This window comes from Apium graveolens, chromosome 9 (genome assembly GCF_009905375.1).
Source record: "Apium graveolens cultivar Ventura chromosome 9, ASM990537v1, whole genome shotgun sequence".
Lineage (NCBI taxonomy): Eukaryota > Viridiplantae > Streptophyta > Magnoliopsida > Apiales > Apiaceae > Apium > Apium graveolens.
In genome coordinates this window covers 285,991,044-286,060,126 of record NC_133655.1, presented here as the reverse complement: position 1 = coordinate 286,060,126, position 69,083 = coordinate 285,991,044, and the positions used below count along the sequence as shown (strand labels likewise).

Sequence of the window (69,083 nt, the reverse complement as noted above, 5' to 3'; positions counted from 1 at the left end):
AAATATAAGAGATTTTAATATTTTATTCAATTTTGCTAATTAATTCCCAGTTGCAGACCGGCATGTCCCATCATATATGTAAATAGCCTTTTTGTTTGTGGCTTTAATGTGCGGGGTATTACCCTTACAGTAGTTTGATCTGCAGTGCATAATTCTCTGTTATTGTCTGCTAATATCTGACGGTCACTATTCTGTGTACATCTTACACCAATTTAGGTTCGACATGGCCCTGGTTTCTATGATTGCAGTTTGTTACTTGAATCTGGTGAAAATAGTAATGATAAAGTAGCAGTTGTACAGTTATCTGAAGATGATCAAGGTCTTGCAGCTGGACAATTTGCAGCCTTCTACTATGAAAAGACCTGTCTTGGGTCTGGTGTGATATTGGAATCCTGGGATGATTCTGGGTTTCCCATATGTTCGAAAGCACTTGAAATTGCTGGAATGGAAGATAAGTCAAAGCTCGGGAAACCAGTTAAGATCAAAGCACAACCTTGTCTTCCAAACTCTGCTACTACTAAAGATGCCAGAGAGGCCCTTCTAGAGGTGGTTGATTCTAAATCTGCTATTAGTGCTACTAGAAGGCGGGGATCACATCCCAAAACCATTTCAACTTCCCCGTATAGTTGGCTGCAACAGTTTACAAAGAAGTGGATGAGATTCTTTTAGTAATCTAATTTATCAGCGGGAATAGGTAGAAATAAAGTGGACCACATGTGCTCGACGAAGCAAATTTTGGCATTTTAGCGGAACAATCCCATCCCCAGAGCCTAATTTGTGGTAGAACAGCTGCTTCTAGTCATATGAAGGTGGCAGTTACTAATGTAATGCTTTTATTCACATCCAATGTATAGTTAGGTAGGCTACCAAAAAAGAAAAAAGTAGTTACCTCTGAACGGTAAACTTGGTTGAGATTGAGTGGTTGTATAGGGATGCATGATCATAGAGCAAGTTTGATGTAGGGTTAATCAAATTGTATTCTTCATTTTATGTTCTCTAGTGTGTATATCTAAATATTTAATGTTGAAGGATTCTAAAGTACGCAATGAACAATTAATGAAATTCTTGTTTATAAATTACCGTAAATTATATACTCTGTGTCAAAACACCCTGTAAACACCCATTACAAAGTCTGTAAAAATTTCACAATGGAAAGGCATATAAACTCAGTTTACTATAGTTTTCATAAATGTTTACGTGATACAGTAACAATACACATATTGTAACAGGTCCTGGTCTACTTTTACATCTTAAGCTCTGCTATTCAAAAAAAATAACAAATCAAATGAAATGAAAAAGAACTGAAAACTCGTATATCACACTAACATAATGCGCATAAAAAATTTCAGTGTCCTTTTTGTGTTCTTGTAAAAAAAAACCTACATATAAGTGTATGCCTTTCACCATCTCTATCTAATCTTCAACATGAAAAAATGGGCATCATGAACCCCAGAATTAAAATTATTTCATCTCTAATTGGTAATCAAATACATGTCACATGTATAATTTCATTAACAGTGCAACTCCAAACAAAGCAAATCTTGTTTGTCACAACTTGGTTTATTCATCAAAACTACAGAGATGACATTATGTCCTCAGAAGAGATAATAAATATAGCATCAAATAGAATTTTCACAAACATACCAGTACACTATAAAGATGGTGTAGGTGTGTTTATGGTTTCAGTGTTACATGGCTTTATGCTGTAGGCCCCAACATTCCTACAGTGAAGGATGTACAATCTTTCACCAAGGTAGTCCATAAATTTACCAAAAAAACTTTATGAGTTGGGTATTTGACCCCTCTTCACTTCGTTTCTTCCCTAGACAAAATTAGAATAAAAATTTTCTTAAAGACTTATTTGAACTATCTTCTACTAATCTTTCTTTTCACTAATTTTGCACTTTCTCTACCTTCAGATTTCAAGTGGACCCATAAAAGCGCCTAGACCAGCAATAGCATACACCAGAACACACATAGCAATTTCTCCTTATATACATAATGCATCCCATACAAAACTAAAAACATAAAAAAATCATAAAAACACCAAAAAGTTCTAAGCATCATCCATTCTGCACAGGATTTAACCAAAATTATTCAGTCGAGGATAATCTAGCGATTACCTAAGCGATTAAGCAAACTAATTGAAATATTTTTACTGCAAAAATCAGCAACGAACTAAAAACAACAAAGACTTATAAGTATATATGATCCCTGTCTGGACTCTGGACAGTTCGTAAGCTAACATGAACCGTATTCAAACACAGGCCTACATATATTAAACATCACATATAAAACTAAAACAATCCAATTATCCAAAACCCTCTCAAAAACCGAAAGTTTTTACCATAAAAATAAAGCCACCACTATATATATGTTCTATTTATTATTACTACAATCAAAATTTGATAAACGAAGAACAAGAGGATTTTATTCATTTGTCGAGGTTAACCATACATTGTCTCTATTATTAAAAAAAACATTTATTGAATACATATTTATCGAGGTTTTATACATCTTCCAAAACTACATCAACTTCCAGATTTCGACGAACCACGTCGAGCTTCTCTGCAACATCATCCTCACTAAAACCCTAATCAATAAGCTTGTTTCCTAACTCCCCGGGCTGCAATAGAGCATCTCCATGAGACTATTAAGTCACTCTGAAATATAATATTGATTATTAGCTCTTAGCAATTTAGTGTGCATTCATCTCCAACAATGCTCTTCATGTTCACTCCTCATTTGGTTATATATTATTAAAAGCAACAGGAACTAATAAAAAGTACTAAAGAAAGTAGATACAAAGAGAGCATGTATTTTAAGAACATACAAAATTATAAAAACACCAAAAGTTGAAAACATCATTGATTCTGTAAGAGATTTAACCAAAATCAACTTAATTGAGGATAATCTAGCAATTACTTAAATAATTAAGCAAACTAACCGGAATTTTTACAACAAAAATCAGCAACTAGCTAAAAAGCACAAAACATTTAAAAGCATATATGATCCCTATTTGTACAGTTCAAAAGCTAAAATATTCCTCTTCAAATGCACGCCTACATATATAATACATCTATAAAACTAAACGATCCAATTATCCGAAACCCTCTCAAACACCCAAAATTTCTAGCATAAAAATAAAGCCACCACTATATACATAATAGTATTTAACAATACTGCAATTAAAATTTGATAAATGGATACCCACAGAACTAAAGGATTTTATCATTTATTGAGGCTACAATTACATTGTCTCTATTATGTAGAGACTGAGAAAATTATTAATTTTTGGAGATTATTTATTTATCAAGATACTACCTTAACAAATAAATCCACCACTATAAATGTTATATTTAACAATACTACAACTAAAATTTGATAAACGATTACCCACGGAACTAGGGATTCATCATTTTTCTTTTGCCACGAAGGATTTCATCATTTATTGAGGCTACAATTACATTGTCTCTATTGCGTAGGGACTGGTAAAATTATTAAATTATCAACCTGCCTTTTGAACTAGAGGACTTTATCGTTTATCGATGTTACAATTACATTCTCTCTATTACGTAATAGGGACTCAGAAAATTATTAATTTTTCGAGATTCTTTATTTATCAAGCTACTACCATAGCAAATAAAACCACCACTATATATAATATATTAAACAATACTCCAACTAAAATTTGATAGATGAATACCCACAGAACTACACGATTTCATCAATTATGGAGGCTACAGTCACATAGTATCTATTATCTAGGGACTGATAAAATAATTAATTTATTGAGGCTACAATTACATTCTCTCTATTATTTAAGGACTCGGAAAATAATTAATTTATCGAGCTACCTTTTGAACTAGAGGATTTCATCATTTATCGAGGCTACAATTACATTACATTCTCTCTAGGACTCGGGAAAAGAATTAATTTATCGAGTCTACAATTACATTCTCTCAATTACATAAGGACTCAAAAAATAATTAATTTGTCGAGATAATTTATTTATCGAGCTACCTTTTCTCGAAGACACCGACATCTCCATCCTCCTTATCATCCTCCATCTTTCGACGAGCCACGTCCAGCTTTTCCTTAACCTCCTCCTCACTAAACCCCTGATCAATCAACTCCTCTTCTAGCTCAACAAGCCGTACCTCTATTTTCCGCTTTCGATCATGATCAAGGATATCTTTATTCGGCTTTTTCGAAACACAGGCAGTGCCTTGGGTTGAATTGAAGGGTTTGTGTTTGACGGTGAACTTGTTGGTTTGAGTATAGGCGTTGGTTCCGGAGCCTCTTGCGGTTTGTAATCCGGTTCCGTTGTACATGATTGTGTTGAAACCCTAACCCTAGTTGAAATTGGGGGAAATAGTGTGAAATATGGTTGAGGGTTTGAATAGACAGAGGGAAAATTGAAATTATGATGTTTATATAGGTGTCTATAGTTGTGGGATGGGCAATTGGAAAAAAGATTTAAAATCATGATTTTAAGTGATGGTATTTGATTTTTTTATTTTTATTTATAATGTAGGAGGGAAAACCTGAAAAAAGGCCCTGAATATCACATATTGGGAGTAAATGGTCCAAAATATCACAATATCAGAAAATGATCCTAAATATCACAAATAAACGCAACTGTTCATGGAATATGAAGACCACGCATTGTAAACATGCTTTGGTGTGAAGACCACACATTATAAACATGCATTGCTGCATTGGTGTCCCTGATATATCCCTGACAACGCAGTAATTTTATGCGTTTATACCCTTAACGCAACTTTTAAATGCATTTTAAAATTTTTTATTTTTATTTATTTATTTTAAAATTTATTTTATATTCTAAAATTAATATTAACGCAAATAAAAAATAATTTTTATAAAAACGCAAAAAAAAATGTGTTTTAAAGTGATAAGAAGGGCCATTTTTTCAAATTGTGATATTTTGGGCCATTTGTTCTAAAATTGTGATAAAAAGGGCCAACCTCTTATGATTTAGACACTTTTTCGTGCACGGGTGTGGACGGATCGGTTTGGTTCGGTTTTTATTAAAAATCGTTACTTAACTGTATATGTCGATTTGGTTCGGATCCTATCTATTAATCATAATCCAATTGTCCGGAACGGTTTTTTTTTCAGTTCGGTTAACCGTTTATCGTTTTCGGTTTTTTCGATTTTGTACTCATTTAAAATATATTTTTCATATTTTATTATAATAAAATTATAACATAAAAAGATATAAGTTTAGAATTTACAGTTATATAATTTCTATTAATATAAATTATAATATGAGTTTATACAACTTTGGAAATTAAAGACTAACGGTAATGACAATCTTCACATGTATTGAACAATATAATTCATTAAGCTCGACATCATCAGTTGTTTAAACTTTTTTCTTTTTATCTCAACTTCTTTTTTAGGGGCGGTGACCTTAATTATCACTTCATTGCAAATTATGGTCCAAATTGTCACTTTTAAAAAAAATGTCCCGACATGTCACCTCATAACAGAAGTTTGTCTAGCGTTATGATTTTTTTTAAAACATAAAACGGAACTTCGTGAACTGTTAAACGCACAGTAAAAAATACAAAACGTGAGATCGTAAACCAATTCAATTTTTTTTAAAAAAAAAATTATAAATACGTAAAACGGCACAAAATAAACCGTTAGGACGACGATTTTATTAAATTAAAATAAAAAAAAAATAAACGGTCCATTTAGGCGAAAACGGAGGTTAATAAGTCGTTTAAATGTTTTTTAAAATAATAAAAAAAGTAAAGCGCGGTATAAAGAATCGTTTACAGGGTAAAATGCTGATGATTATTTAAATAAAATAAGCAACATAAACGGCACATTAAGAAACGTGTAAGGTCAAAACGGAGGTTAAAAAATGTTTTTCTGTTTTTTAAAATAAAAAAAAAAAAGTAAAACGGGGGTTAAAGAAATGTTTACAGCTAAAACGTAAGACGATCATCCGTTTTGTGCTAAACGCCAGTTAAATAGCCGTTTTGCACATTTAAGATCAGTGGCTACTGTTCTTTTTACTACAAACTGGAAATTTTTAATTTTCTACTAAAATACATAAAAACAATATAAAAAAATTGTTATTTCACGGAATTAAAGCATACGATTATATTAACGATAACAAAACACACAATACATTAAAATGATCAATAAAAAATCTCCCAATTCAATATATTTTTTAGACAATATTATTACTTAACAAATCACTAAAACAACTCATTTTTTCCCCTTAGGTGCTTGAAAATCCATCGCATTTTGATACATCGTCGACTTCCTTCTTCCCTTCTTTTTCTCAACATCTTTGTCATGGATCACGTTTGGAAAGTTAATACCCATCGGACAACGAGAATTTCTTTTGCTCGGAATGGGTTCAAAAACACCATTGTAAACCATCGATCCATTCTCTAACCTATAGATTTCATCAACCAACGATTCATGGGTCAATTTCAAATGCGCGCAACATGCTATAACATGAGAATAAGGAATACAATACGTTTGCCATTTCCCACAAGAACACAGGTACTCGGGAATCCTACTGGTATTCCTATTCCCCCCTTTGGTCAACTTTCCTAGTGACTACTTCAAACAACAAAGAATTTCGATCATAAACTTTAAACTATGACCCCTAGCACGCACAATTGACCGACTCAACCTCTTGTTTGCATGATATAATTCAGTTGCAATTTCCAAACGCCTTTCATCAAAATACTCAACCGTCTTCAAAAATAGTGTTCTAACCAATGAACTAATCGGGAGCTTTCTAGCATCAAGGATCGCGTTGTTCCAACTTTCCGCATAATTGGTGGTCATCATGCCAAAACGTTTCCCTCCATCATATGCTAAAGACCATTTACTTAATGGTTTATCCTCAAACTATTCCGCCGTCCTAGGCTCCTCAATCAACAATTGTTCCCATATAAAATCAAACTTCTTCTCTTGCACCTGAGAAGCCAACTCAACTAACCTATTTTCAATCCCTTTCTCCTATGTGCAGTAGCAAAATTTGTAGCCAAGTGTCTAATGCAAAATCTATGATGATCAAGGGGCTCGCACTATCCTGTTTGTCGTATAGCAGCAATAATCCCAGCATGTCTATCAGAAATGACACAAATTCCATGTCTCCTACTTGCCACAAATCTCCTCAATCTATTGATGAACCACCCCCAACTAGAAACGTTCTCGGATTCGATAATAGCAAATACAAGTGGAAGAATATGACTAAAGCCATCAACTGCCACAACACTCAATAGTACACCCAGATATGAACCATATAGGTGAGTCCCATCTATATGTATGACAGACATACAATACTCAAATTTATCAATGCATGATTTGAAAGCCCAGAAGAGTCTCTTGAATGTCACTTCATGTTCCAAATAAAGACACAATATACTCGTTAACTACATAACATTACATAAATATGAAAAAACATTTAAAAATCTATACGATACTAGTATAAAAAAATAGAATACCTCTAAGCTCCCACGATCTTCCATCTCATCCTCCTTAAAAACCCAATCAACCTTGATTCCCACATTAAAACATTGCAACGCTTCCATAAAAAAAGGGAGGTCTTCATATGATCCTTCCTAAGATCCATGTTCTTCATTCATTGCTAGCTTTTTGGCATCTCTAATCTTCTTTCTTCCCGGTTGGTAACCAAAAATACTTTTCACCGTGGCCATCAACACTTTTTACTTAACCGTGGGATCAACTACGATTTGATCCTTAACTTGTTCAAGAATATCATAAGATGTCAAATTAGGATGATCTTGAGTAATGGTGGTGCGCAAACATGTGCGTGGTCCCGAAGTTTCCATAATTTGAAATTTCCCAAGTGATTTTCGCAACCTAGCTTTTAAACTCTATTCACAACCACTATCCTTATTCTTACAAACCACAATCCAATACACATCACTTGATCTAACCACCTTAATCTCTTGATGATTCCAGATATGAAAATCTCTAACTGTATGCATCAACATTTTTTTTAGTCGAATGTCATCCCCTCCCTCAACTCCATTGGCTCCAATGTCTCCTCACGTGTAATCAAAGCCGACTTAACAACATCATAAGCATCCAAACCTCTACGGCTAACCGTATCACCGCAATATACATACTACTAGTAGTTTGACAGTCAAAACCCCTACTACCACTCCTCTCGGAAACTCTCGAACTAGTTTTCATAACTCTCGAACTTGTTTCAATCAATGCATAAGTTGAAATTTTTTGTAAATAAATTTCAACAAAGAAAGGAGGTCCATTCGAAAAAATAATTCCAAACATCATCTCAACATCATCGTCATCATCAACCGGAATAATACCAAATTTCATATCATTGAAATTTTTCCATCGATAACACAACTTAAAATCATACAAACTCCTATCAATTTTTTTTAGAAACCGGTTTATCATATACGTAACCCTCTAATTGAGTTTGTCGTATATTACCATCGGTATAAATCCACGTAATTACCGTAACCGATTGTGCTCCTGATCCCGAAGCCATTACTAAATCTGTAAGAATCGTAATAAATATTTATGTAAAAAAATTTATCTTGATATTTGGATTTTTAGGTTTGGAAAGTGAGAAGCGGGAGACTGAGTTTTGTGCGTCTGCTGGTACTTACAAAGAAGCATGTAAAACGTTACTTCGTCCTCCATTTTGTTATTATTTTTTTTAATTTAAAACCAAAACGGGACATGAAGGAGCGTTAAATGTCTATTTTGTTTAAAAATGTAAAACGACACACGATAGCACGTTAGGGTTTATAATTTTTATATTTTTTTTAATTTAAAACCAAAACGGGACACGAAGGAGCGTTAAATGTCTATTTTTAAAACACTTAAAATGGAAGATAAAATATCATTTTCAGATTTTTTTTATAAAACGAGTAAAACGGAATATGAAGCAGCGTTTTTGGCAAAAACATTTTTTCATCTGCCGTTTTGCATCAGTTGCTTTGAACTGTTCCATTTCAACAGTTCTGTAATGCCCTGCTTTCCTAAATTAAATTTCTAATACTAAATTTCTTAAACCGTAAATCATCCCTAAATAGAAAAAAATTGATACAACCAACAAATACGAATAAACACCAACAAAATATAATACAACAAAATACAATACGAATTAAAATAAATAAAAAGTTTGCATCTTAATAAACAACACAATATCTCCAAGACTTTTTTTCTACAAGATTTCAAAAGTAAAATCCTAAAAATAGAGAAACTAAGCACAAGCAACTCCATCATCTGCATTTTCCAGTATTTGCATAGTGCCTATAATCCACAATCCACTCCATCATCTGCATAAAAAATAAATTTTATAAATATACAGTATAAATTAGGAATTACATTTGACAAGTCACACACACTTAAACGCTTAAAGTTACAATTAAGATGCATACTAAACATACACAATTAAACACACACACTAAAAAACTTAAAGTAAAGTTTACCCTCATTTCTTCGCGCACTTCTGACCATCTGTTCCACAGTTTAGAGGATTACAAGTTCTCTTTGAACGACATTTACCCTGAGAAGTGTAGAAATGTCCATATGTCCCAGGACGGTCCTGTGAACTCTGGTCCTGGGTACTCTGGCCATGGGTACTCTGTGAAGAAGTGACATCCGTGCCGGCATCAGGATCAGTAGGAGGTGTAGGTGTAACATGGAGACTGAATGATGGAATAGAAAAATCTATAGGAACCCGCTCAGTAGGCCGGTGAGAATGATGCAGAGGAAGAGGCTGCTCAGTGGAAGGATCCTCGGTACGAGGCTGCTCAGTGGAAGGGTCCTCGGTACGAGGTGGCTCAGTGGAAGGGTCCTCGGTACGAGGCTGCTCGGGAGTAGGAGTCAAGCCAAGATCAAAAGAGGGGACATATTCATACCTATCCAGAACCTGAGGATCGTGCTGGACGCGACTAGATGATCCCGGCACATGAACAGAAATAGTATGAGCAACAGAATCACGTACAGGAGGATCCTGATCATCCCCAAGATCCGTAGCCATAAGATCGGTACGAGCATTAGTAGATGACTCGGGCACATCATGAGAATTAGTATGTAATGGAATACCATCATATCCAAGCTCTGCAGCAATAGGATTAGCGTCAACCAAAACTCTAGCTCGCCTACCAGCAGCAGCTCATGCACCGCCGCGTCTACCTCGACGGGCCGGTTGATGATTCTCCTCCAACTGCCTAGCTCGACGAACCTCCAAAGGCATCTCATCAAAACCATGTAATGTGTACTCTCTGACAAAATCAAGATAGTGGTCAGCAAAATGAGACACATCAGGAAGAACATCCTGTGTCCGCCCAGATATCTGCCTGAACATAAGATCATGAAAAAATAAACAAAAAAAAGACACACATGTTACAAGATTCTTGTATGAAATAAAGAAACTACTAAAGCATTTATAATGAAACTAAGAAAGCAAAATAACCTATACAATAAATTGATTTAACAAGAAGAAAACTTACAATGCAATGATTAAATGCACCAACACGAGATATGAATCTAATAGTCCTCTCTAAATACCAAGGATGGTACTCAGGCACTGCACTCTCAGCAACAATCACATGTTCAATAAACAAATGATCTAAACGATGCGCCCATATAGATGTGCTAGCTACATGTTTCTGAATCCATCTGATTTTGTCATTGCCCCTCAAATTTTTACTATTCTCTGCCTCTGAGTAAACAACATCAACAGGTATAGTCTGCACGAGCCCAAACTGTCTAGCAACTCTATCAGGGCAATGAAGCTCGACTATGAAAATACGTATCAAAGGCCCTTAGTAGCGCCAAATACGCTCACCAGTCAAGCAATAAGCAGGAAGATCAGAAATGACATCGAGAGAGTAAGGCTGCCATATAAACTAAGATGGTCCAAGCCCATCCAATAGCGTCTGAATAACGGGAAGAGTACGACCACCCGTACTAGTGTAGGAATGACCATAAAGCCACCTATAATGACATTACAATAAATAGTTAGTTTTATATTTAAATTAAAGTCCGTATCATATTAAATTATTTTAAATGCTTCTAAAACCCAATTTGGGGATTAAAGAACCCTAAAAAATTGAAAAGTGTTAAATTCTAATCTTACATGATAATAAAGTCTGGTTTCTAGGGCCCTAAACCCTAGCTATAATTAGGGTTTAGGCTACATGGTTTAGGGTCCTAAACCCCAACCCGTTCCGTATCATATCATGTTCATTTAAACGCTTCTAAAACCCAATTTGGGGATTAATGAACCCTAAAAAATTAAAAGGTGTTAAATTTTAATCTTACATGAAAATAAAGTCTGGTTCCTAGGGTTTAGGGCCTAACGACCCTAAACCCTAACCCGTTCCATATCATATCAAGTTCATTTAAACAATTCTAAAACCCAATTTGGGGATTAATGAACCCAAACAAATTAATAAATGCTAAGTACCTGAGTCCACGTGGAGCTGCAACCTGACCCTTCCAGAAATGAGCATCAAATAAAGTAGAAGAGGTGTGAATGGGAGCAAGAGTGGGCAATCTCTCTCACGCCCATAACTGCAACAATAGCAGACAACCAGCTACCTCATCAACGTCCTTTTTGCTTGTCTTGCATAACTCCCTATACAAATATACAAGAACTGCAGCACCTCAAGCATAATCTCCGCATCTGTCTAGATCACGAAAAAAATGTAGAAACATGGGATGGAAGAGACCTCCCGAATGATCAGTGAAAAGTACACCACCAAACAGATGAACAAGATAACACAAGACCTGAAACCGAATATCATTTGCTGATGCATCCTGCGGTAAACGTGCTGGAGCAAATGAAGCAATAAAAGACAACTGAACTCTTGATCCCTTAATGTCTTTCTTCGGATCGGGATCTTTACCAAAAAGCTCGGCAACATAAGAATGCCAACTCATATCAGGGCCAGGGGTGACATCAGAAATAACAACATCACCATCAACAGGAAGCCCTAAAAGAACACCTACATCTTGTTGAGTAATAGTGACCTCTCCCATAGGCAAGTGAAAGGTATGAGTCTCTGGCCGCCATCTCTCAACAAGAGCTGATATGAGACTCCAATCCAGCTGTAAAGATGTCACTCGAGCAACACCATAGAAACCAGTAGACTTAAGTAAAGGGACCATCTGAAGATCTAGCGGTGGAAAGTAATGCTTCTTTATTCTCAAAATCCTGCTAAACAGGCTGCCACATTCCTTTTACAAATACTCGACGCATGTGACTGTGTTGTCACTGTCAACAGCTATTCGAATTGATCATCCGTCAGGTACATGCTTGTCATCCGTCGGGTAGCCTTGTTGATCATCCATCGGGTAGCTTTGTTGATCATCCGTCGGGTAGCCATTTATCACTTGACTCTATTTCATTTGTGCAGAATTATAAGACATTCTATATTTATATTTAATCAACCTATTCTGCACATCTACTAGCAGTCTACATGATTCATAGGCTACTACATAATCTATACAAAGTTGTTTGCAGAAATATGCTATATGACTTATTGTTACATAAGCTACTCACCCGGTGGATATCAATTAGTCATTCGTCGGGACTATATTGAATCATCCGTCGAGACTATAATTGATCATCTGTCGGGTGCTACAAAATTCACTAAGTTAAATCTACTAAGGTGTTTTGTTTAGCTTATCATCAAGTACACAACATATTCCTAACAATCTCCCCCAATTTATGTCTACTAGAATTGTAGCCATAAACTAAGAGAAACTTGATGATAACAAAACATCCTAAGCATACAGATTGAAAAATAGTAGATAAAACTGATAAGTGCTACAAATTGCTGAAAGTTGAACAATGCAAAGTACACAAAGAAATTGCTCATAATTGTTATCAAGGTGCTCCTCTAGTCTGAGCAGATAGATCTATTTCCTTGATTCTCTAGATTTCTTCCCAAGCCTTCTGTTGTTTTCTTCAATTTGATTCTGAAGTTGTCTGTGGAATTCAAGTTCATCAGCTTCTGAGAGATCTAGCATTTCCTGCATTTCCAAAAGAGCCTCATTGCTAGAGATACTCAATTGGTCTTCCACTCTGAAAAATCTTCTAACCCCTTTTTCATCCTTGAATTCCATCAGTCAATAGGGCCTCAGATGCACTCTCTTTCCTGTAAAGGGAATAGATAGAGCTCTTGGTAGTGCATCTTTGGCTCTAATACTCCTCAGCTCATCAATCTTCTTTAGAACTTGTCTTCTTGCAGTCACATTGTAACCAAAGTTCTTTTTGAATGATGAGTAGTCCTTTATCAGCACAGATTGGCTTTCTAGGAGAATCCTGTGAAGTGGCCATGTGAACTCTCTTCCTCCCTTGTATTTGAATACCAGTCTTTCAGGAAGACGTCTGTAAGCATCAATTCCTCTAACTTCTTCCAATTCATCTAAGTACAGGTTGATGTCAGAAAAATCCTTGATGTCACAGATGTACAACATGTCTCCTTTATCTACTATGGGTTGGGATTTGGTTAGAGCTTTGGATCTGAGAGATACAGGCTTCACTTTCTTGCTTGCTTTTATCTTTGTCTTCTTTGTCTTGAAGATGGGTAAATTTAGCTTAGGAATTGGTAAACTATCCCAGTCTACTGGTTCATCCTTAGGAACAATTGGTTCACCATGAATATTCCTTGTTGGATCAACCACTTTGAATTCTTCAAATACCATTGAGGGTTTTGATGTCTGAGTTGTAGTTGTAGACTTCTTGGGAAATTGGTCTTCCAATTCCTCATCATTAAAGTTCACTTTCCTCTTGGAATGGAGTTTGTATCTAAATCTCCTTTTCTGATGTGATTCTTCTTGCATTTTCAGATCCTTAGGTTCAGTGATTACAGTTGGTTGTACAGGAGGTTCTGTTGTGGTTTTTACAGCTTGAAGCTTGGACAAGATAGCAGCTTGTTCTTTCTTTTGTTTTTGCTTCTTAGCATCCAAATCAACTTGCTTCTTTTCTAGCCTAATTCTTTCTTTCTCTTCCTTCTTAGCTTCCACAAATAGTGGATGTCCAACCACCACACAAATCTCCTTACCATTTCTATAAATTTTGGCAATTCTACTTTTCAATGCTGAATCAGCTGGATCCTTGTAGAATGCAATAGATCTTGACAACAATTTCTTTTCATCTGGCTTTGGTGTCTCAAACACTGTATCTATAGGATTCTTGTCTGAAAACTTAGGATAGTTCCATTTGGCCTTCATGATGAGATCTTTCTTTGGAGATTTGACACAGGAAGTTTGACCCCTTTCCAGATAGTTCATACTTATATCATTCACAGAGATTTTCATGACTTTAGAGTGATGATTGAAAACTTTGTCTGGCATCTGTGTTTGGCCAAATATCTTCTGGATGTTCTCATCAATTTTCTTCCAATTGATTGGACTCAATTGCTTCTTCTCAACTGCTCTCAAGTTGGATGCTGCTTCTTTGATTAGATCTATGCTATCTTTAGCAGGTAGCTTTGTGAAAACAATTGTTAGCACAATTGCTTAACTAACTTGAATGTTGAGCACTTTTTGCTCCCCCTCACTTCTTGATTCTCCTTGACTGAATAAGATAATTGAGCTTTCTTTCTCCCCCTTAGACGAGGTTTCTTTCTCCCCCTTTTTGTTATCAGCAAGTTGAGTAGAAGAGGAGGTTTGTGCTGCCACCAGCCTTTGAAGCAAGTATGTTTGTTGTGCTTGGTGTAGATGAATTGTTGTTAGAGAGGCTTCCATTTCTATCATTCTTTTCTCCAAAGAATCCACCTTGGTTGCAAGATCAGTGTTCTTCCTTAATTATCTTTTGATATCAAGCATTGTAGCTTCTGGAAGTTTGGAATCCAATCTGTCAGAAATGTCCCTTTTCATTTGATCAATTTCACCTTTGATAGAGGTGACATCCTGAGTATGTTGAAAACCTTGGATTTGTTGCAATTGAAGAGAAGCAAGATGTGATTGCAGAAACTTCTTGGTGCTTGCATTTGTTGTTGATTGAAGAGCAGGGTGTGTTTGACTGATAAGTTGGATGAGTGTGGTCTTGAAATGATGTTCATCACATTTTTTTGAGAAGGCCCATGATGGCATGCCTGATCTGGAACTAGGGTCTGCTTCTCCCCATATGTCCAATGGCTTTTCTTCACTTTCTGCATCCTCACCACCAAAGAAATCTTCTGAACCACCAGTCTCATAGTCAATATCACCAGCTGTAGAGGGCAAAGCTATGATTGCATCATTTGCTCTTTGCATGGACTGTGTGGTGTGCACCAAATTGAGCATCCTTTCTGCATTGACATTGCCCTGTCCAGCTAGAAGCTGATATGCTGAAACAGGGTGAGTAAATGTATCAGCATCCAAGGAGGTAGAATCTATAACAACTTGACTTTGCTGAAATAGTCTCTCCCTGTTTGCATCCTGGACATTCATTAACTAACTTGCAATGACATCAACCCTTATATCTCCTGTACCTACATTTCTCTCAATATCTCTCTTTTCTTGCATCAAAGTCTCACCTTGGCTCTCCACCCTCACACCCTCACCTTCACCATCTAAGGTGGGACTCCTCTCACTCACTTTTGCCAGTCCTGAAGAAATGGACTACATTGGATCACTCTTTTCCTCTCCTTTTTCCTGGGAGCAACCCAGACTCTCACTCAAATCACTCCCTTCCCTCAGTCCTAGGAGTGATTACATTACTGTTAAGTCTTCTGCACTTGTAAGAATAGATGAAATTTGAAGCTGTGCAGAGACACCCGACGGATGAGGAATATCCATCGGGTTAGCAGTTTGATTATCCAGCGGATGACTGTTGTTAAACTTATTCGTAGGGATACAATCACCACTCGACGGATGATAGATATCCATCGGGATAGAAGAAATAATTGAGTTTGGAGTGGAGACTATTGTAGACTCTGTGCAGATTGATGAAAATTTTGGCACAGATGTCTCAATAGTCTCAGAAAGAAATGTCCAGTGAGCCAACAAATCATCTAGAAGATGATGCTCACTTGCATGGATTTTTGGCTTCTCCAAGAGAGTTAAAGATAGAGAATTTGGTTGAGATGTATGAATTATATCAACATCCAATGAGTGTGTGGGAGAATTTGGTGTATCAGGTGCTTCAATTATAAGAGATTTTGGTTGTGACTCCACATTTATTGGAGTCACATCAACCTGACTTTGAGAAGGTGCAGTGACTGGGTCTTTTACACCAGTTTGCACAGTGTGTGAACCCTGTGCATCCCCAAGGGTTTTTGGTTTCTTCTTTCTGGTATAAGTTTTGGGTGAGCTTGTGTCCCTTACCCTTTTGGCATGTGATCTTGGCTGAGAGCTTGTTTCAATGGTAACATCCTTTTGGGAGGATGAAACCAGTAATGAGCTCATATCCTTATTAAACACTGCAGTTTATTGAGAAACTGCAGTGTGGCTAAGCTGGGAAACACTCACCTCTCCAGCCTGATCCTTAGGGCTTCTTTGATTTTCACCCTGTCCCTCACCTTTCTTGCCCACCTTCACACTCCCCTATTTAGGTTTGGTGAATTTTACAACTGATCTCTTTTGAAAGAAATCAGAGGGGGCTTTCTTAGCTTTGGATTTATGAACTTTTGTTGGTTTGATAGCTTGGGTAGGCAACTGTTGGTCATTGACATAGTTGCCATAGCTACACTAGAAAGCAAAGAAATTTGTGAGGTTGGAAGAGTGGAGACAGAAGAAATTACCTCACTTATCTGAGGTCCCTCCATTATTGGAAAGTAGAATAAGGGAACCTCCTTGTGATGGTTTGCTCTGTTTAAATCTGCAATAAACCTTCTTTCTTGAACCCAACAATTTAGCTTGTTGGTTGGGTTCTCAATTACAATTTCCTCAACAAGATGGTTAGCAAGCATCATGAAAAATCTAGCATAATAGACATTTCTACCTCTCTTGTTGATCTCTCCTAACTTAAAGCCTAACTCAAACAAAACTAAGTCACTGAAATTGAAATACTTATCAGTAACTAGCATGTAAAGTATGTTAAGCATAGAAATGTTTATAGAGTCAAAGTTACTAACTTTACCAGAAAACACCTTAGTTACTACATCAAACAGGTAACTCCATTCTTTCCTAAGACTCAACCTCCTAATTTCACTTATTTTAGAAGTAGTGAGTGCATAGCCCATGGAATTAAGCATATTAACAATATCAGTGTCTGTGTGTGGAGCAGTTACAATATTATCATGAATCTTGAAGCATGCTTTAACAACATCAGTATTTATGCAAAATTGCTTGCCTTTCAGAGTGAATGTGATGGTTTTGTCTGTCGAGTTGTACACTGCAGTTGTCCATATCTCTTCAACAACCTCACAGTAAATGGTGGGTGATTCCAGCATGGCATAGTTGAGTTTGCAGTTCTTCACAAAATCCATCATTTTGTGATAGTCACCAGACTGTTGAATCTCCTTGTTCACCAAAGCTGAAAGTTGTTTTTCTCATAGATATAACCGGTTTGAAACATGATTTTCACTATAGGTGCCATTGTTAGAGGTTTGGAATTTACAGAGAGAGAGTTTGCTTTTGAGAAGAAAGAAATTAGAGCAATTGAATCTTGAGAATGATAAAAGAAATGAATAAAAGTGAATTTGCTTTTATACTATCTCATAAATTAACTGACAAAAATAATAAAGTAAAATAAAGTAACCAATAAAAATTGCCAAAAATAGCCGTTTAAAAATAAGTAAACTGTAAAAATTCCGTCACTTATCCGTCGTGTCATGCTTATAAACTGTAAGTATACTCGATGGATAATATTCAGGGAATTAACGGCTAGGATTGAGACAATTCGACGGATGAGGATAAATCAGTTATCCGTCGAGTTATAAAATATTCCAGAAAAATAATTGATTTTATTGACAAATTTCATTCCGACGGATGATCAAACTCGATGGATAATGATCATCCGCCAGGATGTAAATTTTGACTTAGCCAAAATTTCATCCAACACAGAAAAATCAATTAAATTTCTGGCTGAATAACAACTTGCAAAATATCTGAAATGATTCAAGAAAAATTTAGCATACCTAATTCACTTACCAACCTTGAAAATGTGGATTCATCCAGTGGCTTGGTAAATATATCTGCAAGTTATTTTTCACATGGAACAAAATTTAGTTCCACAGTACCATGCATCACATGTTCCCTCATGAAGTGGTACTTGATGTCTATGTGCTTTGTTCTTGAATGCTGTATTGGATTTTCAGTGATGGCAATTGCACTTGTGTTATCACATAAAATAGGAATCCTATCCACTTGTAGACCATAGTCCAACAATTGGTTTTTCATCCACAAAATCTGTGCACAGCAACTACCAGCAGCAATATATTCAGCTTCAGCTGTAGAGGTAGAAACTGAATTTTCCTTTTTACTGAACCAGGACACAAGCTTGTTTCCTAGAAATTGACAGGTTCCTGTTGTACTTTTTCTGTCTATTTTATACCCTGCATAATCTGCATCTGAATAACCAGTTAGATCAAAACCAGAATCTCTAGGGTACCAAATGCCAAGTTTTGGTATTCCCTTGAGATATCTAAAAATTCTCTTAATAGCTACCAAGTGAGATTCTCTAGGATCAGCCTGAAATCTAGCACAAAGACAAGTAGCAAATATTATATCTGGCCTACTAGCTGTTAAGTACAGAAGTGAACCAACCATGCCCCTATAACTTGAAATATCCACAGACTTTTCAGTAGTGTTTAATTCAAGCTTAGTTGTAGTGGCCATGGGAGTTTTTGCAGATGTGCAATCCATTAGATCAAACTTCTTTAAAAGATCATGAATGTATTTAGTTTGACTAATGGATATTCCATCACTAACTTGCTTAACTTGTAAATCAAAAAAGTAAGTTAGTTCTCCCATCATGCTCATTTCATACTTACTTTTCATCAATTTGGAAAACTTTTTGCAAATTTTTTCATCTGTAGAGCCAAATATAATATTATCTACATAAATTTGAACAAGTATACTAGAGCCAGTAACATTTCTAAAGAATAAAGTTTTATCCACAGTACCTCTTGCGAAGTGATTTTCTAAAAGGAACTTTAATAAAGTGTCATACCAGGCTCTGGGTGCTTGTTTCAGTCCATATAGTGCTTTCAAAAGATAGTAGACATGATTTGGGAAATTTGGATCTTCAAAACCAGGAGGCTGACTGATATAGACTTCCTCCTCCAAATCTCCATTTAGAAAAGCACTCTTGATATCCATTTGATAGACCTTGAAATTGGCATGGGCTGCATAGGCTAAGAAAATTATGATGGCTTCAAGTCTTGCAACAGGAGCAAAAGTTTCATCAAAATCTATTCCTTCTTGTTGACAATAGCCCTTATCAACCAATCTAGCTTTGTTCCTGACCACTATGCCATTTTCATCCATCTTGTTTCTGAATAACCATTTGGTGTCAATTGGATTCTTTCCTTTAGGCTTGGGTACCAGCTTCCATACTTTATTCCTTTCAAATTGGTTTAGCTCCTCCTGCATAGCTAAAATCCAATCAGGATCCAACAAAGCTTCTTCTACCTTCTTTGGTTCTTCCTTAGATAGGAAGCTGCTATATAGACATTCTTCTTGAGTTGCTCTCCTTGTTTGAACTCTAGAAGATACATCACCAATGATGAGCTCAAAGGGGTGATCCTTTGTCCATTTTCTTTGTTGAGGTAGATTAGCTCTAGATGAAGAGGCTTCATTGTTGTCTTGATGTGTAACTGAGTTTTGATTATTAGAAATTCCCCCTGAGTTTATGGATCTTTGATTTGAGAAAGGGGAACTTCTGTAAGTGATCTATTCTGACTTTTAGCTTCTTTTGATGACCCGACTGATGGTGCACTTTGAGTTCCGACGGATGAAGCTGATTGTCTCCCAACGGATAAAGTAGATTGTCTCCCGACGGATGAAGCATTTTACAACTCGACAGATGTTGAATTTTGTGCTTCATTAGTAGTATATTTTTCTGCAATATCATTTGTCATTGTTTCCTGATCACTTTCATCATCACTATCATCACTAACCATCTCCACATTATCAAATTTGAGACTTTCATGAGAATCTTCATCTTGCAGTCCTTCAATCTTTTTATCATCAAACACAACATGTATTGATTCCATAACAATGTTGGTTCTAAGATTGTAGACTCTATATGCTTTTCCCATAGCATATCCAACAAAAATTCCTTCATATGCTTTAGCATCAAACTTCCCATTTTGATCAGTTTGATTTCTCAAGATACAACATTTGCAGCCAAAGACATGAAGAAAATTTAGAGTTGGCTTCTTGTTCTTGAACAATTGATAGAGAGTCATGCATCTTGCTTGATTAACCAGAGAAATATTCTGAGTGTAGCATGCAGTATTTACAGCTTCGGCCCAGAAATATGTTGGCAATTTAGATTCTTCAAGCATTTTCCTGGCAGCTTCAATAAGTGATCTGTTCTTCCTTTCCACTACTTCATTCTGTTGTGGAGTTCTTGCTGCTGAAAACTCATGCAGAATCCCATTTTCCTCACAAAATACTCTCATGACAGAATTCTTGAACTCAGTTCCATTGTCACTCCCGATTCTTCTAACTTTGAAATCAGGATGATTGTTGACTTGCCTTATGTGATTGATGATGATTTCACTAGCCTCATCTTTAGACTTTAGGAAATTTGTCCAAGAGAACTTTGAGAAATAATCTACAATTACTAGGAAAAATCTTTTCCTGGAGATGGACAACACATTGACTAGTCAAAATAAATCCATGTGTAGCAATTGCAAAGGTTCTTCAATTGTTGAATCAAGCTTCTTTCTGAATGATGTTTTAATCTGCTTTCCCTTTTGACAGGCATCACACGGTCCATCCTTAGAAAACTCCACTTGAGGAATACCTCTAACCAGTTCCTTCTTGACAAGCTCATTCATGGTCTTGAAGTTTAGATGGGACAGCTTCTTGTGCCACAACCAACTTTCATCCTGACTTGCTTTACTGAGAAGGCAAGTGACAGATTCTACATTTGATGAGTTGAAGTCAGCTAGGTACACATTTCCTTTTCTCACTCCAGTGAGAAACACTTTGTTGCTCCTTTTATTAGTCACAACACAGGCTTCTGAATTGAAGGTTACTAAATTGCCTTTATCAAAAAACTGGCTCATACTTAGCAAATTGTGCTTGAGACCATCCACCAAGGCAACCTCCTCAATGATGACATTGTCTTTATAAATCAAGCCATATCCCACAGTATAACCCTTGCTGTCATATCCAAAAGTAATACTTGGGCCAACTCTCTCCTTGAACTCTGTGAGCAGGGTAGAATCTTCAGTCATGTGTCTTGAACAACCACTATCCAAGTACCACAGATTCTTCCTGTTTCCCTGATTACTCGAAGAACTTGTCTCTGTTTCATCAGACTTGGCCATGAGGGCTAGATTGACATAGCTGACATCTTCATCCAGACCATCTGCTACCCAGTCATTTTCTTGTGTAATAAAAGCCCTCTCCTTTTGTTTGAGCAACTCAAAATACTTCTGTTTATAATCCACAGGCTCAAACTTCTTCTTGCTGGAATCTGACTTTCTACACTCACTGGCAAAATGCCCTGCCAAGCCATATTTGAAACATTTGAATTTTGATTTATCCAACATGTTTCTATTTGGCTTAGCTGCTTCAAAGTTCTTCTTGAACTTGAGCTTGGCAAATCTTCTGGAAAGAAATGCAAGATGTTCATCAATATCATCCATATCATCTTGGCTCAAAGAATCTTTATTATCAGCTATCATCCCCTTGCCCTTATTTTCACAGACCTTAGAAGTAGACTCAACAACTTCTACCTTCACCTCTTTCTCTTTCTCCAACTCAGCAACCAGTGCTATGGACCCTCCTTTCTTCCTTCCTTTCTCCATCCTCTCATCTTGCTCTATTTCAAGCTCATAAGTTTTTAGTTAGCCATGCAGTCTCTCCAAAGTAAACTCCTTGTAATCTTGAGAGTTTCTCAATGAGACTGTCATTGGTTTCCATTCCTTTGGAAAAGATCTGAGGAACTTGAGATTGAAGTCTTTTGTCTGATAGAATCTTCCATGCAACTTCAGAGCATTTAGCGGTTTTTGAAATCTACTAAAAATGTCAGTGAGAGACTCACTATCTTCACAATGAAAGTGCTCATATTGCTGAATTAGTCGCTGCATCTTGTTCTCCCTTACTTGCTCAGTACCATCACATATAATCTGAATTATGTCCCAAACCCCCTTGGTTGTTTTACAGTTAATGATGTTATCAAACATATCACCATCAACTCCATTAAATAATATATTCATGGCCTTCTTGTCTTTCCTGACTTGCTCAATATCAGCATCTGACCATTCATACCTAGGCTTGGGAACAGATGGTTCATTGCCTGTTGCAGGTCTCATAGCACATGAGGACCTCTCTCTATACAATTCACATAGGCCTCATCTTGAGAAAGAAGATGTAGGTGCATCTTCACCTTCTAGTGGTGATAATTGTCTTTGTCCATAAATGGGATCTTGACTCCAATATCCTTCTTGTTCATCTTGTTATTTTGTTGTGATCTTTAAACTCTTTATACTTCAAGAGTTTGCTCTGATACCAATTGTTATTCCCTAACAATACAACAAGAATTACAGAAGGGGGGTTGAATGTAATTCTGGCTTCTTTTTGAGATTTAATAAAAATGATTCTAACTCAATAATATATATGTGTTTGATTTGCAAAGTGCGGAATGAAAGAATTATATAAATCAAAACACAAGTCTTTAAAACTTTCTGGTGTATATTATATATATATATATATATATATATATATATATATATATATATATATATATATCGAGAGAACCCTGTGAAGCTTGAATAGCTCACAGCTGCTTTACAAGTGAACAACTAAACTTACAGAGAAATGCTACAGGATACAGCTTACAAATATTTCTCTGAAAATGTGTTTTTGCTTAGTCTATTGTTGTTGTTGTTGTTATTTTTGTTGTTGTTGTTCTACTTGCTACACTTGGTTTATATATCACCAAGTTTACATATAGTAAGAAAAGGTAATAAAATAAAACCTATCAAGTCTAACTCCATGCTGCTTCACTACTCTATTCCAACATCTTTGAAAATCTTCATAACTTGCATGGAAATGGTAATGCTTCTTTGTTCTCAAAATCCTGCTAAACAGGATGCCACATTCCTCTTGAAAATACTCGACGCATGTGACTGTGTTGTCACTGTCAACAACTATTCGAATTGATCATCCGTCGGGTACATGCTTGTCATCCGTCGGGTAGCCTTGTTGATCATCCGTCGGGTAGCTTTGTTGATCATCCGTCGGGTATCCATTTACCACTTGACTCTATTTCATTTGTGCAGAATAACAAGACATTTTATATTTACATTTAATCAACCTATTCTGCACATCTACTAGCAGTCTACATGATTCATATGCTACTACAGAATCTATACAAAGTAGTTTGCAGAAATGTGCTACATGACTTATTGTTACATAAGCTACTCACCCGATGGATATCAATTAGTCATCCGTCGGGACTATATTGAATCATCCGTCGGGACTATAATTGATCATCCGTCGGGTGCTACAAAATTCACTAAGTTAAATCTACTAAGGTGTTTTGTTTAGCTTATCATCAAGTACACAACATATTCCTAACAGAAGACAATATTCCGTTTTGGGTGTAAAACAAACGCTACATTATATAATGTTATTAAGTGATATTTTGGGTCTTCTTAACCAGAAGTGACAATTTGGGCATTCTTTACTAGAATGGTGACAATTTGGGCCTTTGTTCCTCTTTTAGACTCAAGAGAAGTTTAGTAAAAGTCATTCAATACAACTTAGGGTACAGTACTACTAAATAAAGTATTATATAGCTAATATTATTATATTATCTTAATAAATATTATATTATTAACGCGAGTCGGGTTGGGCGAGTTAGAGGTAATAAATGGAACCAACCCAATTAATTCAGTTTTTAAAAAAATGAACTCATTAATAAAAAAAATTATTTTCAACCCAACCCTACCCTTTATTTATTGGGTCGGGTCGGCTCGGGTTGGTTTGGGTTAAAACTCGAATAAAATTAGTTAAATATTTTTAGGAGTCAAAATTACAAATAAATTTAATCAAAAGTTGAAGTGTACCCCCGAATTTAACAGAAGATAAATATTATTGGATATTATACGTACATTGTACTCTTCTTGTATAAAGTCAATAACTTATTGTGTGTAATCCGTAAAATAATAATTTTATTTTGAATATAATACTTATTACAATAAATACATAAATTAAAATTTCAAATAATAATACTTGTTATTCCTAGTGAACTAACAATGAGATTTACAGAAGGGGGGTTGAATGTAAATCTCAAAACTTTTTCAAGTTTTGAGCAGTTTCAAAGGCTGTGTGTTTAAGATAAACACGTGTGTGAATTGCTTTAAGCTAATACAGACAGATATATATTCAAGCACAAAAGTACAGAACACAACAGACCTTAAAAACTTTTCTGGTGGATTTGTTGTTCCACCAGAGATGGTATTTCAGAAAATCTGTGATTCAAGAAGTTGATCACAGCTGCATCCTAGTACAAACTAGATAATTTTTCTCAAGATTTTTCTAAACAGCTCTGGAAAAATTTTGTTCTAATTACTACCTGCTACTTGGTTTATATAACACCAAGTTTACAAGTTGAGACAAAGATAAAAAGTACAATAATAAAATAAGTTCTCCACTTGTTTCTTCTCCATTTTACTCCAGTGCATTGTTGACTATTGCCTCTTTATACTAGAGTAGAACGGCTGCTTTTTCTGATGTTCCTGAAATAGGCTACCACATCTCAGTTGTCTCTGTCAACCCATGTGCCTCTGTTTGTAGGTACAACTACCACTTGTCAACTGCTATTTAACAGAACATCCGTTGGAGCCTTTATCCGTTGATGGCTTTATCCGTTGATGTGTTAGCAGTTGAAGCTCTATCCGTTGATGCACTCATCCATTGAAGGATGTTATCCGTTGAAGCTTTAGAGACATCCGTTGAAGCTTTGTTTCTCATCCGTTGAAGGTCTTTAAGTTATCCGTTGACACCATTTCATTTATACAAAATTACAAGGCATGAAATATTTACAATTAGCCTTCCTATCTGCATATCCTTTAGAAGTCAACATGACTTATAATTTTCCTCAACATTTAAGAATTATATCTCAAATTTAGAGACTGAAATGTGCTACAACACTAGACTTATTTCTAAGTAAAGCTACACCATCAACGGATAGCCAAAGTGGTCTTATCCGTTGAGCCTACAAACACTAGATTTCTACTTAAGTGTTTTGTTAAACATATCATCAAACTAATGCATATATATTCCTAACAATCTCCCCCTATTTATGTCTATAAGAATTGTAGACATAAATTCAAGGTTAACTTGATGATAACAAAACACTTAACAAATATATGAACTGAAACTAAGTAGAAATTTAAAAGTGCTGCAAGAGTGTATGTACTAGAAGGTAATTGAAGATTTACAGTATTTCCAAGGGTGCTCCACTAGCCTGAGCAAATCATCTTTTTCTTCTTTGATCCCTGGTTTTCTTTCCTAGCCCTTTGTCATTTTCCTCAATTTGGAGTTGGAGTTGTCTGAAGAATTCAACTTCATCTTCATCACTGATATCCAACTTAGATTGCATTTCTTTGAGAGTTTCATTGCTGGCAATCTTGAGTTGGTCTTCAAGTCTGAAAAATCTTCTGACTCCTTTATCATCTCTGAATTCCATCAACCAATGAGGTGATTTGTGAATTGTAGTTCCCTTTCTTGAATGAGTAAGGTTCTGGGCAAAGCATTGGGCTCCCTCCAAGTTTTCCTTATGTTGGCAATCTTGTTGAGAATTTCAGTCTTGGCAGTCCTGGTAAAGCCAGAATCCTTTTGTATGGCTGAAAAGACTCTGATCAAGGTAGAGTAGCCTTCATTCAGAATCCTGCAGAGAGGCCATGTTCTTTCCCCAGCTCCTTTGTATCTGAACACCAATCTCTCTGGTAGCTGTCTGTAAGCAGCAATTCCCCTTACATCCTCCAGCTCATCCAGATAGAGTTCAATGTCTGAAATTTCTTTTATGTCACAGATGTGAACATAATCATCTTTAGAAATGGGTGGCTTAGGGTTAGGTTTATGTTTTTGAGTGAATTTCTTAGAGTTTAGGGGAGGTGTAGATTTGGATTTTCTTTTCTGTTTCTTTGGTAGTGGAAGAGTGGTTAAAAAGGTAGGCAAATTGATGGTGTCCCAATCAATAGGTTCCTCTTTTGGGATGATTGGTTCACCATGGATGTTTATAGTGGGATCAGCAACAAAGGGTTCAGGTATGGAAGGTAGAGATTTAGTTTCTTCAGTGTTGCCTTCACTCCTTCTATGTGCCTTGGCCTTTCTTCTGTTTCCCTTCCGCCATTCCTCTTTTTCCTCCATGCTTTCACCAAATATACTCCCAAAAACCTCATCTAAGTTTGCAATCTTGTCTTCACCCTTGACTTCAATTCCTTTCTCATTTTCAACTAGACTTGACTTTAGCTTTTGTTCAAGCTTTGCTTGTGCTCTTTTGTCAGCCTTGAGTTTTTCAGCTTCTTTCTTTAACCTTTTGGTTTCTTCCCTCTTGGCTATTGAGAATTTGGGATGTCCTTGCATCACACATATGCTATTTCCCTCTCTAAAGATAATAGCCATGTTTCTCCTTACTGCCTCATCCATGGTCTCCTTTTGTTTTATGATGCTAGTACCCAAAACTTTGTCTTCATCAGGCTTTGGAAGAGGAAAGTCCACTTCTTTCATCTGAGCAAAGTCTAGAGGGTTCTTTGTGGAGTCCTTGCTGGATCTGGTGTTGGGCTTGAGAACCATAGGTTTTAGATTCTTGAAAGAAGTCTCTCCAACCTTATTTCTCCTTTCTGGCTTGAGCTCCATATTGATTGGTTCAACTTTTGTGCTATGTTTCACAGATATTGATTTATCTTGTGTTGAGCCAAACAGCTGTTGTATCCTTTCATCAATTCTCCTCCTTTACTCTTTCACTTGAATTTCAGCTGCTGCTAGCTGGATTAAATCAATTCTATCAGGCTTTCCTTTGATTTGAATGATTTGAGAAGTAGTGATGGCAGGAACTAGCACTTTAGATATTTGAATTTTTGTAGATGGCTCTCCTTCCCCTTCCCTTTTACTCTCCCCCTTTTTATTATCATCAAGGAGAGGGGTCAAGCCCTATGCTTTTGCCAGATGTATAAGTAGATTTGTTTGAGATTGTTGGTTGTGAAGAATGGTGGCCACAGAATCTTCAATAACTTGAACTCTGTCTTCCAATTTGGCCAGCCTCTTTTCAGTATGTGATTCCTTTTTCAATCTCAACAAAATGTCCTGCATTGTACCAAAGGGCATGACTGAATCCAATTTTTCAGAATTGTAGGATTTCAAGTCAGCAATATCCTTTCTGAGTTCATCCACACTCAGATTCTGTCTTACTTGCTGCAACTTCATGAGATGCAGTGAGTCCAAGTGAGCTGTAAGGATAGCCTTTGTACCAGCATGAGAAGTTTTCTGAATGGCCTGTTTGATAGTACTGATTTGTTTGACTAAGGAGACATTGAATTGCCCTGTTGTAGACTCCTTTGTGAAGGCCCATTCAGGTAGATTTGGAATAGAACTAGGGCCTTCTTCTCCCCCTAAGTTCATGCTTCCATCAGAAGAAACAAAGTCATCATCATCAGAATTTACTCCAAATTCTTCAAATGACTCACCAGCTGTTGAAGGCATCTTGTTAATAGCAGTTTTGTCCCTTTGAAGAGATGCTGTTGTATGTACTAGATGTAGTGTCTTTTCTGCCTCCACATTGCCCTGTGCAGCCAATACTTGATAGGCTGAAACAGGATGAGTAAAAGTGTCAGCATCCAAGGAAATGTTATCAATTACAGCTTTGTAATGTTGCTGAAATTGTCTTTCCTTTTCAGCATCATTCACAATCATTGACTCACTAGCAATGGCTGAATCCATCCTTATATCTGCTGTACCTGCCTTTCTCTCATTTTCTCTATGTTCTTGCATCAGGGGCTCCCCCTGGCTCACACAACTCACTCCCTCACCTTCACCTACTAAGGTGGTACTCCTCTCACTTGCTTTTGCCATGCTGGAAGAAATAGCATGTATATTTGAGCTCTCAATCTCTCCTTTTGCCTGGGAGCAACCCAGCCTCACACTCAAATTGTCACTCCCTTCCCTCAGTCCTAGAAGTGATTGTATAGTAATCAAGTCTTCTACACTTGGAATTATTTCAGTTGTGTGTGTAGAGACTATCAACGGATGAGGAATAGCCGTTGAAGGTGAAACTGAAGGTATCAACGGATAACTGCTGTTAAGCTTATCCGTTGAAGAACAACCACTTGTCAACGGATGAGTGATATCCGTTGAAGAAGGAAAAGAAGTAGAAATTGAAAGTGATATAACTGTTGAATCTGTGTAGATTGATATGAGTTTTGGTGACACAGATCCTTCAATTACATCTGAAAGAATTTTGCGGGTGATCCAACAAATCATCTAAAAGATGATGATCACCTGTATTTGAGTGGGGCTCCTCCCTGAGTTGTAAAGAGGGAGAATCAGGACTTGATGGGAATAACATATCCACATCTAGAGATGGTGAAGAAGTGTGTGGTGATTGATGTGTGTTAATTGTGAGAGAATGGGGTTGTGACTCCACATTTGTTGGAGCCACATCAAACTGAGTTTGAGAAGGCATAGATACAGATGGATGTATCTGTGCAGTGTGTGCACCCTGTGTAGAAGATTGGGTTCTAGCTCTCTTTCTTCTAATAAAGGCTTTTGTTGGTGAGTGTTTGGCTTTAGTGTCCCTCCCTCATTTGTGTGTTCCTGGTTGGGAACTATTTTCAATAGTTACATCCTTTTGGGAGGATGCAGCTAGGGATATGCTAGTAACCTTTTCAACCACCACAGCTTTTTGAGAAACTGTGGCTTGGCTAGCTTGGGAAGCACTTTTCTCTCCTTCCTTATCCTGGGGGTTTCTTTGATGTTCACCCCTCCCCTCACCACTCACACCCTTTTCACTCCCCTCAGGGTTAATGGTAGGTGTTACAACTGTTGTCTTTTGAGAAACAACAGAGGTGGTTTTCTTTATCTTTGATTTTGAAAGTTTAGTTTTGGTGACCTTGGTAGGAATCTGTTGGGGCATTGTCACAGATTCCATGGCCACACTAGAAGATAAAGAAATAGAGGGGTTGGAAGAAGTAGGAGTTGTAGAAGCAATTACCTCACCTACCTGAGGTGCATTCATGATTGGTAAATATACCAATGTCACACTGCTGTTGAGATCCATTCTCAATAAATCTGCAAGAACTCTTTTCTCTTGTGCCCAACACTTGAGTTTATTATTCTCATTCGTAATGACCAAACCTTCAGCAACATGGTTAGCCAATAACATAAAAAATCTAGCATAATAGATGTTATTAGGTCTATTAGCTTTGTTACCTAATCTAGTACCCAATTCTAGCATAACATAGTTGCTAAAATTAAAATACCTATCAGAAACAAGCATATAGAGCATATTAACAAGAGATGAAGTTATGGCATCAAAATTGCTAATTTTCCCAGAGAAAACCTTGATAAAGGCATCCCCAAGAAAATTCCATTCTTTCCTAAGGCCTTTTCTTTTAATACTCCCTAAACTAGCAGAGTTAAGAGAATAACCTATGGAATCTAACATGCTGGATACATCATTATCAGTGTGTGGTGTCATGGCATTATTCTCAGGTAATTTAAAACATGCTAGTAAGTCATCACAGTTAACATAGTGATTTTTACCTTTGAGAGTGAAGGAGATAGTCATATCTATGGAGTTGAACTCAGCAGTTGTCCAAATCTCCTCAACTACTTCACAGTAAATCGTTGGGGCTTCCAGCATTGCATAGCTAAGTTTACAGTTTTTGATGAAGTCCATCATTTTGTGATAATCTGAGTGGGCTTCATTCTTTTCTACCAAAGCTATGAAATTGTTCTTCTCATAGATGAACCCAGATTGAGACATAATCTTTACTACTGGTGCCATTGTTGTGAGTAGAAATTGCAGAGAATAACTTGAAGGTTTTGCAGAGAGAAAATGGTAAAAGCTTTGAAATTTCAAGAAAGCGTAAAGTAAAAATGAAAAATCATAAGGGCTTATATACTTTCTCAAATTAAAAAAAAAACATAAATAAGAGATTAAACAATAAATATGTGTAAGTGAATTTTAGCCGTTTAAGAATAAACTGTAAGTATTCTGAAAACTACCTTTAAAACAAATACATACAGCTGTATGTATGAGTATCAACGGTTAAGACAATAGAATCAACGGCTGTGAAACACTTGAATCGACTGATGTGATATTTCAACGGATAAGGTAAACTGTCATCCGTTGAAGAGCACTTCAGTTTTATCCGTTGACGGATAAAAATTCCAGAAATGTATTTGACTTCAACGGATAATGAACATCCGTTGACAGAACAATTTTGACTTTCAACGGATAGGGAATATCCGTTGATGGAATAATCTATGTTAAAAATCAAATTTGTTCTTGCAGCTAATACATTTCAGACTTCAATTCAAATTGCAATAAGGACATGAATTTTAAGAGTAATTAAGCATACCTAGCTCACTTACCAATCTTGTGAATGTTGATTCATCAAGTGGCTTGGTAAATATGTCTGCAATTTGTTGTTCACTTGGAACAAAATGAAGTTCCACTGTACCTTTCATCACATGTTCCCTAATGAAGTGGTACTTGATATCAATGTGCTTGGTCCTTGAGTGCTGCACAGGATTCTCTGTTATGGCTATGACACTTGTGTTGTCACAAAAAATAGGAATTCTATCAACATGTAGTCCATAATCAAGGAGTTGATTCCTCATCCATAACACTTGAGAGCAGCAACTTCCAGCAGCAATATATTCAGCCTCAGCTGTAGAAGTAGAGACTGAATTTTGCTTTTTGCTAAACCATGATACAAGCTTGTTTCCCAGGAATTGGCAGGAGCCTGTTGTACTTTTCCTGTCTATTTTGCAACCTGCATAGTCTGCATCTGAGTAGCCAATTAGATCAAAACCAGACTCTCTAGGGTACCGAATTCCTAGATTTGGAGTCCCCTTGAGATATCTGAAAATTCTTTTAATAGCTACTAAGTGAGATTCTTTAGGGTCAGCTTGAAATCTAGCACAGAGACATGTAGAAAACATTATATCTGGTCTACTGGCAGTTAAATATAAAAGTGAACCAACCATGCCTCTATAACTTGTAATGTCCACAGACCTTTCAGTCTTATTTAATTCAAGTTTGGTGGCAGTGGCCATGGGAGTTTTTGCAGATGAACATTCTATTAAGTCAAACTTCTTTAAAAGATCATAAATATATTTAGTTTGACTAATGAAAATTCCATCACTAACTTGTTTAACTTGTAAACCAAGAAAATAGGTTAGTTCTCCCATCAGGCTCATTTCATAATTACTTTGCATTAGCTTAGCAAACTTTTTACAAAGTTTATCATCTGTAGATCCAAATATTATGTCATCTACATAAATTTGAACAAGTATACTAGAGCCATTAACATTCCTAAAGAAGAGAGTTTTATCAACAGTACCTCTAGTGAAGTGATTCTCCAAAAGGAATTTTGATAAGGTTTCATACCAGGCTCTAGGTGCTTGCTTCAGTCCATAGAGTGCTTTCAACAGATAATACACATAGTCTGGAAAATTTGAATCTTCAAACCCTGGAGGTTGACTTACATAAACTTCTTCCTCCAATTTCCCATTTAGAAATGCACTCTTGACATCCATAGGCTAGAAAAATTCTGATGGCTTCAAGTCTTGCAACAGGAGCATACGTCTCATCAAAATCTATTCCCTCTTGTTGAGAATATCCTTTAGCAACCAATCTGGCTTTATTCCTTATGACAATGCCATTTTCATCCATCTTGTTTCTGAATACCCATTTTGTGTCAATAGGACTCTTGTTCTTTGGTTTGGGTACTAGCTTCCAAACTTTATTTCTCTCAAAATTGGTTCAGCTCTTCCTGCATAGCTAATATCCAATCTGGATCCAATAAAGCTTCTTCCACTTTCTTAGGTTCCTCCTGAGATAGAAAACTACTATACAGACATTCATCTTGAGTAGCTTTTCTTGTTTGCACTTTAGATGATGCATCACCAATGATCAGTTCAAAGGGATGATTCTTGCTCCATTTCCTTTGAGGTGGAAGATATACTCTAGATGAGGTGGCCTCAGTATTGTCATGATGTGAGACAGAGTGTTGATTAGTTGAAACTCCCCCTGAGTTGTTGGTCCTTTGCAGGGAACTTGGAGTTCTATCAACTGATGATGCACTATGTCTTTCAACGGATACTGCATTGCCTCTATCAACGGATGCAGAATTTTGTGCATTATCCAAGGGCATGTTTTGAATCCCTTTTGAAGTGTCATCTCCATCAGTCTCCTCTTCACTATCATCACAATATATCTCAATGTTGTCAAATTTGAGTCTCTCATGGTGTCCCTCATCTGTTAGTCCATCAATCTTTTTATCATCAAACACAACATGCACAGATTCCATAACAATGTTGGTTCTTAGATTGTAGACCCTATAAGATTTTCCAGCTGAGTAACCAACAAATATCCCTTCATCAGCCTTTGCATCAAACTTCCCTTTATGGTCAGATTGATTTCTCAGTATAAAGCATTTACATCCAAAGACATGAAGAAAGTTTAGAGTTGGTTTTCTTCTCTTAAACAACTGATAAGGAGTCATGCCTTTAGCTTGATTGATCAAAGAAATATTCTGAGTGTAGCAGGCACAATTAACAGCTTCAACCCAGAAATATGTTGGTAACTTTGATTCTTCAAGCATTGTTCTAGCAGCCTCAATTAAAGATCTGTTCTTTCTTTCAACTACCCCATTTTGCTGAGGTGTTCTTGGAGCTGAGAACTCATGCATGATTCCATTTTCTTCACAGAACAGCCTCATTGTCAAATTCTTGAACTCAGTTCCATTGTCACTCCTGATATTCCTAACCTTCAAGTCAGGATGATTATTGACTTGCCTGATGTGATTGATAATGATTTCACTTGCTTCATCCTTTGATCCAAGAAAATAGACCCATGAAAACTTTGAGAAATCATCTACAATCACTAAGCAATATCTTTTTCTTGCAATTGACAATACATTGACTGGTCCAAACAAATCCATATGTAGCAGCTGTAATGGTTCATCAATTGTTGTTTCAAGCTTCTTTTTGAATGATGCTTTCCTTTGTTTTCCTTTCTGACAAGCATCACACAAACCATCCCTTGAGAATTCAACAAGAGAAATTCCTCTAACTAAGTCCTTTTTGACTAGATCATTCATTGTTTTGAAATTCAAATGGGATAGCTTCTTGTGCCATAGCCAACTTTCAACTGGACTTGCTTTGCTGAAGAAACAAGTAATAGATTCTGCATCAGTAGAGTTTAAGTCAGCTAAGTACACATTTCCTTTTCTAACTCCAGTTAGAACCACTTTATTGTCTTTCTTACTGGTGACAACACAGGCTTCAGAATTGAAGGAAATTGTATTCCCTCTATCACATAGTTGACTGATGCTCAGTAAGTTGTGCTTGAGACCATCAACTAATGCAACTTCATCAATGATGACATTCCTTGTTGAAATCAAGCCATATCCCATAGTAAACCCTTTGCTGTCATCTCCAAAGGTTATGCTAGGGCCAGCTCTCTCCTTAAACTCTGTGAGCAGGGAGAAATCTCCTGTCATGTGTCTTGAACAGCCACTGTCCAAGTACCATAGATTTCTTCTGTTTCCCTGCACACCATAAAATCAATCAAGTTGATTTTGGTACCCAAGTTTCCTTGGGTCCATTCATGTTAGCCTTTCTCCTAGACTTCATTCCTCCTGCATCTTTAGACTTAGGTAACTTTGAGTCAACCTTGATCTTAGATGTAGTTGGTTGAGGTGTAGGGTTAGTCACAGAATCATTTAGCACATTTGGAATTTGATAAGGCATGAATTGTGCAAACATGTTATTCCACATAGGCATATTGTATGGCATTTGAGGCATACTAAATGCAGCAAGATAAGGATTGTTAAAATATGGCATGTTTGCAAAATGTGCATAAGGATTCTGTTGAGACATAACAGGCATAGCATGCAGAGGTGATGCAGGCATATTAGGCATGGAAGAGGGTACAGGTATGGGAGTTTTCTTAATAGATTTGCAATTAGCAGATAGATGATTAACACTATTACAATGCACACAGCTTTTTCTAGGAGCATACTTATCAGGTGTGTAATTGTTATGTTTGTTAACCCCTACCTTCCCATTTCTATTAGATTTCCTTTTAGTTTCCTTTTTATCCTCAACCACTTTGAGCCTATTCTTTAACTGTTCTAAGGTCATGTGTCCTATATTCACCTTACTGAAATCTTTGGATGTGCTTGCTTCTTCTTTGACAAAGTTCTTGGAAGTTGAACCAAACTTTTTGTTGAGTTTCTTTAGATTTTCACTTTTAGAAATATCTGCCTGTTTTAATTGAGGAACCTTCAACGGATGCTCCTTTTCTTCCTTCAACGGATAATTTTCATCATCCGTTGATTCCACATCCGTTGACAGCCCATCAATTAATTCCATTTTCTTTTTGTTTTTATCCCAGGCAGTCTCACAAAATGATTCAATTCCTTGGACCTTGACAATTTGAGCACTAACATCCCTAGATGTCTTCCAGGCTTTGATCACCTCTTGCTCTCTCTCTAATTGATTAGAAATTATTTCTACTTTCTTAACAGATTCAGCTAGTTCATTTTCAACAGATATACAATGTAGCTTAGTTTTCTCTAGGTCAATCAACTTATCTTCTAACACAGCATTTCTATTACTTAAAAACAGATTGTTCTCTTTAATCCTACTATTTTCTTTAGCAAGAGATTTAAGAGACACACGCAAGTGATACAATTCAGTAGACATGTCATTAAAAGCATCATTGCACTCTTCTTTAGTAAGCTGTGTTAAATCAGTAGTGATTACCTGGTTGCTTGATGAACTAACTTCATTTTCCTCAGAATCAGCCATGAGAGCCAAGTTGACATATTCCACATCTTCATCCTCTTCTTCTCCATCAGCTGCCCAGTCATTTTCTTGAGTAATGAAAGCCTTCTCCTTTTGCTTGAGCATATCAAAATATTTCTTTTTATAATCTACTTGGTCAAATTTCTTCTTTTCAGAAGTTGGCTTTCTGCACTCACTTGCAAAGTGTCCACTTATACCACAATTGAAACACTTGAACTTGGATTTGTCCACCATGTTCTTATGAGGTTTAGTTGCTCTAGTGTTTTTCTTAAATTTCATCTTTGCAAATCTTCTGGACAGAAATGCAAGATGCTCATCAATACCATCAGAGTCATCTTGACTGGAGTTGTCTTCATTCTCAGCAACTTGCTCCTTACCCTTGCTTGATTCTGATTTGCTTGTGCCATCTTTGGAGTTTAATGTTGATCTCACAGTTTCTTGTCTGCATTCTTTCTCATTTTCAGCTACCAAGGCAACTGAACCTCCTTTCTTTCTTCCCTTCTCCAATACCTCATCCTGTTCCAGCTCTAGTTCATAAGTCTTCAAGATTCCATATAATCTTTCAAGAGTGAAGTCCTTATAATCTTGAGAGTTTCTCAAGGAGACAGTCATGAGTTTCCATTCCTTTGGCAAGGATCTTAAAAATTTAAGATTTGAATCCTTCACCTGGTACACTCTTCCATACAGCTTCAGTCCATTCAACAGCTTTTGGAATCTGTTGAATGTGTCATTTAAAGATTCATTTTCTTCAAAATGAAAATACTCATACTGTTGAATGAGAAGCTGCATTTTGTTTTCTTTTACTTGTTCTGTACCTTCACACAGTAGCTGAACTGTGTCCCAAACCTCTTTGGCAGTTGTGCAATTTATCACATTATCAAACATATCCTTGTCAAGACCATTAAACAAAATGTTCATAGCCTTCTTATCCTTGTGGACTTCTTCTGTGTCTTCCATTGTCCCTTCTGCTCTAGGTTTTGGAATGGATTGACCAACAACAATTGTGGCTGTAGCAACTGTGGCTACTTTGTGGGGGAATGTGAGGACCATTCTCAATGCAGTTTACATAACCTTCATCTTGGGAGAGTAGATGAAGGTGCATTTTCACCTTCCAATGGTGATAACTGTCTTTGTCAAGAACTGAGATTTTTACTCCAATATCCTTCTTACTCATCTTTGTTAGTTTCCAAGAACTTTAAACTCTTTGTGTGTCAAGAGCCTGCTCTGATACCAATTGTTATTCCTAGTGAACTAACAATGAGATTTACAGAAGGGGGGTTGAATGTAAATCTCAAAACTTTTTCAAGTTTTGAGCAGTTTCAAAGGCTGTGTGTTTAAGATAAACAAGTGTGTGAATTGCTTTAAGCTAATACAGACAGATATATATTCAAGCACAAAAGTACAGAACACAACAGACCTTAAAAACTTTTCTGGTGGATTTGTTGTTCCACCAGAGATGGTATTTCAGAAAATCTGTGATTCAAGAAGTTGATCACAGCTGCATCCTAGTACAAACTAGATAATTTTTCTCAAGATTTTTCTAAACAGCTCTGGAAAAATTTTGTTCTAATTACTACCTGCTACTTGGTTTATATAACACCAAGTTTACAAGTTGAGACAAAGATAAAAAGTACAATAATAAAATAAGTTCTCCACTTGTTTCTTCTCCATTTTACTCCAGTGCATTGTTGACTATTGCCTCTTTATACTAGAGTAGAACGGCTGCTTTTTCTGATGTTCCTGAAATAGGCTACCACATCTCAGTTGTCTCTGTCAACCCATGTGCCTCTGTTTGTAGGTACAACTACCACTTGTCAACTGCTATTTAACAGAACATCCGTTGGAGCCTTTATCCGTTGATGGCTTTATCCGTTGATGTGTTAGCAGTTGAAGCTCTATCCGTTGATGCACTCATCCGTTGAAGGATGTTATCCGTTGAAGCTTTAGAGACATCCGTTGAAGCTTTGTTTCTCATCCGTTGAAGGTCTTTAAGTTATCCGTTGACACCATTTCATTTATACAAAATTACAAGGCATGAAATATTTACAATTAGCCTTCCTATCTGCATATACTTTAGAAGTCAACATGACTTATAATTTTCCTCAACATTTAAGAATTATATCTCAAATTTAGAGACTGAAATGTGCTACAACACTAGACTTATTTCTAAGTAAAGCTACACCATCAACGGATAGCCAAAGTGGTCTTATCCGTTGAGGCTACAAACACTAGATTTCTATTTAAGTGTTTTGTTAAACATATCATCAAACTAATGCATATATATTCCTAACAATACTATAACTATAAAATCGGGTTTGGTTGGGTTAGTAAGGGTTTAATTTTTTTGAACCTTGACCCAACCCATTGTGTTCGGGTTGACAAAAATTAAACCAATTAAACTTCGGGTTTTGAATAGTTCCGCTCCGTCGGCCGAAATAATGGGCGGGTTGGATCGGTTTTGCGGTTTGATCGGTTTTTTGCTCAGCCCTAGTAACCGGTTTTAAACCGTTCCGTCACTTCAGTTCGGTTAGGTTACGTTTTTTCGGGTTTTGTCGGTTTTGATTTTTTTCTACGATTTTTCGGTTTTTCAGTCCTGTTTCGATTTTTCGGTTTTTGTTTGCTCAACCCTACTTTTTAGGGTCCAAATATTATAAATACTGTAATAACATAATCCGGAACAAAATATTAGACACTAGTATAACAATAAACGTAAATAAAGTAACTATACGAAATTGAACCCGTGATTGTATTTACATGAGATGTCCATCTCTCGCTTTAAGAGCATATCCGTTTCATTATACTATTTTGATATAACTTTTACATCAAAATAGTGTAAAAACTACACTATTTTTAAATTCAACTTCAACCCACAAACACTAACATTAACACCATTGTTGTACTATATAGATTATTTTATTACTAAAGTCAGTGTTATAAAAATCAGAAACCCGGGAAGATCGGTTGAGTTAGCGATTTATGATTAATTGAAAATCGGTGATTAATCGGAAGGATTAATCAGAGTAAAAACCGGATGTATTATAATATTAAATTATATTTAATATATTATGATTATATTAGTTATTTATTAACAAATATATATTTATTATATCATAATTTCTATAATTATTCATATTAAAATTAATATAGTATTTTAATTTTAATAAATAATTATAGATACTCCAATAAAGGAAAATTCGTAAGGATTAATCGGGTTTTAAAAATCGAATCGGTATGGTACTTTGCAGGGGATTAATCCGTCGAATCGGAAATTTTTAGACACTAAAGTACAAAAATAAAGTTGAAAGTAATAAAGTGGTGGGATACAAATTGAACAAATTTGTTTTAGTAAAGGAGTATAAGGGCAACATATGAAACAAAAACTCTAAAAATTTAGTGTGACACCAAATTTGGGATAATTTTTGATATCGCACCAAAATGGTCTAACTTTTAGGGTTCGGTTGGAGAGAAATTATACATCAAAATGGTGTAAAAGTGCATAATAGATTTGGGTTGGAGATGGTTTATGTTCCTTAACTGACATAATGCGTGATTTAGGCAAATTGAAAGGACATGATATGCCAGAAACTAATAGACACAACCACACTCTAACGTATCATCTCCAATCAAACATATCTAATGTCATGTCATATGTGAGATTTAAGGTCTCCAAATATTCTAATACGTCATCTCTGATCAACCCTATCTAATGTCATTTCATGAGATTTAAGATCTCTACATCCAAACTTAATTGATCAGCCAACATCCCACGCGGTCGACCTCACTTCTCTTTCTCTCATGCCTTCAACACTGTAACTGGAGCTGATGCATGTCCTCTCCGGACACGTCTGTACAACATAATCAACCATCCCTGATTTCCTTTACAATAGACTCAACACCTAATGCGCATCGAAATGCATAATTTGATATCTGATCCATTATTGTATAACTACAAATATATCGGAACATACACATTTTTGTCGTCTTTAAACGACTTGGGTCTTCCTCAATGGCCAATACTCTAAACCATGTAACAATGTTAGCCTAATTGCGACCTTATATAAATTTTCATTCTACTTCGAAGATACGCTTTTATCACACAAACATTCCTGTAACAGCTCTTCGTTTAATTCATCATGCCTCAATATGACACGTTACATCAGAAGTAATATCCATGTTACTATCAATAATAAACCCTATATACTTAAAACGATTAGTTAGTAAAAATTGGTCTTCACCAATACAAATGATAACATTAGCTTCATTAATTTTTACACTAAAATTAACACAACGGTACTTAATTTTTGAGCGGTTCAAATGAAATGTTTTAACCTCTAATAAAGTATATCATTGTTCTAAATTTGTATTTACCTCACCTCGGACTATCAACACAATGCCTACGATAAAAAAAAGTAATTATAAATAGCAATAGACTTAACACTGATACTCGATGAATTCATATCTCAACTGGAAATTATTGAGTTTCTCATATTGTTATCCTAACACATGTTCGTACCTCCAAGTATATCCTGAATAGTGCGTTCATATAATTGTGGAACCTTGAGCTTGTGAATAACTCCAAATAAACTATAGTGGTACAATGTCATAAGCCTTTTCAAAAATCTATAAATATCAAATCGACACTAAATTGTCACGCAAAAAAAATTAAATCGATTCATATAAAATGGTTCGTTTCGACTTTTTTCGGTTTAAACTTATTTTTATCAACAAAATTAAACTTTAACTTAAAAGAATTAAAAAAATATGAGATTATATCTTCTATTTTGATTTTTTTCAAAAAATATATAAAGAAAAGATGAAATTGACAAATAAAGAGAGATGTAAATGGGACTGTATGATTCAGATTCAACAAAATAAATACCGTACCATTTTTTTTATAAAAATCAAACTCGATCAAATAAAATCCAAAAATCAAAAACAAAACTCAAATCACCGGTTTCGGTTAGGATTTGAATCGAAACCCGAAAAATTATATACATTAAATCAAAATGAATATCTATAAATTAAAAAATATTAAAAAGTATTTGTCTGAAACATAAAACATCCCAAAATTGTTGAAAATATAATTAAATACGTATAATTGAATTTAGCAATTACATCGGTGATTCATGATTAAGAAAAAAAGAAAAAAACAATATATTAAAAAAAATTGTTCAATTCAAAAGAATAATGCTTAAATGATATCGATATCGATATCAATTGCTTATTATTCATACTTAATTACTTTAATCGTTTATATTTCTCATTTTAAGTATCGTATGCAAGTCATTAGATCTTTTTCCAATTATTTAACAATCTCTTAATACATTCAAATTGTTTCATATTTTGTTACTCAATTAATTTACATAATTATAGAATTATTTCTCAATAATTAAGGACCAACAACCAAATTTTTAATATTTCGTTTTTAATATAATAATATAAATAATGACAAAAATGAGAATGAAAAAAACCGGACTCCCAAAAATAATATTAGTCTTAAGAAATTTAGGGCCTATTTGGCTCCTCTTTTTTAGTAACTTAATTAGTTATAAACTCGTAAGTACTTATTAAAGAGTGTTTGTCGACCTAATTTATAATTAGAATTTATAACTTATAAACTGACAAGTTAAATGTTAGCTGTTACTTTTTTCAACTTATTTTGATTTTTTACTTTTTTATTAACTTTAATTTTAAAATATATGTTTCTTATTTTTTTCTAATTTAAAATCCACGAATTAAGGTAGTTGTATTTAAGAAATTATTCATTTTAATTAATTTAAGTAAAAAAAACCCGACTCATAAGTAAATTATCCAAACACTTACAATCACTTATAAGTTTTCTTTTACTTATCACTTATAAGTCATTTATTCATTTTAAATTATAAATTACTTATTTTAAAATTTGCCATACAGACACTAAGAAAGATATAAATTGACATTTGCGGCTCCGAGACGTAAATGCAATTTTTAACCAAAATATTTGAGACAATATTCGAGCCAATAGAAAAAAGTATCCACCGAATTGTAGTCGGTCAGCATTTATAAATTTATAAATTCCCTAAACGGGTCAAACCTAACCAAATCCAAATACTTAATAATAAATTAATCCAAGGCCCAACAGCGACATTTTACATTAGGAAAAAAAATAGAGGAGGGCAGTGGAAGACAGCAAAGCAAACGTAAGGTTTAGACTCTCTGCTGTCTGAAAATTTTCACTTCACTACACACTTCAAACCCCAACCAAACTAAACTAAACTAAACTAAACTAAACTAATAATTTACTACATTATATACATACAATTCTTACATACATATACTCGTGCTTTACTTTTTTATATTCACAACTCCGATCCTGTCTTCAGATTCACCTGATTCTCGCTCCTCGTTTTTCGTTAGTTCCTCTCATTTTTTGTATTTGTTTGTATAGTTTTATATGTATGTGTTTATGTCAGTGTGTTTTTTTGTTAGGTAGTTGTGTTGTGTTTATTATTTTATGTTGTTTTGTATGTGTTTTTTGTGAGAATTTGGATGATCATGTGGAAATTGAAGTTGTAGTAGCAAAATTGAGATAGTGTTTGATTACAGTTTTGTGTGTGTTTGTGAGTGTGTGTGTGTGTGAGAGAGAGAGGGGGAGGGAGGGAGGGAGGGAGGGAGGGGGGGAGAGAGAGAGTGTGTGTGTGTGTGAGTGTGTGTTGTGTGTGTGTGTGTGAGAGAGAGAGAGAGTGTGTGTGTGTGTGTGAGTGTGTGTTGTGTGTGTGAGTGTGTGTGTTGTGTGTGTGTGTGTGTGTGTGAGAGAGAGAGAGAGAGAGAGTTTGTGTGTGTGTTTATGAAAATTTGCATGATCATTTGGAAATTGAAGTTGTAGTTAAGGAATTGAGCTTGTATTTGCTTACAATTGTGTGTGTGTGTGTGTGAGAGAGAGAGAGAGAGTATGTGTGTTTCAATGTGTTTGTGATTATGTGTATATACGTGTTAAGGTTTGTGTTTTCGAGAAGTAGGATTTTAACAACTGAACTGAACTGGTTGTTGATGTTTTGATTGGTTATGTTTTCGTGTAATTTGTAAATGCCAAATTGAAGCAGTGGTTTCCTATTTTAGGTGGAAAGTTTAGGCTAGAGTTAGCCTTCGAGTTTGTTGAATGATAAGCTCGGCTAGACAAATGTTGATATGTTTGAGTTCAGCTTGAAGGCGCAAATGGACTAAACTAAAAAAATGTTAAAGTATAGAGTATGATTAGTTCGATCGAATTAAATGTGTAAGATATGTTTCAAGTTCAATCACTATGTGTGTAGATGGTTAAAGTAAATTTATAATTTTCCAAAGTTTTGAATTTAAGGAAATTGTTGGTGTAGTCGAGCACGAGTAGAAAATGAGCAAAGAGTTCATGATTGATCACTGGCTGATATGTAATTGGCTTGTAAAATATGTAGACTTGGTAAAATTGTGGATCTTAGAATATCTTTGTTATATATATTTTCTCATCTGGTACTTGAATTAACCTGGTTGTAATTCCCAAAATGAAAGTCCGTTTTAATGCCAAATAGGGTCCCTTAAGGAGTATCTATTAGTAAATTCTTTTTGAACTTTCTTCAAATACCTTCTTCACAGACTAAATTTTTTACTATGAAGTATCATGTTAAAGCATAGTATTGGAGCCACACGGGCCGGATATTATCAATTCATGACTTACGGATATATTTAGTCGCAGTTAGTATAGTTACGAGTAGTTATATATAGAAATATATTATATTTTATAAAATTGTCAGTTTTATCTGTATTTAAAAAATTCTATATTATATTAATTGTTCTTCAATTTTTTGCCTTATTTTTGTACAGCACTTGCAGAGTCTTAACTAATCACCTGACTCAAGCTTAGATTTATATCACATGTCCAAGTTAGTCAAACAAAGCTTCACATTTTAAATTAGTGACTGTATTTCAAATTGTTTCAACCTCGCGGTAATTTTTTTTGTTCTTTCTTACTCATGCGATCGGTCTTCATTTGATTCTCGCACTTCGGTTTTGTAGGATATAGGAGGAGACTGTTAGTTGCAAATTTGGAAAAACCATCTATTGTTAACTATAATATGTTTCGTTTTATGGATTACATAGGTGATTACTCTTTTCTGGAAGTATTTCTATTTAATTTTTTTTTAAATTTTATTGCAGAATATATCTTTATGCATGCAGTATATGTTGGATGCTAACCATTAGGGGAAAGACTCTATTCTTAACCAATAATTAACAGCTGAAGATATACTAAATATGGTTCAGTGTAGCTCCAAGTTTAAGTGCTAGTACTAGTTTGGTCAATCCTCCTATTGTATTGGCCAACTACAGTAATGTGCTGGGCAATAATACCAAGCCCCAGCTGAATTATAGAGATCGCCTTTGGTGCTGTGCGTCACATTCAGTTTCTGTAAGCGGGTATGCATCCTTTTTGCATTTGTTGGTGTGTTTCAGCGGGATATCTTTTTGCATTGGCTGTTTCTCTTAGTTCAGTGCAGTATGGAGGTATTCCCACGGATTCACTATTCAATAGTTCGAACAGTCGATCATGGAAGTACTTATCTCCATTAAATGGCTCAGTATCTTGTGAAGACCTGGAGGGTGTTGGATCCTTTGACACTACCTGCTTGCTGAATGCAAATCTTTATATAGATACTGATCTTTATGTGTTCGGTCACGGGAACCTTGAGATACTTCCTCAAGTTTTAATTTTTTGTCCCCGAGAAGGATGTATAATAACGTTCAATATATCTGGAAATGTCAAAGTAGGTGAATATGCAGCTATCGTTGCTGGTTCTGTGACATTCTCAGCTGCGAGTCTGAGTTTTGGTCCCAATTCTCTTATAAACACAACATCTTTGGGTGGATCACCACCATCGCAAACCAGTGGCACACCAAGCAGTTATGACGGAGCTGGTGGAGGGCATGGGGGGCGAGGTGCTTCCTGTCTGAAGAGCAACCAAACAAAATATTGGGGTGGTGATGTTTACGCTTGGTCTACTTTGTCCGAGCCATGGAGTTATGGTAGTAAGGGTGGTGGTACATCTGCCGAACATCAGTTTGGAGGAAGTGGCGGCGGACGTGTTAAGCTTGTCGTAAAAGAAATTTTGTACTTAAATGGATCTGTGATAGCTGAAGGAGGTGATGGAGGATCTGAAGGTGGAGGAGGATCTGGCGGTAGCATTATAGTGCATGCTAAAAAACTGTGAGTAGAAATCATTATTCCTTGTCAACTTGCATGCCTATAGTGTGTTCTGTGTGTGTCTTTCAGGTCAGTTTTTGTGCTGGTACAAATGTTTTTTATATGAAGAGACAAGGATTGTACATTATAGACTAGAAAATTCTTAAATTAAACTAGCAAACACTGAATTAGCAGTTTATATTAGAACTGCTACTATAAATTTACTTTTCTTCAGAAGCATAATATACAGAACTAGATGCAGCACCAATCTGCTTTTGTTAAAAGAGATAATGCGTGTTTCCTCTAAATGAGGTAACCTAATCACATGTATGTGTCTTGTTTCCTATTATTATTATGAATTACTTTTCAGTTTTGTATCAGTTAAATTCCTAATCAAAATTTTCAAGAATAATTTTATTTCTGTTTACATATAAAATAATATGTACCTAATACATGCATGTGGCTTTTGCTGGATAGGCAGGGATATGGTACCATAAGTGCTGCTGGTGGGAGGGGACGGGCAGGAGGCGGAGGTGGGAGAATATCGGTGTATGGTTACAGCAATCAAGAAAATGTAAAAGTCACTGTGCATGGTTCGTGTTTATACCAATTTACCAGTATTTAATTGTTTTGGTTAATGCAATGTGTTAAACCTGTCTGGTAGTTAATGTAACGTGTTTATTCATATAGAAGCTTTATCTACTCTTTTTTTGAATTCTATCCAAGGTATAAATTAATGGATATTCTCAGACCATAAAGATCTAAATGAATGATTTGAATTGCGCATATCAAAATGTAATGGAATAGTTTGTATCAGGAAGGTATAAATTCAGCTGTTTAGCATATTCTTTATCAGAACCTAGGTCTTCTTATGCCTCACAATTTGTTTCATATTTTAAGCCCGCATATCCTATATAGTAAGTGTTTAATTATTTGCTCATTATAGCATTCTGATTTACATGATATTTTCCATTGCACCTACCGACCATTTTACTTTTAAAAATAAAATAAATTAGGAGAGCCACAAATTACATGTCCATGCATCTCAATATTTAACTGTCTGTGCGGAGATTTAAAAGTGGAGGCTGGAGGTTCAGTCTAGGAATGAAGGCAACAATACCCTAAGATAAAGGTCATGGGTTCAATCCCTCACTCCCCCACCCCCTCATATTTTAAAGGGGAAAGGGTAAAAAATGGAGGATTCAAGGGTAGCCAAGTGGCAAAGTCTATTCCCCCTCCCCCCTAACAAGGTCATGGGTTCAACTCTGTAGTATCCCTACCCTGTGGGTGGGTATATGTTGACATGCATGATTAACATGTTTGTCTGAATGTGTGTGCGCATGTTAGTGTTTTGATATTGAAACTCGTTGAATGCCACTAGGTTACAGAACTAGTTTAGAGTATGGAGTTCCTACAATCAACTACACATATTGCCATTTTTTTCTCTTATGCTAGAAAGTTTGAAATCCTTGTATGCTAGATTGAGCCTATTATAAGACTCTGTATAACAGGGGGTCTATATTCGAGTTATCTCACATTTCACCGAAAGAAGGATCACAGATGTATATGAGAGGTTTAATTTTAATCTCTAATAGAAAGACGAAGTTGAAAATATACTTCTCCATCCCTTTGATCTCTGCACTCTATGTTGAATCGGTATCTCTCTCTCTCTCTGCATGTGTGTCTTCCATGTGTTTTTTACCTACTAAACCTTAGAATCTTGCATCTTTTATCAGATAGTCAATCTTACATCTTTCTTCTTTCACTTTCCCTTTCCGCTTCTCTCTTTTCAACACCTTCATTAGTGGCATCCTTTACTTCGTTCAAATCTTTAGAAAGTACATAACTAAATTACTTTCCAGTTGGCGAAAAGGGGTGGTTTTAAACCTTTTCAAAACTCTACAATAATTATTTTCTGATATTTCAACTGATGAGGAGAACTTTGGTCATGTTGGTTTGTTCTCTATCGTCCATCTTTTGATGAATGGTGAAGATTATTATGTTAAAAAATTTATCCACTGCATGCGTATGCCATGTGATCTAACTTCCTCCTCTCCTCTCCTTCCTCTATCTCCGTATTTATATATACAGACAAAGATTTATAGAACATGCAAAAACATGTAAATTTGTATATATGATTATTCATGTGATACATGACCTTCTATATGTTGATCTAGGTGGATTGAGTCTAGGCTGTCCTTCTAATGGTGGTGCAGCAGGAACTTACTTTGATGCCTCCGTCCTGAGTTTGAGAGTTGGCAACGACAATGTCACAACAGAAACGGACACTCCTTTGCTTGATTTTTCTACTAGTCCATTATGGTCAAATGTTTTCGTGGAAAACAATGCAAAAGCATTGGTACCATTGCTTTGGACCAGAGTTCAGGTTGTCAAGTCAAATATCTTTCCCTAATCTTGTGGTTATATTCAGTTCTTTTGCATAAAATTAAAAAAATGCAGCTTTAGTTATTTTTTACTTCCCTTTTGCAAGTGATTGCTCAGAAACAATAGTTCATCACTAATTGTTTGGTTAGGTGAGAGGCCAAATCAGCCTGCTTTGTGGAGGTATCCTCATCTTTGGATTATCTGATTACCAAGTTTCTGAATTTGAGCTTGTCGCTGAAGAACTCTCAATGAGTGATTCCATTATAAAGGTATGACTCGGTGTGTATGCCTTACAACACACACACACACACATCATCTGGTTTGGTTTATATGACTTAGAGCGTCTCCTGCCTATGAACTCAGGTCTATGGTGAATTTCGAGTGTCCGTCAAAATGTTACTCATGTGGAACTCCAATATCACAATTAATGATGGTGGAGATACCATTGATGCCTCCTCTGTCCTAGAAGTTAGAAACCTTGCAGTCTTAAGGGTATGGCTATATAAATGTCTCATATGATGCGATAGATTTCTAAATGGATGCATGTATTTTACTAATAATCATATGATATGTTATAGTTCTTTACGTTTTACAGGGAAACTCTGTTATTAGTTCAAATTCGAACTTGGCTGTATATGGTCAAGGACTACTATCGCTTACAGGTCAGGGTGATGTTATCAAAGCACAACGGCTTTCTTTGTCACTATTTTATAATGTCACTGTAAGTTATCATCAAAATTTCTTTATAATTGTGGAAGTTCCCATGCTCTTCAGTACCTTAATTCTATGTGGGAGACCAACATCTTTTACTCAGTATTGAGGCATTTTATATCATTTAGCTACCAATTTTACATCATACTGTGGATCAAATGTTAGTTGCACACTGCCTTTGAATTTTTTAAGTTTTATTCCTGCACATGTTTTATATGTACCTAAAAATTTCTTGGTTGTTTTAGATTCTGCAATCCACCTATCTGCATTGCATGTACTCACTGAGTTCTTTACATCACAGTATTGCTGCTACTTCATAAATTTGCAAAATGACACTATGAAAGAAGTGTCTTACTTCCTTTCACATCTCGTGCTTTGGGTGTTTTAGGATTCATTCTTCTATATATATATATATGTATCTATTTCACTAATGATTTATAAGATAGTAGTATCGCACTATACAAACCGCCTTGCCATGTTAGGTGTTAGTTGATGTTGCCTCTATTTTATCTTACCATATGTGTTCCCAAATGAGTTGTCACTCTGTAGTAAATTCTTTGTCCCATAGTAGTTTTAAATTTTACATCCTTTGTGAACCAAGAAATTCATGTTCTGATGCTAGTTTGCTATCTTTAAGATTGGGGGGGTTTCACAATTATATGATGCAGAACATCGTTATTCTAATTCCGGACCATGTTTAATATGCTCACTGGGGATCCTAATTAAAACAAGTTTGTGTATGAAGTTACAGATTTTCTTTTATTTTTTACTGAAAATTGCTGTAGGTTTTAAAGATTACTCATTTCTCTGATGATGGATTTGGCTTACGGTGCAGTTATTTGTTGTAATATTCAAGATATACTTCCTTCATTTAGCGCATGAAATGAACAGTAGAACATATATTCGCATTCATTCTTCTCTCTATTTGAGAGATATATATACTTATCTTATTGAGGTATAACGTATTATTAAGTAACAAGCTCTAAACTTCACAGATTGGGCCTGGTTCTTTACTTCAAGCACCTTTGGATGATGATAGCAGCAAGAGTGTGTGAGTATAAATTTTCGGTTCATATCTTTCTCTGTTGTTTTGACTACATAATGTATTGAAGGATCGTAAAATTTTAATACGCGCGCGTGCACACACACACTACTCAATAGCAGAACATATTTGAACTAAGCTTTATTCTTTCTGGTGTAGAGTAATTAAACCACATTGTGGGAGTCAGACATGTCCGAAAGATTTGATAACCCCGCCAGATGATTGTCATCTTAACTATACACTCTCATTTTCACTGCAAGTAAGTGCATAATAATGCTTTGTTGTAGGGATTTGTGTTTATGTTGTTTTAACGCTTTTACTCCTATCAACGTGAACCACTTCAGAGATTAACATCATATTATCTTTGTTAACTTCTGGTAACATATGGCAGATTTGCCGTGTTGAAGACATAATCGTATATGGCATCATAAAGGGTAGTATAATCCACATTCACCGAGCGACAACTGTCATGGTGGACACTGATGGCACAATAAGTGCATCAGAATTAGGTAATTTGTTATTTTAATGAAGTTACATATATATATGATGTTAATATAAAGTTAGATTTATGCGTAAAAAATTTCCATACAAATAAGAAACTTTCTTCCCATCTTTTATTTAGGCTGGTGGCGGGGTTCTAAATTCATGCCTCAAAGGCTCTTGTACTAGTCACTTGTTCACTTTAAGCACCTTGTTTTGCTTATATTTTGTGATAGACTGAACGCTTGGAGTAACCAACTACATGATAAAGTCACTAGTCTACATGTGTTGGGTTCCTGCTTCTGGTATTTATAATTTATCACTAGTGTTACAATGGTTCTTGCTTCATATATATGACCTTCCAGGTTGCAGAAACGGTCTTGGAAAGGGAAACTACTTAAACGGAGCTAGTGGTGGTGCTGGTCATGGGGGAAGGGGGGGTTCTGGATTTTACAATGGAAAGATGAGTGGAGGAGGTGATACATATGGTAGCCCAAATCTGCCGTGTGAGCTGGGAAGTGGGAGTGAAGGTCCTCATGCAGCTTATGGTCATGTTGCAGGAGGGGGAATGATTGGTAAGCTTTTCTGCAGAAATACTAGGAGCAAGAGAGACATACTTGTTTTGTTAAATTTATGTTTTTTCTTGATGCATTAGACTCAAAGTGGTTATGTTGTTCATCTCTCTCTCCCCCTTATATTCTTATTCGTGTTAAAAGTAAACCCGGTTAGTTGGAAGTCTTTTCTAACGATATGAAAATTTTCTAACGTAGTCCATGCATCTAATGTACTAGCAACATGTATTATATATATGTATGCTAGTTAATAGGTGCTTGACTTCATTATTGCTTCCTGTACGTCATTCTTTAAGTGATCTACACCAAGCTTACCTAAGGATGGTTACAGCATGGCTTTTGTTTATTCCAGTAACGGTGATCTTTCATTTACAATCGGAGAGAGTAACGGCAAGATTTGATTGTTCTTGAACTCTATAATTAGGATTTATTAATAGCTGGAATGGGATGCTTCAACAAGCCATTTTTGCATGTACTAAATACATATTTCCATAGTAATAAAATGTAAAAATGCCTTATTGTATTTAGTTATTGAAATGACAGAAGGGTGTATAATCAGACATCTTTGTGCCAATAATTATAGGTAAGATTGCATTAGCACGTGCATAAACAAAAGTACACAATTATGGCTTATGGGCGACATTGTTTTGATACATTTATACTAGGTGTAGTGTAATATGTTAACCTAGTAGAAATTTGAGGATGCTATAACATCTGTGTAACAAGTTTAGATTCTAACATGAGAACATGCTCTTACTTTTTCGTTGCTATGCCTCTTTTATATATTTCAGTAATTGGTTCTGGTCAGTGGCCACTTTCGAAGCTTTATATATCTGGATCTATGAGGGCTGATGGTCAAAGCTATGATAAAGCAATAGAGAATATCAATGGTAGCACAGTTGGCGGACTTGGTGGAGGTTCTGGTGGAACAATTCTTCTCTTCTTGCAAGCACTTGCCCTTGTACAGGACTCTTATATCTCTGTTGCTGGGGGGCATGGTGTTCCTTTTGGTGGTGGTGGAGGAGGAGGTGGAAGAGTTCATTTTCACTGGTCGAATATAGATGTTGGTGACGAATATGTTCCTATTGCAACAATAAATGGCACCATCTCCAGTAGGTATGCTAAAAATTGTGATACCTCAACTATTTCCGCCATTAATACCTTTTCTTTTATTTCTAGTTCATTATTTACGTCAGAAGTTTCAAATAGACTGATTTTGTTCAGTTTTTTTATAAATTTGTAACTCCGTCATCTGCGTAAAATCTTTTTTGATTCTTGATTAGCTTATTCTTTTCTCATTAGGAACCCCTTTGCAAACATAGCGGAAAAATAAACTGAAGTTCCCGACTGTATTGTTAGTGTGAATGCTTTACATATCTGCTTAATACAATAGGGAAGTTGGTAAATAGCATAATTTACTTTCAGCAAATGCAAAAGTTTACATTCTGATATCACTGCTAATATTTTCATGGTTTCATGTTGAAGTGCTTCAACTAGCTGCAGTTGACAACTCTTTTTATTTGCTAAATTACAGCGAAAACCTTAAGATCATAATAACATCAATTAGCTTCTATATGTATAATTGATTTATGTACAGGGGTGGAACAGGGGATAATGGCGGTCTTCCAGGAGAGGCAGGCACTGTTACAGGGAAGAAATGCCCTAAAGGCCTGTATGGCACATATTGTATGGTAGGTCTATGTTACAATTTTACATTGTCGTAAGATTGCGCTCTTTCCCTTGATCCCATTAATTACTTGGCAGTCCTTGTGGATATCTATAATATTTATTTGCAGGATGCTCTAGCAGTACCATCAGTTTATTTCGCAGTTTAGCTTATTTTTAAGTTGGGTTATGCTATAACAATAATTAATTTTGTGTAGCTTCAATTTCTGGAAATAGTGAAATTTTACTCACATGCCACTAATAGTTCAGTAGCCCAGGTGCCCAAGACAAAATGTGCGAGGAAACATCACAACTAGGAATACACTGTTAAAACTTAGTGGACCATTGTTAAAACTTAGTGGACCATCTCATTCTTTCTGAACTCGCGACTGTGGAGGTGGCATTTGGATTTTGGTCTAAATAAGAAAGTTAATTGAACCTCACTTTTGACACTTAGTGACAAAGTACACCAAAATGAAAATTTTTGGGGCAAAAAACCCACCTCAAAACAGCTAACTGATGCACAATCTAACCAGACAATTGAACTAAATAACCAGGAGGTATATATGTAGAGAATTTGCATCCCTTCCCATGTTTTATGTGAAAAGTAAAATACTAAAGATATTATCAAGTAAATTTAAGGCAAGAGAAGCAGCTAGATTTTGCTCATAGATCCATTGTATTCATGTTACCTTTCATATAGACGTCATCATGTAGATACTGGAGATCATCATTTATCTCTGCTTGATCATGTAATGGTGCCATAAATAAAACTTACCCTGCAAGTGCCTTTTAAAATTTTGATGGTCATCAAAATTAAATTTGGTCCATGTTAATGTATAAGCTTGCATTTCTTTTTCCTACCTACTGCCAAGAAACCAATGGCACAAACTATTTGATGAGATTGTCAATTGCAGGATTTTTTTAATTCCTTTCTTAATGCACGTGCAGGAGTGTCCTGTTGGCACTTACAAAGATGTTGAAGGTTCAGATGCAAGTCTTTGCACCCCATGTTCTGTTGAGCGCCTTCCAAGTCGTGCGTCATTTGTATATGTACGAGGTATGTTTGTTCTCTTAGTCTACATATTTGTGTTAACATAGGTTGTCTTTTCACTATATTCATCCTTGGGATGAATATTTTCCATTATAAAATGATCTTACTAGTGAAGCACAATTTCTTTCAGGGGGCGCCAGTCAATCATTTTGTCCCTATAGATGTATATCTGACAAGTACAGGATGCCAAATTGCTATAAACCTTTTGAGGAGCTCATTTATACATTTGGGGGACCGTGGTCCTTTGCAATTCTTTTGTCAAGTATTGTGGTGTTCCTAGCTCTTTCTCTGAGTACCGTGAGAGTGAAATTGGTTGGATCCAGCTCTTCATATGACAATGCAAATTCTGTTGAACGGCTCAGTTATAACCATTTCCCTCATCTTCTTTCCCTGTCAGAGGTATCCAAGGGCTGTTAAAATTTGTTAGCTCCTTGTCTCTTTGTAGTTGTGTCAAACCGTGACTAATTCAGAATTGACCCCTGTTTCTGATTTTTTTATACTGGATCAGGTCCGGGGAACCCGAGCTGATGAAACCCAGACCCATGTTCACAGGATGTATTTTATGGGCCCAAATACATTTAGAGAACCATGGCATCTTCCTTATTCACCTCCCAGTTCTATTATTGATATTGTGTAAGATCTGACTCTTTTTCCTTCTTGCACAAATTTTCAATATCTATTTGATTTTTCTAGAGTTAAAACTGGAAATTTAATTTGATTAGTAATAGTTCCAGGACAACTGTGCAAATTAGAAAAACTAACAAAGAAGCCCAAGCCCACAAAGTTTCGGTGTTTCATAGTTGCAAACTCCAACACTCTCTTAGTTGAATGAGCTTCTTTCTTGGCTTAGCTTGCGCCTGTATATATTTTGCACTATTTCATTTTCAGTTCTCCGGTGGACAGAATTCCTCTCTATCACTATATGCTATGTAGGATTGGCTCCAAATATAGTGCCATTTCCTATAAAAAGGGAAAACAATAAACAAAATACTTTTTGTGGGAAAACTGATTTTTTATCGGCCGGCCATTTTAACTATCCTTTATTCTACTTTTCATGGGAAAACTGATTTTTTATCGGCCAGCCATTCTAACTATCCTTTATTCCTGTTCCAATCTGGACACAATTCCTCTCGATCACTATATGCTGAGGATTGGCTCCAAATTAGAGTGCTACTTTTCTTTTAAAGGAAAAAAGGTTATAAAGTACTTTCTGTGAGCAAACTGATTTTCATTGGCCAACCTTTCTCAGATATCCTTTCCTGTTGAAAGTCACCTGTTTGAATCAGTTAAAAAAGATAAATCAAGTACAGTATAACTATTGGCTTCTAGTTGTTGGATTAGAATAATATATATCTAAAGTAATTTGCAATGTATATTGAGCTGCAGGTATGAAGATGCTTTTAACAGATTCATCGATGATATTAACTCATTAGCTGCATATAATTGGTGGGAAGGATCAGTTCACAGCATACTAACAGTGCTTGCATATCCTTGTGCTTGGTCCTGGAAACAGTGGCGTAGACGTAATAAAGTGAATTTCCTCGAGGAATATGTCAAGTCTGAGTATGATCATTCCTGTTTACGGTCTTGCCGATCACGGGCACTATACAAAGGAATGAAGGTTTGACTTCTTTACATATATCTATGTTAAAAATCCTTTTATGTTTTTCTTAATCAGCTGTTGCACTCTACACTGGCAGTGGCTGGTAATTCATCATCCAGATTAAAGGTTTTTGTGTACAATTCTTATCGTGCACATTAAACAATGTTGTTGTGGTCTTTTCGAATCAAATGTAGCACCCTGTTCTGTCTGGTAATGCATTAGTCCATATTCTAGTTGTTAGCAAGAAAATGGAGTTCAGCGCCTTGCATTTTAAGGAAGCATCTGGATTTTTGGAAAATCAATTTTTAATATAATATATTAAGTAGTGATTAGAAATGATGATAGATGAAACTTCCTGCTGTTAGATTCATTTTGTAAAAAGATGGGATGAATGCAGACTAAACAGATTTGAGAAAGAACTTGCTGCCTGGCTTTAAAAAAAATAGTTGTAAAATTTTTGCTAGTAGTATTTCCTAGTGTCTAAAATGCATCTGCTTAATTAGTCAAGGAGAAGATTGCGAAAGAAGAGGGATAAAGGGTATTTGCAAATCCAACAGGTTTACTTGCCAATATTTACTAGCTTATAACTTGTGCTATGCATGGTTTTTTTTTTTAATATATTTTAATTTTTGTTTTATGTTATATTTATAATATTAATAATATAATATTAGTAAAAATAATAGTTGTTTAATTAGAGGCATGTATTGTTTAGAACTAATAATATAAATTCTTAATTTTAATATGTTGTTGACATGATTCAAACCTTAGCTTTGGGTAGATTAATTTGAATATAGAATATTCTTTGGTATTAGATTTAGTTCTTATTTATGTACTAAAAATTTTACAATCATTATTTTTTTTATAGTTGAACAAAACTACAAACAGTTATACCCATGTTTGCTTATTATAGTTTAGTATAGATATTTCATATGACATGTATGTGGACTTACAATACATTTCTCAAGGGAACTTGTATGGGCTTTATACTTTTATGACATGTATGTGGAATTAATTGACGCCAGCCATATTTTTTCAAATCTTCTACTACTCTTACATATGTTGACACCCCATCAAGGGTGATACCTATCAAGTTGGATGGAGAGCATTTTCATTTATGACGTGAATATTAATATTAGACCACTCTTGGGAACACTGTCCTAGTTTCGATAATTATGTTCTATTTATTATATTTAATTATTTATACATATAAATTGCAAACATTGCAGCTTGGGGCAACTCCAGACTTCATGGTTGGATACATTGATTTCTTCCTTGGCGGTGATGAGAAACGCCGAGACATGGTAACAACCATACAGAAAAGATTCCCAATGTGCATAATTTTTGGAGGAGATGGAAGCTACATGTCACCCTACAATTTGCACAGCGACGCTCTCTTGACAAATCTTCTTGCACAGGTATCTCAATGTCTTGACAACCTTAATATATCATTTATCTAAAAATGTTTTTCTGATGCAATGAGCTATATTGTTATCTTCCCAGCATGTCCCACCAACTGTGTGGAATCGTTTTGTGGCTGGTTTAAATGCGCAGTTGAGAACCGTGAGACATGGGTGGATCCACTCTGCTCTTATTCATGTGATTAATTGGATACAAAGTCATGGAAACCCCCAGCTTGAGTTTCATGGGGTTAAGATTGAGCTTGGATGGTTCCAGGCTACTGCTAGTGGTTACTACCAGCTGGGAATCTTGGTAGTTGTTGGCGACTATTCTCCCCATAGTCTCCACCAATCTGATTTCTTAGAATGCAGCGAGGACTGCCCAAGGTATGTCTTGGAAACAAAATGCAAAAGGTCATAGACACATGATGCCTGCAATAATTTTCTGCACACTAAAAATATCTAAACCCTGGACTAATTTTGCTGCAACAATTTCCAACCTAAGATTCAGGCCTGAAGTTATATGACCTATAAATCAAATATCTGACAATACGCGGTATGGGTGTATGACATGGTACTCAAAGGTGTTTGAGACTCTCAGCAAGTGGAGAGGAAGGGATGGATGGTTATAGTATAGTTCCTTTTGAAATTATTTCTGAACTTTTTTTGAAAATAATTTCTAAAGAATTAGATTTCTTTTCCTAATCGTAGTTAATTTATTTGCCTTTAACTTGAACAAGATCGATGAGATACACATGATTGCCAGGTCATATGTGTATGCAGAGCCAGATTTAACAAACAACCTTAATGTTAGAACCTTATAGATAATTTAATTTTTCTTCTGCAGATCGTAATAAATTTCCTAAAAATACATTATATTGTAGTTTTGATTATTAAATACTTTTTTAACGTTTTATAAGAGTGAACAACAAATTGTTTTATGTAGAAAAACAATTTATTGTTTTAACAAAAGAATGTAGTTTTAAATAAAACATTGGTACACTATATTTTATAATTCCCAAAAACAACATTGTGTCCTGTTGACTGTTGTGCATAAGTTCTGGTTCAAACTAAACTTCTAAATTGATCTTCACCCTTTATATGTATCTTCTGTTTTTTTTCACCCTGAGTTACATGAGATTTTAAACTTAAGGATGTGTGAATGCTGGGATTTAGTTGTAATGTAAAAGTGGGCAAGTTTCTTTCTTTTTTTCCCTAACCCCAATTTTGCATTCACAGAGTACAAGTTTCTGACCATACTAAATAATCCAGTCATGTAACTAGGGTTCTACCTTCAAATTTTGAGTGCGTGACTTGTGTAAATCTGACTAAAGCAATCTGTTTTCTTCTTTAGCCCGTCATCCCGGAAAGTTGCAACTTTCGTACAGAAAAGCCTTCTACAGCCACAGGCAAGTCAGTTGTATGTGAGTCATGCACTATGTCCGAAAAAGATTACTGGTGGAACTAATGGAGGACTCATAAATGATGCTACTCTAAAATCATTGGACGTCAGAAGAGATTTACTTTTCCCCCTTTCTTTGCTCTTTCACAACACCAGACCCGTGGGCCGGCAGGTACTTGAGATCTGTACCACATGCAAGTGACTAATATTTATTTTCATTTATTAACTTATAAACGATGTTTCAGGACACCCTACAGCTGATGATCTCTATCATTCTTCTGGGAGACATTTTTGTTACCCTCCTCTTATTGCTTCAGTCGTTTTGGATATCTCTTGCCACATTTCTTGCTATTCTGCTTATTCTTCCTTTATCATTGCTTTTCCCATTTCCTGCTGGCTTAAGTGCTTTACTAAGTAGAGGTCCCAGGAGAGCATCGCTTGCTCGTGTCTATGCTTTGTGGAATGCTACTTCTCTATCAAACATTGTAAGTTTTACAAAGTACTGAAGAAGTTGGTTAACTTTCATATGATTTTCTTGTCTGTCATCTGCTACAGCTACTGGTCACTTTTTTAGCTGATTGTTGGCTTAAACGAGCCAATTGTAGATTCAAACTACGTAATAAATGAAATTCTGATATTTAATTTTCTTGGCATGAAGTATTTGATAATTCAACTAGAGGTTTACAAAATCATTTTCTGCTGCAACAAGAAAAGAACTGCTGCGAGCACACATCCCCGGCTTGATTGTAAAAACATGTCACCAAATTTTCATTGTTTATTGCAGGCTGTGGCTTTCATCTGCGGCCTAATTCAATATGGAATTTCTACATTGCATCCACCCGAAGAGGCAGAAATGTGGAATTCTTGGAGGTGAGCTTATTGATTTTTGTTCTTTCAACCTGACAGTTCTTAGGTTGTGCCAACTTTTACGCTACATATACTTACTTAATTAAACTACCGATGTACATTTTATAGTAGCTTGAAATTGTTGGATTTATCTCTAGATGTTAAAAATGTATGATGTATCCGAATGCTTACTTAATCTTATACATACAGCGAGGAAGATGAGAAGTGGTGGCTGATACCCTCAACTTTGATGCTATTTAAGTTGATACAAGCTCGTCTCACTGACTGGCACATAGCGAACCTAGAAGTACAAGATTTTTCCCTCTACTGTCCGGATCCTGATACTTTCTGGGCCTACGAGTCGACTTTGTAGAATTAAGTAGTTCAGGCATTCATAGGAAATATTGTGCGAGCAGGGCCTTGAGGAGGCATGTATAGCTCTTTGCCTTGTATATTTGTGGAAATCTGTATAGAGCTGTGCCATAGCTGTGCTGTGCAGTTTTGGTTTCATTAGACTTTAGTTAGACCATTGAGTGATTGTAAATATGATGGTATGGGTAGAGAAAGAAAATTGATGTGTAAATAGAATTTGCAGGTATTTTCCATTAGAAATATCAGTAAAGTGAATTAACTACCATTATAAAATGTGGTATAACATACCTGAACTATCATTTTATCCGATTCTTATTATGCCTTGAGTGTATTTTTAAATCTGTAATGCGCAATTACGCATTGATCACGGCACATGTTAGCGGCTTCCCTACCTGCTCCTCCGTTCTAAAATACAAGTCATTTTGATTTATTGCACGTATTTTAAGGTTTCACAAATCATTTTAAATTTTGAATAAAAATATAAATATTACAGTTTAATTCAACAAAAGAAATTTTAGACGAAATTATGACTTGTATAAGAGTGTTCTAAAAATGGGTCTAGGCGGGCGCCTATGTGTTAAGCGGTGGTAAAACGCCCCGACTTGGACCTAGGCAGTGATTTAGGCGTTTTTTCAAAAAATTGGGTCAAAATCGGGATTAGGCGGGCTAGGCAGTCAAAAATCGGTCCTAGGCGGAAAATAATTAAAAAATATTTTTTTTACGTTTTTATAATTTTAAATCATTAATTTTATAATTTCACACAATATCATGTCAATTTATAATATAAAGTATTGCTAAGACGTAACAAGTAATCTAATATATTTATTTTCTCACTTAAAATATAAAAATAACATATTATAATTAATTTAAAAGTGTGAATTAAAATATAGTTAATATTGTAAACTCAATAATTAGTACATAATGCATGTCAAATGTGTAGATACTGTTTAATACCATTCTAAATTCTTTTTTCAAACAAATATTTGACATGTTGATCATTATATAATTAAAAAAGTTTAAAATAATATTTATATTCTTCCGATTAATGTTCCGATTAATCTCCGACTTGCCGATTAATCTCTCGAAGGTACCCTCACCGCCCTGGCACGCCTAGCGATTTCTGGAACACTGCTTTTATACAACTCAAAATATGTGTAAAAATCAAAAGTACTTGTATTTTGGAACGGAAGTAGTAACAAATTAATATAAACAACACGCAAATAATTGCATTTGTTTCTGATAAACTGCATACTTGACAAATACTCCCTCCGTTTTTTTTTATTTGTTCCTTTGACTTTTGCACACATTTCAATATCTTTTGACCGGCTAGTTAAAATTATTATTTATAAAATTTTCTTTTTGTAAATAAAAGTAGACAACTTATATTTTATTCACAAAAAGAAAATTTTTAAAATCATATTTCTAACTAGCCGATCAGACCACATTGAAATACGTGTAAAAATCAAAACGACAAATAAAAAAAAACAGAGGGAGTAATACATAACACATAAAGTGATTTTTTTATTTACATCAATCATAACTAGAACTAAAATTGCACCAATAATGATATTTGTTCTAGATAAACAATACACTTTATAGATCCCGCACAACTAATTGGTTTATTTTCGCTATTATAACTTTTTAGGGGAGGGTCTCAGCAACGATTTAACAGGTAACCTTTATATAACAAACGATTTTTTGTTTGTTAGATCAACTAACGGGTGTGATTAAAAAAAAATACATATAGATACCACAAATATTGACAACCGTTGGGAGAGATTATCCGCAGTTGGAACCTGAAAAAAAATTTTATTTACTAAATGAAAATGAACCCCCGCATTAACATAAATCCCAACTGCAAACAATGACCACGGTCCGTGACAAAAGGGTAAAAAGGTAATTTCTCCGGACCGCAGACAATGTCCGCAATCCCTATAGCTATTTTTTTTAATTACAACCATTAAATAATTCATCCAACAGTCAGAAAACCGTCTGTTATATAACTTGCATGTGGTTAACGATTGCCACAAATCGAACTCAAGTACATGTTCTCGACGAACGAATGTATTTTGCAAATCACACTTTATGTAGTTGGTTTATTTTTGATGATTATAACTAATGCTAACATTACACAAATAAGCATTTCATCATCTGAGTGTCAACGAAATGTAATTAGCAAACTCGCATAAGTATATTTATTCTGAGAGACATTTTCGCACAATATTTTGGTCTCGAAATAATCAACCACTTAGTTTCAATTCGAACAATGGCTTTTCTGGTAAAATTCAATAAATATCAACGACTTCTTTTCAATTCGGACAACGGTTTTTCTGGTAAAATCCAATAAACATCAACGACTTCCTCTTATGTGGTCTTTTTCGATTTTTGAGAAAGAATGGATATGTAAACTCGAGTAACAATTCCTTATACAATCATATCTCATATAAAAAATTTCATAAAAAAATCTATGAAACATTAATTTTCTTCACTTATATGTGACCACCATATTTCAAAAATATTTAGGAAAATATGGTTTTGTTAAAATATTATCGGATCGCAATTCAAACAGAAAAAGCCCATTGGGCCCATCAAAAAGTAAAATAACAATTGAAAAAAGCCCATCGATACATATAAAAGGCCCACCGGAGCCAAAAACGAGGCACCTTCTATCATTTTCCGGCGACAATGTAAAGCACTAAAATTAATATACACACATATACATACAACCTCAAATTTTTACTTACAATTTCAACAATGACGTCATCTTCGCCACCTGTTACGACCACCACAAGCAGCACCGATAACGCTAATTCGAACCGCGCATCAGCTCCGATCAACTCGCCGTCGATCAACTCGTCTCGGAATCAACGTGGACTTAACAAACCTAAGTGTATTAAGTGCGGAAATGTCGCGCGGTCCAGGTCAGCAAGTAATTTAAATTTTGAGATTATTTAATTGCATTTTGTGTTTGATTATTTTAATTTAATTGTTTTGTGTTGAATTGTTTTTTTAGTGTGTGTTTTTGTGTTAATTTAATTTTTGTTTTTGGTTATGTGAAATTTTGTGTGTGTTTTTGTATGTGTAGAAGTGTAGGTTTGTGTTTTGTGGTGGTGTGAAATGCTTGCGAGTAATTGTGCGTTTTTCGAGTTTTTTTATGTGTTGTTAAATTGTGTGTGTGTGTGTGTGAAAGTCTAGGTTTGTATTTTGATTGGGGACTGGTGGTGGTGTGTGTGTGTGTGTTAGTTGCGAGAAATTGTGTGTTTTCGAGTTTTTAAAGGGTAGGATTTTTTGTTTTGTGAGATGATTTTGGATTATTGTTTTGGTGTGAGATTAGAGGAATTGGGGGAATTGAATAGATACATTTATAGATTGGATGCATTTGGAGGTGGAGTGAAGTTGGGGAATGAAATGAAGGGGGTTTATTGTGTGAGAGACGGGTAATTACTTGGAAGGAAACTTATATGAGTAATGGAGTAATTTGAACTCTCGTGCCAACGGAAAATTTGGATTTGAATTAGTTTTGCTAGTGGGATTGGCGAGAGGGGTTGTAACGATGACACGTTGGAATGAAATTGATCCCACCTATTCATGCGTTTTATTTTGCAATGATTATTTTACATTTGAATTTATCCGTTTTAGAAGTAAGATGTTAACACTAATTTATTAAGTCACGAGATTGTTCTTAATTATCGATGTGAGTGGTTGGCCAAGCACGTGACACCTTTTGGGACGGTAATCCCGAGAATTCAACCTAGGAATTTCGTAACCCAACCCTGTTTTAAGTTAAATCAAGCTTAGAGATTACACTTTTCAAGTAGACCCGCATCAACCTGGCCTTTCTACCTTGTTGGGCCACTCTTGGCACAGATCTACTAGCTTGATCGGCTTCGATTGCTTATGGAAATCCACCATGATACTTCTGAATCTCCAAATTCAGACACAAGCTCATGTGATTCTGCTGAATCTTCCAACATAAGAACTTGTAAAGTCTGTCTTGTAGTTATGCCTACTCAGGAGTGTGAAGAACCATTTGTGCTGTAAGTAATCGTTTAATTAATAAAGATCTTAGCATTACATTTGACCAAGTTGTCTTAATTCATGTATGGATGCTATTGTTTAGCCTAATATGCTAGCTTGGGCTGAAGCCAAGTCTTAATAGACATAGAAAATTATATGCCTTTTCAGAAGAGAACATTACATTTAATGTCTGATGGTGGTAATTAATGCCATCCCACTTCCTTTTTAAGGAAAAGGAAGCATAGGAAGAATGATTCTTGCCAGGATTGGCGTAACTTGGATATGAATAATGCCCAGGCTTAAGTTGGGAAGATTCTCCAGATTAATTAGGCTTCAAGAGGCCTGGAAGGTAACTTATTAAGATCAAGAAGTGTAGAAAAGGAATATATTGGAATAGAAATCTGATTAGGCTGTTCTTGTCTATAAAGTTGGTTGCAACAGAAAAATAAAGACAGGTAAAAATAGTTTGCACAATATATACCTTAAGTCTATTCTTTTTGAAAGAAAACTCACTTTTGACCAAGTGTTTGGCTTGTATGTTGGTTTTTGTTCTCTATCTTTAAATAGTTTATGTTTTTTTTATTTGACACAAAATCATTATAAAATGCATAAGCAAATGGTACGATCATTGTAGACCATTAAATTGAACTTCGCGTGCTCAATCTTAACATCAATGCTGAGAAAGCATGGTCATATATATCTGGTTACATCTATAATTGGCTTGATTTAGAATCAATTATTGTAACAGTGTCTCATTTGTGAATGTCATGAGCAGTAATTTGTATGGTACAAGGGCAGGGTTTTGTCATGTTGATATATGTGCATTTTTGTTGGTGCTTGAGAAAAGTTGTTGGCTGTATTTTTATGTAACTCATCTTTTGATTATTGTAAAATAAGTTTGTTGAGCTGTTTGCAGGTGCCCGTATCAATCATGTAAGAACTGTTGCGCAAAAGCTCAAAATCCGTGCCATATACATGGTATGTGAATCTCATTAGCAATTTTGCATTACGATAGGACATGTATGTGTTATAAATGTATGTGTGTAGGGAAATGTGATTGTACTAATGGCTATTGAGTATTGATTATTAATGGTTGCAAGATTTAAAGTCTTGGTAATTATGATTATTCATAACAGATCGCCCGTTAATAGGTTTAAATGGTTATTTCATCTTCATCCTAAACCCACACCCACCTTGCAAGTGAGTCATCTAACTCGGAAAGTTGACATTCAAATCAACAAACTATTTAAAACTTCCAACTAGGTTTTTGACAGTATGAAGGTTAAAATTAGACCAAAAAACCATTTGAACAAGCTGACACGGGGCACAAATTTGATACGTGGTTTGGTAGATGGACAACCCATATCAAAATTCAAAGTGTTCCATAATGTTTATGACCAACTTGACCTGATTGAACTCCATTTTTACTTTTTAAACCATCAAATTATACCTATATCATCACCACTCATATTTGTTTACACCCTGTTTGACATCAATTAACTTGTTTTTATTTCATTTTTCCATTGTCTTTTATTTGGAAAATCATACAATTGATCATTTCCCTTTATTGTAAAGCCGTCACTCATCTTCTAAATTTATGTCAATACCCTCTTCTTGACGCTGTACCTTGAAATAGCAAAGACTCTTCAACAGTGTCATCAGAGAAGGTTTAACCCTCTTCGGTTCATCAATTACAAAAAAATAGTTGTACCCAATGACATGGTGCACCAAATTTGATACGTGGTTCATATGTGTGTGCTATCTTACAAATGAACTCTATGAGCAAGTTTACTACCAATTTCACTCAATATCACATTCCCAAATTATCCCTATATTTACTCTCAACGTAAGCCATTTCCTTGTATGTTAAAGTGTGTATGTATTTGTGTTTCCGTTCTTTTAAAATCTGATTATAACCTTGAATTTCATCACTATTTTGACCTCCATCTTCGTCAACAATCCGAAAACCAAAATTTTAAGCATCACAAGGTTGACGAAGAAAAGTTTAAATATCACGAAACTGAAGGCTTATTACATATGTTTTATTTTGTCTCATTTCTTGTGTAACATTTATAAAATGGTGGTGGCAGTTTTGAAGGGCAGTACAAGCTTTCCGGACAAGGCACCAGCTACTGGCTCTCCTTCATCTGAACAGCAGCCTAATGACGTGTCCCCCTTGGGGTAAGTTGTTAGCATTAAAGTTCAAGACTTTGGAGTATAGTTGTGATTGTTGTCTTACCAAGTTACTGGTTATGTTTCTGAGGAGCAAACAATTATTTATGTGGCTCTAAATCTGATGCACAAATTATGCATGCTTGTAATCACAGTATGATAATAGAAAAAGCAAGGTAAATATGTATTTTGAGTTTTAGACCAAACTTTCCCTTGTAATGCTGTAATTCTCGTTTCTGCAGGAATTCTCATAGAGCAACTTCAGTTCGTCAACTTTCAAGCAATTTTTCTCAATTTAACAATTTGCAGAACCCTATTCGTTCAAGAAAGCCATTGACTAGACAGGTGCGAAGCACTTTATCTTGATGCCTTACATTTTCTGTCATATTTGTGGTGCCCCTGTAAACAAATATTTATTTTTAGGAAGCTGGAGAAATAAATGAATGGAGGTATCAGAAGGTGCAGGAATACAAAGACCAGAATATTGAATTAGAAAATGAAGCATTTGATCGATACATGCGGAATGTTGGCTTACTGGAGGAAGTGTTCAATGTGAAATCCACGAGTGATGGGCCTATGAAGGATGGTGGATCGCCAACATCAGAGATGAACACTACTTCTGCAGAAGATGAAAGGCAAAAGGAAATAGCAGAGATAAAGATGATACTTAGGTCAGAGCCAACAAGAGCTGAAAACTTCAGAAACAGAATACAATGCGCTGTTGATGAGGCTTTAAAGAAACTGCAGAAATCGGAGGCACCTGATGGTGGTGCCGAAAGCATTGAGCAAGATGAATTTGTTACAGGTCCAGAAAAGAAGAAGTTTAGGAGGCATGAGGAAATGGCTGCCCTTATTGACAAGATAAACAAAGCTCGAAACGAGGAAGATCTGAAAGTGTGTATAGAGATGAAAAATGAACTATTCGGTAAGCAAACTGAGACTACTGAAGCAGAACCCGAAAGTGCTCCAGTTCCCATTCCGCTCGATAGTGATGATGTGGTGAAACCTCAGTTCGCTGATCCTCCTCTAAAGTGGTTTACCGTCAAACATGCTGATGCCGAAGAGATTGAACGAATGAATAAGTTGTTTGATTCTATGGAGGATATAGAAGAACTGTAGCCTAAGATTAGTTCTCAGTACCAAAAACCTGGATGATTTAGTTGGTAAGGCACCTAGCAAGCAAACTATTAACATGCAACAGTTATAGGCTCACCACAATCTTCTGCTGCATGTTAGCAAGCTAGCACGAGATGATAGGCTAAAACTTGGGATTTTATGTTTTCCTGTTTACCTTCCTTTTTTTTGCTGACATTTTTCGGGTGTACTTTAACTATGCTATCGTAAAATATAGAACAGTTTAGAGACATTTGTGATTGTGTTGTGGGTATGTTTCTTTATGTGCTGTGTCTTCTCCCAGCCTCCCAGTGCTTGGTGGTGGTTTGTTTGAAATATCATTAAGTTAATATATCTAGAACGTAGGAAGTAATATTTAAAAAATTGTTTGGCTGCCATAGATGATGAGGAAAGTGAAAATTTGTGGAAGTATAAATATCTCATGTTACGTGAACATGATACCGTGCTTGGCACTTATTCTTCCCTCCTATTGCACTTTTCGTGGGTAGTCGATTCTTGTAGATATATCCCACAAAATTTGCTTCCTAGAAAATGCAATTTTATGAGATTAGTGTTAGTTGTTAACCAAACAAATACTTGTTAGGAATGCTAGCTCTTTTTTATTAACAGAAATTAGAAATGCTAGCTTGCAACCTTTGTTAAGTTGTTAAATAAGAGTCCGTTAAAATTTAAGATAGGCTGAAAAAATCTGAAATTATACTCCTCAATACCCGAACATGATCTTATACTCTTTAACATTCTCACTCAATTGTGCGATACTTTTTCGCTACGATTGACAATAACAAATACAATCAATTTCAATACCCATATCAATAACAAATACTTAAATTAAATAAATGAGGGTGAGAAGACTCGAATCCGAGTCCCTGCCTAAACAGAGCTCGTAAGTAACTTGTCAATCATAAATCCTAAGATGGCAGAGGAAGGTACCAACAACATCTCATACTCTTCAACATTCCTCCTCAATCGTACGATACTTTCTGTCAAGACAATATACTTACCAAAAATATACCAACACAAATAAAAAATATTTAAATTAAATAAATGGGGGTGGAAGGACTCGAACTCGAACCCGAGTACGGACATGATCTTATACTTTTTAACAACCTTAATAACTAACATAAATCAGAAAGTATTTATAATAAGTTAACAGAAATTTAGATATTTGAATAATTTTGTTAAAAACTAGCATTTTTAATTTTTGTTAATAAATCATAAATTAAAAATGCTTGGTTATGACTTAAAGTCATAAAATGTGATATAAATGATATGTAAATTATTATTAATAAGTTATTTAAATATTTAAATAATTTTACTTATTAGTTGGTGATGTTTTTGGTATATTATAATTTTTCCAAAAAAAATAATAAAATAATTTCATACTTGAATTAAAAAATAAAAAATATTTTAAAATTTTAGTCATGAATATTGTAAAGATATTTGAAGCTATTTTTGAATGTACCATAAAACACAAGTAAAATTTTTAAAGATTAATACCTTAAGACATGCACGAAGATGATATATAAAATTGAAAGGAGCAGGAGAGGTGGCCAAACGGATGGGTTAACCTCCCGAACTCGCCCCGGCTCGCCAATTTACCCGCGTATAACCAGCACGTATCGGGTCGTGTTAGAACCAGCACAAACCGTTACAACATGAGAGCTGATCACGAGTTCAGAAATTATGTTTCCGATAACGGCACGACACGCGGAACAACACGTGACATGGTTATTGTTTTAGGGATTTTCTATGGTGTGCCCAAGTGCACACAATAAGCACTAACTTTCCTGAGTTTGGTGCATTTTGATTGATCCTCTAATCATAAATATTGATGGACCCCCCTGCATTTACAACAACTCCACCGATCAAAATGCACCAAACTCAGAAAATTTAGTGATGGGCACACATTAGAAAGACCGATTGTTTTATTGTTTAACATTTTAGCAATTATAATATTCACGTGATTGTGACTCACAGCAGTGCAGCATATGCACAGTTATTCGATAATTTGTTTAAAACAATAAAAACACCTCGCCAACCCGCTTAACTCGTCAATCCGTTAACCCGCCTGACGAGCTTGCACCGTCTCTTTATGCAGCTTTCCAGCCTGACCCGTATACATAATACACCGCGAGTTATACACGAGCTCACCTGTCGTGATTCGGCACGAACCCTAACACCCCGTTCAGTAAGACGTGCCTTTCGCGAGTCTAGAATTTGAGAAATCGGCCCGCCAGAATCCCGGCAAGGCACGACACGCGGAACGACACGTGACATGGTCATTGTTTTATTGTTTAACATTTTAACAATTATAATATCCATGTGATTGTGACTCACAACAGTGCAACATATGCACAGTTATTCGACAATTTGTTTAAAACAATAAAAACACCTCGCCAACCCGCTTAACTCGTCAATTCGTCAACCCGCCTGACGCGCTTGCACCGTCTCTTTCTGCAGCCTTCCAGCCTGACCCGTATAACTCGTATACCCCGTGAGTTACATACGAGCTCACCTGTCGTGATTCGGCACGAACTCGAACGCCCCGTTCAGTAAGACGTGCCGTTCGCGAGTCTGGAATTTGAGAAATCGGTCCGCTGAAATCCCGGCACGGCACGGACGATCCGCTCGTTTAGCCACCTCTAAGAGTAGTAGTTGAAAACCTGCTTATGATATCTATGAAACTTGAATGTATAATGGATACCACTTTCTCGTTTTCACCGTAAATTTGAAAATATGAACATTAGCTTAAATCTCCAAACGGTTTGTTAAAATTGAAAATGAGTTTTGGAACCGTTTAAGCTGGAATCTAACATTGCTAAACATGCACTTAGTTTTTCCCTACGCTTCATAGTTTCTACTGGATCTTTGTTAATACTTGTTTTCAGTCTTTTATCTTATTATTAATTACAATGATTAGGGATTACCGATTTTTATATAGCTAGAACGCCTTTTACAAATTACGAATACTAATTTGTTAAGAATTAATCGGATTGAACATATAGGGTCATCGTTGACTCGATTCGAAATATCTACAAGATTGGGGGTAACAATTTGTATGAATTAAATAAATTATTGGAATTTCGAAAGTGATACTTTTTTGAGAAGCAGTATATTTCTAGTGTTGTTTAATGATATTTACAATACTTGATATCTTGTCATATATTTTATTCCGCCCAAATATATTTGTAAGTCAGATAATTGTCTATTCAACATTGCCGCATCTCTTTTTGGATGATGATGGAGTTTTCATTTTTTTTATTATGATCTCAAGTCTCTAACTTTTTATTTATGAAGTCTTGTTTCTGCAGCAGACCAATTCATTAACCCACTACTAAGTTGTTTCTTATAACATAATAACACCGAGCCCTTATTGCAACCCATGTTACCATATGAACTACTTTATTTTTAGTGCCAACGATTAAGAATTGTTTCCTATATCGTACTATTGAGACAAGGGTTTGCGTTTGATATACATATATAGAGATATTGAGATAGGGGGGCTTAATCAAGAATGGGTGACAAACGAGGAAAGGGTTTTTTTTACCGAGAGCAATAAAATCAGCCCTCAAAACTCTGTATACTGTTTATGCAAGGTTAAAGTTGATGTTTACGGAACATGTTCAATTCGGGGTTTATCGTTGACGTGAATCAAACATGCTTATTTAGATTTCTTACGATAACATGTAGCGAGCTTTAAACATTGGGTATGAGATTGATGGTCACATTGTGCTTGCATTGATGGCGTAAAAAGAAAATTACATAGTTGTTTACGCAGTGGTCATGATTGAATATAAAGAAATAGAGATATTAGTTGAATTTTTTCTATGACAATTACATAATATTTTTTGCGTTGGAGCCCGCAACAG

General features: G+C 35.6%; 4 protein-coding genes across 5 annotated transcripts in view; 3 read left to right on the top strand and 1 right to left on the bottom strand.

Annotated features, from left to right (window-relative positions):
• Nucleotides 1-1,079, top strand: part of LOC141684726 (uncharacterized) — a 6,249-nt gene extending 5,170 nt beyond the window's left edge. The window contains exon 10 of the mRNA XM_074489828.1: nt 217-1,079. Within this exon, the coding sequence (XP_074345929.1) occupies nt 217-669 (453 nt within the window). The 3' untranslated portion in view covers nt 670-1,079. The remainder of the gene's footprint in view (nt 1-216) is intronic.
• Nucleotides 1,080-2,404: 1,325 nt separating this feature from the next.
• Nucleotides 2,405-4,450, bottom strand: LOC141684505 (uncharacterized). The gene is made up of 2 exons (XM_074489520.1): nt 4,024-4,450; nt 2,405-2,663 (listed from the first exon to the last, which is right to left on the bottom strand). Exons 1-2 carry the CDS (start codon nt 4,332-4,334, stop codon nt 2,654-2,656), a joined length of 321 nt encoding a protein of 106 aa, XP_074345621.1. The 5' UTR covers nt 4,335-4,450; the 3' UTR covers nt 2,405-2,653.
• Nucleotides 4,451-41,348: 36,898 nt separating this feature from the next.
• Nucleotides 41,349-58,156, top strand: LOC141683048 (uncharacterized). Its single transcript, XM_074487734.1, has 23 exons — nt 41,349-41,563; nt 43,342-44,386; nt 44,840-44,955; nt 46,540-46,748; nt 46,897-47,016; nt 47,111-47,239; nt 47,343-47,468; nt 48,454-48,509; nt 48,660-48,759; nt 48,892-49,009; nt 49,346-49,555; nt 50,344-50,668; nt 51,150-51,243; nt 52,169-52,277; nt 52,402-52,670; nt 52,780-52,904; nt 53,658-53,892; nt 55,101-55,289; nt 55,375-55,658; nt 56,626-56,845; nt 56,919-57,158; nt 57,458-57,543; nt 57,730-58,156. Exons 2-23 carry the CDS (start codon nt 43,602-43,604, stop codon nt 57,890-57,892), a joined length of 4,308 nt encoding a protein of 1,435 aa, XP_074343835.1. The 5' UTR covers nt 41,349-41,563; nt 43,342-43,601; the 3' UTR covers nt 57,893-58,156.
• A 2,388-nt stretch (nt 58,157-60,544) lies between these two features.
• LOC141687010 (uncharacterized) lies at nt 60,545-65,453 on the top strand. Of its 2 annotated transcripts, none has more exons than XM_074492144.1 (5): nt 60,545-60,812; nt 62,825-62,886; nt 63,999-64,089; nt 64,323-64,425; nt 64,504-65,453. In XM_074492144.1, the coding sequence occupies exons 1-5, from the start codon at nt 60,646-60,648 to the stop codon at nt 65,197-65,199; spliced, it is 1,119 nt and encodes a 372-aa protein (XP_074348245.1). In that variant the 5' UTR covers nt 60,545-60,645; the 3' UTR covers nt 65,200-65,453. The 2 variants fall into 2 exon arrangements, with proteins under 2 accessions (XP_074348245.1, XP_074348246.1); XM_074492145.1 differs by lacking the exon at nt 60,545-60,812 and adding an exon at nt 61,767-61,928.
• The last annotated feature ends 3,630 nt before the right edge of the window (nt 65,454-69,083 follow it).

Coding starts and splice junctions, on each gene's coding strand:
- LOC141683048 (XM_074487734.1), top strand. CDS start 43,602: ATGCATCCTTTTTGCATTTGTTGGTGTGTTTCAGCGGGATATCTTTTT. Junction 46,749..46,896: donor TGCTTTGGACCAGAGTTCAG/GTTGTCAAGTCA, acceptor TTGTTTGGTTAG/GTGAGAGGCCAAATCAGCCT. Junction 56,846..56,918: donor CCAGACCCGTGGGCCGGCAG/GTACTTGAGATC, acceptor ACGATGTTTCAG/GACACCCTACAGCTGATGAT.
- LOC141684505 (XM_074489520.1), bottom strand. CDS start 4,334: ATGTACAACGGAACCGGATTACAAACCGCAAGAGGCTCCGGAACCAAC.
- LOC141687010 (XM_074492144.1), top strand. CDS start 60,646: ATGACGTCATCTTCGCCACCTGTTACGACCACCACAAGCAGCACCGAT. Junction 60,813..62,824: donor GGAAATGTCGCGCGGTCCAG/GTCAGCAAGTAA, acceptor AGCTGTTTGCAG/GTGCCCGTATCAATCATGTA. Junction 64,090..64,322: donor AATGACGTGTCCCCCTTGGG/GTAAGTTGTTAG, acceptor TCGTTTCTGCAG/GAATTCTCATAGAGCAACTT.